Below are 72,089 nucleotides of genomic sequence, written 5' to 3'. Positions count from 1 at the left end.
GAATATAATTGTATATAAGAAATGATTCACAGGAAAACCTGGAAGAACTTACACAAACTTATGCAAAGTGAAATGAACAGAACCAGGAGAATATTGTATTTAGTAACAACAATATCATATGGTTATTAACTGTGAATGACTTAGCTATTCTCAACAATACAGTGACTGAAGACAATTCCAGAGGACTCATAATGAAAAATGCTATCCATATCCAGAAAAAGAATCATGATTTTTTTTTGTCTATGTCTTCTTTTACAACATGACTAATATGGAAATATGTTTTGCATGATTGTATATGTATGATCTATATCAAATTGCTCACAGGGCGGGAAGAGAAAAAAGGAAAAAAAGAATTTGTAATTCAAAATTTAAAAAAAAATGAATGTTAAAAGTTGTCCTTACATATAACTGGGAAAAAATATTATTTAATAAAATAAAATCTAGGCAAACTATAATTAAAATAGCTTCTTCTATTAATAGTCTAATTTGCCCATCAAAGAAGGAAATGGGATTATTCTGCCTTCATTTATTCTTGATAATGCCTCATTAGCTCTTTGAGATAATAATTTTCTTTTTAGGATGTTTACTAACCGCCTCTTTAAGAATATGTTCTCAATTTTTACCATAGTCACGTTCACTGATGCATTGTGAAAAAAATTTATGAAATATTTACTCTATATCATGGACTATACTAAACTCTACAGCTACAAATATAAAAGGAAAGATAATCCCTATCCTCAAGAAGTTAGCATAAAAAAACCAAAGAACCTTTTACTTTAATTTATTTTTCAATGAACAGGCATTTGTTTTCATTTTCTCTTACTTCATCCCTAATTTAAAAGGAAAAAAAATTTGCAATATAAATTCATAGTCACACAAAACAAATTCTCCTATCAGCCATGTCCTCAAATATATGTCTCATTCTGTAGTATTTTTTTTTTAATGAGATCACTATGGATTTTTTACTTTAATCCTTTTGGGATTTTTCATTCTGGTATTTATTTCAGTTAACTGGTAGGGTCTTTCAGTTTCAACTTTGCCCTCTGGTTCTAAGAAGTTGAGCAGTTTTATGATTCTTGAAATATATGTGAGGGTTGTATTGTTGTTGTTTTTTTTTAATAATGGCTTTCAGGTAGCACAATGATTCTTAACTTATCTCTTCCTCAATCTGTTCTCCAGGTCAATTGTTTTTTCTATATGATACTTCACATTTTTTTTTTTTTTGTCTTTTGACTTTGTTTTACTATTTCTTTTTGTCTTGTGGAGTCATTTGCTCCCATTTGGTCAATTTGGGTAGTGTTTTGTATCTCTTATTCTAAGCTGCTATTTCTCTTTTCATATCTTTCTTCTATAACTCTCACTTGGTTTTTAAGATCATTTTAAGCTCTTACTTTAAATCTTCCAGAAATTCTAGTTGAACTTACGCTGCATTTTTTTTCTTTGAGTCTTTACTTTTAGATGTTTTCAAATGGTCTGTCCCTTTCTGTGTCTGTTTTTCTCAGTCTCTTTTTGTCTGTCTCTTTTTGTCTCTATCTTTGTCTTCTGTCTCTCTGTCTCTTTCTCTCTGTGTCTCTCTGACCATCTCTGTCTCTGTTTTTATGTCTGTCTGTCTCTCTCCCTCTTCTGTCTCTCTGTCTCTGTGTCTCTCTTGGTTTGTTTGCTCATTTTTCCAGTCTATTTCTTGATTTAGGACTTTACACACACACACACACACACACACACACACACACACACACTTTTCTCCAATTACATGTAAAACAATTTTTTTTTACTTTTTTTTTTTAAACTTTGAGATCTAGATTCTCTTCCTCCTTCCCCATCTCCACTCCCAGCCTTCATCCCCATTGAAAAAGCACATATAAAATTATGCAAAACGACTTTGGGCTTTTGTAAGTGCTGGGCTCTGCATACTTTTGGAGAAAACATCTGGCCTGATTACCTCCTCTTACTTCCTTCTACAATCTCTTACCTCCTTTTGCTGCTTTCACAGATCAGGCTGGGGGCTGAAAATGTTTAGTATTCCCCAAGTGATGTGATCATAAGTGAAGTCCACTCAACTGGCCTCTTAGTCTGAGCTCTGCAAGTTCCTGACTGAGTTTTGGGTTTTTTGGCTTGTCCTGGATTGGGAGTTTCAGACCACAGCTGCTGGACTCAGCCACCATTAGCCTGCTGAGAGACTCTACACAATTTCAGGGACTGAACTGCAAGCTCCTCCTTGGTCTGGGATTTCTGCCCTGCTTATTCCACTGCAGGCTTCCACCATGGGCTGGAGGCTATTAATAAGTTCTGCTGCTGGGATCAGAGCCACATAGCTACTGTTCGCTTTTAGAACTTGTTCCTTTCCCAGTCTGTAGATAGAGCTCTGCTAGCTCCTCTGGGACCACTCCTCTTCAGTGTGAATCTATCTTGATCCATTAGTAAGTAGCAGAGCTGCCAGGTGGCATTCATTCCTGCCCTGCCCCCATAACACAATTTGCAAGGATGGAGAATGGAACTTGGAATAGTTGAAATACCCTTCTTAAAAGTAATGATAATTGTTTTGATTAAGTTTGCAGAACTAGAAAGAAGTGAGGAGGGAACTTTTGCTGATACAATTAAGTCCACGTAGAAGATGATGATGAAATGACTGGAGAATAGTGAGAATCTTGAGAATCCACCTAGATGTAGTAGTAGGTTGGTGGAAACAACCAGCAATCAGAGTGCTGAGGTGAGAATCCTTGGGGAATTGAAAAGATAAATCCTTTTGAGTTTAGATTTCTGGTCTAAGCAGCATAGCACCTGTTAAGGATAAGGTTCAGGAGTGAAGTGAAGATTCACTAGAATAGAGTTTATCTGGGCTGGTAAATTAAGAATTAGGACTTTAAGCTTTATAAAGAACTTTTACATTTTTTCATTTGATTCTCACAGAAAGTAAAATCATTAGGCTGATTTTAGAGTTGAAAAAACAATTTTTCATCTAGGATCATATAGTTAAGTATCTGAGATAGAATTTGAACTCAGTCTCCATCACCCCAAGATCCAGGGGTCTATTCACTGTACCACTTAGCGCCTAAATTGAAAGGGGCTGCAAATTGTATCAGTTGGGTACCAGACTTGAAATCAGGAAACTGAGAGGTCACATCTTACTTCAGACATTTAACTAGTTACATCCACTTCTCTGTTATCAATCCAAACCTAGTACATCTCTACTTAGTTGAACAATGACTTAACATAGGACATTAGAGTCTATGTTCTCTGAATCCTAAATATTCAAGATTTTTTCCCTGATTTCTCTTAATTGCTAAGATTTCTCTTTTTTAAAAAAAACTTCTGGTTTTAGTAAAATCTATTAGCACTCCTGTCTACCTTTAAGATTGTGACTCCTGCCTACTGGCTCCCCCACAGCCAGGAACTGCTAAGCTTCATTCCCTAAAATGGATTGGAATTGAAGCATATGCCATAGGATAAACAATAGAAGAAATGAAAATAAGCTCCTTTGGTGTCCATCTGCCAGAAACCATTTAAAGGAAAAATTAAATGTCCATTGAGCAGAACAATGTCAATTAGGAACAAATGAAAGGTTATCAGCCCCTTTAGGATTCTGCAAGACCATAATAAGGAGGAGAGGTCTGTGTATTGAAACATACTGGAATTCTTGATCTTAGGTTTTACAATAGGCTACAGATTTTTGGAAGTCAGTAGGATACAGGGTCCTGAATAGACCATTTTCAAATCTACATATGATCTGTATCTGCTTTTATATGCTAGGTATACATGCTTTAAGTGTTATCTGAATCCTCTAAAAATTTGGGTGCATCTAGAGATCACTTAATTCAATTTTAGTATCCTCCTTGGATTTAATGAATATTTCATTTTACTGATGATAATAGAAAATAACAATAGTTATAAGACTAGAATGGGAAGAATATGACTCAAATAAGTAATGATTTTTATTCCCAGATTCTAGCCCATTTATTCACAGATATGAAAATGAAAATGTATTCACAAATATAAGTGAAAATCTATATAAGTTATAGGAAAATTTTCACATATATACATAAGATAAAAATTCATAAAAGACTACATAGGTTTAAATAATGTATATATCTCACATATACATTAAATATGTATCAGTATGATAAAAATATAGTTTCATATATATGTATATACATCCCAATCCCATATTTCCACAGTTGTTTTTTTTTTCCTATATAAACTCTTCCCCTGCCAAAATAACTCTCAGTCAGTAATACCAACCTATAGGGAATGTTAATATTTATTTGTTAAACTCTCTGAAGATAAACATGTTGCTATATTTATTACTATGAAAATTCATGTCAGAGTATTTTCCAAAAAGCAAAATGATACATTTTATAGTTGGCAAAATGTTTTTCTGATGTAAATTTAGGGAGAGTATCCTTTGTGCTAGTGGTGCTTTATGCCATGTTGACTTTTTTGGCATTGCTCAGCGGAATAGAACCTTGGATTATCTTCACCACATAAAGCCCATCATGCCATCTAAAAATGTCTTGGTTGCTGTTGCTGCTTCTATTTTACAAAGCCAAACCTGAAAGAAAACCTTCTAATTCTTGATTTCATTTATTTGTGGAAATTACTTGTTTGTCCTCTTCTCTTATCCTTGATCACAAGAACCATACAGCTATGAGGCTAAAGTCTTGTGTCAAAAATGTACAGAGCAGAATATAGATTTAACAACGATGCTCCTCCCCACCTTTTCTATTTGAAATAATTTGATATTGCTTTAGAGGAGTGAGGGGAAAGTTAGAATTGGATTCTGAGTTTTGGATCAGTTTCAAAAGGAGACTTACTCTTCTATAGTATTTGTATTTCAATTATATGCCAGTTTTCAAATAGTGTCAAAATCCTGGACTAAATATTTACCAAGCAATCTGGAATTGACTTTTTAAAGCACTTCAAATACTGGTTGCTTTTAATAAGTAAATATTACAAAGCTAGCACAACAAAAAAAACTCACTATTTTAGGGGCTCCCAATACTAAGTGCTCAGCTTTATGTAATGTTCCTTTGAAAGTACTATTATGTATTCTGTGATGATTTTCCCAGAGAAGACAAACACAGTAATATTGAACTTGACGTAAATTGGTTGTGATGACTGAGGGTTTTTTAAAAACTTGCACTACTCAAGGGACCTTGCTTATTCTTCCAGAGAAACCTTCTGAAAGCACTAACAGAATGAGTCATCTCTCACCACTCTTACTGATCTCATCGCCTTTGATTCAAACCACACAATTTATGTACAGTTTTGTTTTGACTGTTGAAGCACATTTAAATATGATTTTTTTCAAAAAAAATTTTTACCTGATTATTGTTGGAGTTTTCTTTTATTTATCAACTTGCTCAATGTGTAGTCACATTTTTGTCAAATGTAAATCATTTTATTTACCTGATTTTGCTAAGCTATTTTGTGGCTACTTTGAAACATCAGTCTGTCAATCAACAACAATAACAATAGTAGCATTTCTATAGCTATATATATACATGATCACATTTAATTCTTACAAAAACCCTGAAAGGTAGGTGCATTTTGTAGATGAAGATACTGAGATAGACCGCAGTTAAGAGACTTTTTAGGATTACATAATTTCTAAGCATCCGAGGCTGGAATTGAATTTAAATCTTCCCAACTCTAGGTTCAGTGCTTTATCCACTGCCACTTCTAAGCATTTATTAATATTAAGCTATGTGTCCAACATCACACTAAGCACTATGGGGGAGACAGTTTGCAAATAATTGTGCATACAAGATACAAATTATATAAATGAAAGGTAATCTCCAAGGGAAGAATCACTTCAGGAGGCTCTAGATACAAAGTGCATGTTTTTGTTTCTGTTTCTGTAGGTTTAAAAAAAAATCAAGTTTTTGTTGTTGTTTTTTGGTTTTGCATTGCAGTAAACAGCAATGAAAATAACTAAACTTAAATGTTTACATTTAATTTAATTAAATACAAATTAATTCATAACTTGTAACAGCTAGATGCTGCAGTGACTAGAGTACCAGTCCTGGAGTCGACATGAATTGTAATCTGGCTTCAGACACTAGCTGTGTGACACTGTGCAACTCACTTAAACCTCATTGCCTGTCAAAACAACAATAAAATTAAGTAATCAGTTTATTGTTTTATTGGTAATTTACTTACAATTAAATGAAATCAACATGTTTAGTTATATTAAATTAATTGTAATATATAAAATATCATAATACTTTTTAAATCCTTTCTATTAAGTCCCCATTAGAATTCTTTGTTCTTTTATTCTCATTCACATTTTCTTAGGTAATATTTATGTATAACACTTCAAAATTTAGTAAGGGATATTCTCAAGGGCACAAGACTAAGGATTGTATTCACCTGAATTTGAGTAAGTAGAGAGAACTTGTGGCATATCATGCAAAGGTGATAGCTTCTCTTGACTGAGACAAGTGCCATAGGCTAATTTGGGTAATGCCTGATTTTCAAGATTTATGGGAGAATCCCCAAATAGTTTGGCCATTCCTTTTCCATTTGAAGATTGATATAATTTAAGTTTGTTTAAGATTGTGCCTCCAGTTAAAATTGAGATATCTGGAGAAGGGACACTTTAAACAGTTAATAACTACTGTTATTAAACAAATTATTGTTACTTCAGTCAATCAAAAAGCATTTTTTAAGCACCTGTTATGAGCCATATACTGTGCTAAACACTAGGGATTCAAAAAGAGGCAAAAAACAGTTCCTTCACTTAAGGAGCTCAACCTAATTGGCTAGACGATGAGCAAACAAAATATATGTTGGATAAATAGGAAATACTTTACAGAGGAAAGGCATTAGAGTTAAGAGGAACTGGGAACAGTTTCCCATAGAAAGTAAGATTTTAACTAGGGAAGCCAGGAATGACATGAGAAGGAAGAGCATTCCAGGCATATAGGGTCAACCAGAGAAAATGCTGAGAGCAGAGAGAAGAGATGGAGTGTCTTATTCCAGTTTTACTGGAAGGAAAATTATGTTTGGGCCCATGGAAGCATGTATTAAGAAGGAGTTTGGGTTGTTTTGTCCCAAAAAAACTGATTTTGATGATGAAGCAGTATGGAGAAAGTTGGAGGTTTTGATGAAGGAGACTAGAGAAAGCATTATATATTGAGGGAGTATAGAAATAGAGCAACTATGAGGAACAGAAGGTTCTTCTATTGTCAATTTTGCAAAGGGCCCCTCTGCCTGGGAGATCAAGGGAAGTAAGCTTCCTGGTGATCAGGTGGAAAGCCAAAGGGAACCCCCAGGAGTCCCCAGGAGTGTGGAGACCACGGGAATCCCCACCTTTGTATCCTCTCTTATAGAGTCTGGGGGAGTACTGAGGAATGTCCCCACTGACAAAAATCCCCAATTTGATTCTGTGGGGAAGGCTGAGGAAGAAGATTTTCAGCAATGATGTTCATCTCTGCTGGGAACTCCCACATTCTGCTCACTTCCTTGTGTCTCATAGAGACTGCTGTTCGCCTACCTTGGGGCTCCAGATGGCTTGCCTTGCCTAAGGAAATTTATGTGACCTGTTGTTCACACCCATTCTTTCAGGGTCAAATTCCTTTGGAGATATTTACCTTTTCTAGAGTTAAATTTCAGACAAGTTAGTACTATTGTAACATGCTTTTCCAGTTCATCATAGGCTTCCCCCATCCAGATTACTACAACAATAAATAGCCTTTCTACTAATATGATGTATTTTGGTGTGTGTGTGTGTGTGTGTGTGTGTGTGTGTGTGTTTTTAAGCCCTATATTAGGTGCAGACCAGTTATGCTGCAGGTTAATAGCACTTTAAAATTAGATGAAAACATCATTAACAGTTCCTAGACCTGGGAAAAAATGTTTCCCTAAGCCTCTATATGCACTATAAGAAATCTTAAGGATCATCTAATCCTATACTTTATGTTGTACATGAGTGAACTGAAGACATATAACTTAAATGACATACTATATATATATATATATATATATGCTATAATAATATAAGTAGAAAGAGTCACCACAAACAATCAAAGCTAAAAATCTTACAGTTATGTAAATAATAATAAGCTTAGCCCCAAAGAGGAGAAATGAAAAGATACCTTCTCCTGTTCTTTGCCAAAGATAGGAGTTCATGGATATAGAATATTGCATATGATAGTGGAATTTTCTCATGTGAGTGTAAGTTTTACTTTTTTCCCACCTCTTTTTAAAACTATTCTTTGGACAGATGTTGTGAGCTTTTTCTTCTCAAAAACGCAGCCAGGTGATAAAAGTTCAGATCTTTTAATATCTCCAATATAGCCCGGTTAGCTTAGAGGCCTATCTCTCTGCTTGGTTCCAAGAGCTCTCTCCGAATGTCACCAAATCCAAAGGTCTGGTCCTTCAGTCTCTGCCTCAGTTTTCTTCAGCCTCCAGCCAGCTCCAACTCTTCATGTCATTCCGCTGAAATCTTGACTTGTAGCGTCTTCACTCTCCGAAGAACACTTCTGCCACCAGCCAGCCAAGTGGAAAATATTCTGCCTTGCCTCGGAGAGAGGGCTTCTGGCGTAATTCTACTGAAATCTGACCGAGAGCTTCTGTCTGTTTCTTTTATCCAAGAGGGAGGAATTGTGGGATACGAGAGAGAGGGATTATGGGTTTTCTCCCATAGTGTTCTCTGGCCCAACGAGCTTCAAGGGAGGTGTGAACTCATTGAACTTAGTTCTACTTAGTACCTTGTTTCAGGTTCTGCCCAAAACATCTTCTTGTAAGATTAGATCAACTCTAATTAGTTAGCAGTTAGTAAGGATTCCAACAGACAGATGATTCTCTGGGAGAGGAGGAGAGAATAGTTACAGAAATACACTCAATATAAAAATTATATATATATATATATATATATATATATATACATACATACACACACATATATATATATTTAATATTTAAATGTTTTACTTTTCTACATATGGTTTCTTTCATGCTCTATTTAATTTATTCTAGGACTTATATTTTATGTGCCAAAATAATAGGATTGTCTCTCCAGAAGCTGACTTATATACCCATTAGGTCTTGAAGGGATAAGACAAACTTACTGTATTTTATAATGATACAGAATCTGGATCTGAGGCTAAATCTACCAGGCTAAAGTTAGTGAGGTTGAGGCCAGAATCACAGGAACAGTCAAGAGATAGGTGTGGGACATCCAGTGTCAGCACAAGTAGAATCAAGCTAATTAGCACAGATGACCAGAACAGAACAGGCAGGACAGAACACAGAGGCTAACTAGCTTCATCATGGCTTTAAGCATCAGGTCTAACAGTACATGGTTTGACAGAGTTGGACAAGGCAAAATTTAATTTCAGACAAACCACTCTCAACAAGATTTCTGGAATTCAGGGAAGATTGAAATAGTTCCAGTTGCAGTACCAAGGAGAGCTCCAAGTCAGCTGTTCCAACAAAAGAGTTCTCCAGCCTTCAACCCTGGCAGTGATACAGGAATACTCAGCTGGCCCAGAACTACATTTTAAACCTTACATAGTACTTTGCTTAGAGCAAGCCTGGGTCTTAAAGGATGAAAGGTTTATTGATCACATAAGAAGTATAAAAATGAAATGGCATTTTGGGGGGAATTTAGGGTTCACTGGGGAGGGGGATGAGATGAAGAGAAGTCTGGGGTCTGTTTCCACTATCAAAAGATTCCAGTGTATGAACCCCGTGGCTGAATGATCTCAATGCAGCAGAGAAAATCCCCACATCTCTATTGTCAGAGCCCTCTTCTTCAGTGGTTCAGTCAAACTCCCAGTTCCAGGACGGTTTTGAATGACAGAATCTCAAACAAACCTCCCTCTTTGTATAGTTAGAAAAGTACTCAAGACAAGTTAGGCAAGTTGTGGCTTACAGTCCTCCCGTCTCCACTCTGAAGTCTAGTGCAATATTAACCTCTGGCTCATTGTGTGAAGGGCTGATGATACAAAGGAGCATGTGTTTCTCCTTTCTTTGGCTATTGGGAATTCAAGAGATTCCTTGGGTAGGTAATATTGAAAAAGGGACCTCTATCTTTTTTTCACACATAGCAGGTCGAAAGTTCTTCCATTGATGGTTTTCCCCTAAAAAAACTTCAGCTTGCTAAGAGTATAGTCAGCCTTACTGTTTCTATCTATAGAAGGCAACACCTCAAACAGACAGATTAGAGGAAGGAGGGTCAAAGAGAGTGTTTGAATTTCTTTTGTGATTCAGAATCACTCTTGAAAGTGATTTGCCCAAGATGACAAAAGGCAACTAGGTGATTCCATAGATGGAGTGCTGAAACTGAAGTCAGAAGGACCTGAGTTCAAATATGACCTTAAAAACTTGCTAGCTGTATGACTCTAAATAAATCATTTAATATCTGCCTGCCAGTTTCTTCAGCTACAAAATGGGGAGGATAATAGTATCTACCTCCTAAGGTTGTTATGAGGATCAAATGAGATAATGTGTAAAATGTCTGGCACAGAATATGCACTAACAAACATTTGTTCTCTTCTCACCACTTCCTTCCCAATTAATAGCTAATTAGTAGGAATATTGAGTTTAGAGCTGAAACCTATTTCATCCAGTGCTGTTTCTCTTGCCCGAACACTGTCTCTTTCCATTTTCAGTTCTATTGGTAATCATAAGTTTTGATTCCTTATGATGAGAAGGTAAAACCATTTACAGAAACCAGATTCAGAGTTTCTAAAAAATGATGCAAAACATAACTCCTTTTCAGTAAAGAAAAAAAAATCCACCTGTCTGTACTGATAAGATGCAGAGTCAGAGAAGAACTAAATATTTCTAATGTGGTTCAAACAATGTGTTTTTTAATGTAATTTTGTTATTGCATAGCTGAGCCTTAAGGATGAAATACAGAATCTGTTGCCCCTTTCTAGTCTAAATGCAATTACAACACATCTGTTTTCAAGAGAAGATAGGATATGGAAGATTGGAAGCATCAAAGACAGAAGGTTTCTTTCCATTTAAAAGTTAATGGTTCATGGCAACTATTAATTCCCTCTGGTGAATAAGTCTAGGTGATTCAGAGCTGAGAAGAACTTGACAGATATATTCAAAAAGATGTTGGGGCTCTCACACACACACACAAAAAAGATTTAATTGCACATCAATGAAAGAACAACACAAAACAAAACAAAACAAAACATTTAAGAATATGAACTGTTTCTCTAGTCTACATTGTCTCAAAGTGATCAGCACTTTCCCTACCTTTGCCAATCTTGTCTCCACTTTTGTGAGTCATCTGTAGGATGACTTTAAACTCTCTTTGGTTTTATTCAAAGATGTCTGAATAATCCAGAAGGCAAAATTGCTTAAAGAAATCACATGTATTTAGAGCAAGTCTGCTAGAAGTCTTTGGAAGGTTGTGAAATGTAGAAAACTGAAGAGGTTAGATAAAACAGTTATTCAGATGTTAATGCACTGTACTTAGCGGAAGGCAGTGAATGTGGATTGTGGATCTACAGGATCTCCACTAGCTGAAATGCAGACCTACCCACCTAAGAGTCGAGAGTAAAGTCCTTTGTAATCTCGAAAGCATTTTTAAAATAGTCACTGTCGTTATTTTTATCTTTGTCAGAGAAATTTTAAAGGAGTTGGGATAAACTAGAGTGGTAAAGAAGGCTCTCCAGAAAAAGGTTCAGGGATTACAGATGCCCATTTTTAAAAGAGTGTAAGAGCAGATTAGAGTTTGCCTAGAATTGATTGGACTAGACAACCTCTGAGGTGGCTGCCATCCATAAATTCTAGGATTCTATTACTTTCACAAATGCCCCTTCTAATCCCCAAGGAAAACACCAAATACTGAGGAAGAGATTTGAGCAGGTGGAAAAGAAAAGCCAAAAACTTTTCAACAATGAGGTGATTCAAGACAGCTTTAATAGACTTGTGAGGGAGAGAGCCATCCACTTTAAGAGAGAAAACTATGGAGACTGAATGTGGATCACAACATAGTATTTTCACCTTTGTGGTAGTTGTGTGCTTGCTAATTGTTTTCTTCTTCCTTTCTCATTCTCCCCCTTCCCTTCCTCCCCCCCCCCCCCCGCCTTTGATCTGATTGTTCTTGTGCAGCACAATAAATGTGGAAATATTTTTTAGAAGAATTGCAGATGTTTAATCTACATTGCATTACTGCTATCTAAGGGAGAGAAAATTTTTGGAACACAAGGTTTTGCAAGAGTGACTATTGAGATGATCAACTCTGATGGACGTGGCTCTCTTCAACAATGAGATGATTCAAACCAGTGCCAATTGTTCAATAATGAAGAAAATCAGCTACACTCAGAGAAAGAACTATGGGAAATAAGTGTGGACCACAACATAGCATTTTCACTCTTTCTGTTATTGTTTGCTTGCATTTTTGTTTTCCTTCTCAAGTTTTTTTCTTTCTGTCTAGATCCTATTTTCCTCATGCAGCAAGATAACTGTATAAATATGTATACATATGTTAGATTTAACATATACTTTAACATATTTATCATGTATTGGACTACATGCCAACTGGCAGAGGGAGGAGGGAGAAGGAGGGGAAAAGTTGGAACAGAAGGTTTTACAAGGGTTAATGTTGAAAAATTACCTATGCATATGTTTTGTAAATAAAAAGCTATAATAATAATAATAAAAAGGATGAATGTTGAAAAATATCATTGCTTGCATTTTGAAAAATAAAAAAAAGCTATTATTATGTTTTAAAAGAAATAAAAAGCAAAGAAAATCTCTAAGAAATGAAAGCCAAAGATTTCGTCAGGGTGATGAATAAGAATTTAGACTTTGTGTGAGAGAGGAATGCCTATTTGCAGGTAGATATTTGTAAATTCATCCATATTTTATCTTGACATGTTTGTAAAGTAAATTCAGTAATTGGAGAGGAGTTACCTTTTTATACTATTCTTTTTAATAGAATCACAGGATGTAAAGCTGGAAGGGCTCTAAAAGAGCACCTGCACACCAAACCGATGTGCCAAGAACTTTAAAAGGAGAGTCCCTGACTTCAAGGAACTTACATCCTTTTTTTTAAAAAAGATTTTTATTTTCAAAACATATGCACAGATAATTTTTCAACATTGACCCTTGGATAGCTTTGTGTTTCAGATTTTCCCCTCCTTTCCCCCATCCTATCCCCTAGACAGCAAGTAATCCAATATATGTTAAACATGTGCAACTTTTCTATACATATTTCCACAAATATCATGCTACACAAGAAAAATCAGACCAAAAAGGAAAAAAAAAATGAGAAAGAAAACAAAATGCAAGCAAACAACAACAAAGAGTGAAAATACTATGTTGTGATCCACACTCAGTAGCCACAGTCCTCTCTCTGAGTGCAGATGGCTTTCTTCATCACAAGATCACTGGAACTGTCCTGAATCATCTCATTATTGAAGACAGCCATGTCCATCAGAATTGATTATCACATAATTTTGTTGCCATTTATGATGATCTCCTTCTTCTGCTCATTTCACTTCGCTTCAGTTCATGTAAGTCTCTGCAGACTTCTCTGAAATCATCCTGCTGATCATTTCTTATGGAACAATTATATTCCATACATTCATATACCATAACTTAGTCAACCATTATCCAGCTGATGGGCATCCACTCAGTTTCCAGTTTCTTTTTTTTTTTTTAAAGCCCAACAGAAGGTGCTATTTTATTTCATTTTTTAAAATTATAGCTTTTTATTAACAGAACATATGCATGGGTAATTTTTACAACATCATGCCTTGCACTCACTTTTCCCTTCTCTCCCTCCACCCTCCTAGATGGCAGGCAGTCTTATACATGTTAAATATGTTATAATATATCCTAGATACAATATATGTGTGCAGAACCGAACAGTTGTCTTGTTGCCCAGGGAGAATTGGATTCAGAAGATATAAATAACCCAGGAAGAAAAACAAAAATGCAAACAGTTTACATTCATTTCCCAGTGTTCTTTCTTTGGGTGTAGCTGCTTCTGTTCATCCTTAATCAATTGAAACTGAATTAGCTCTCTTTATCGAAGAGATTCACTTCCATCAGAATACATCTTCAAACAGTATCGTTGTTGAGGTATATAATGATCTCCTGGTTCTGCTTCATTTCACTTAGCATCAGTTCATGTAAGTCTCTCCAAGCCTCTCTATATTCATCCTGCTGTGATGACATTTCACTTCAATAAAACATGTTTATTTTTTATTTCCTATAGACAACAATCTCCTACCTCTGTGCCTTTGCACAATTGTTTCCCTATGACTAGATTGTAACTATTTCTTTACCTCCATTTTATAGAATATGGAATTTCCTTTAAAGAATCAGACAGTAAATAAACATGTCTTTATCAGTGTGATAAACTTTGTAGACATAAAGAAATGGAAATAAATAGTCTTTATCCTCAAGGAATTTATAATCTAATGGGGAAAGACAATATAAGCATACTTTAGAGATGTTGTGAGTTTGGTTCCAGACTACATAGAAGTAGTAAAAAGTCACAGAAATTTTTTGGTTTCCCAAAACATATAAGTTATGTTTTCATTATACTGTGGTCTACAAAATATGCAATAACATTATTTCTGAAAAGAATGTGCATGTCTTAATTAAAAAATACTTTATTGCTAAAAAAAAAAAATGCTAACAATCACCTGATCCTTTAGTGAGTCATAATCTTTTTACCTCATCTTGATGTTGATGGCTGTTGATCATCTCTTCCTTTCATGAAAGATTTCTTTGAAGCATGTGATGCTGTGATGCATTTTACCTACAATCTTTCAAAATTAGAGCTAATGCTCTAAACCTCTGCTGCTGCTTTATCAACTAAGTTTGTGTAATATTCTTCAATATTGTTGTGTTTCAAGGAATAGGGAGTCCCAAGGAGAGGGATAGAGATGGGAGAAAGATTCATCAGGGGAGCAGTCAGAACATACAAAACAATTATTGCTTAAGTTCACTGTCTTATAAGGGCATCCTTATTCCTTATCCTTTTTTATAGCCAAATAGTATAGCAATAGTAACATCAGAGATCCCTGATAACAGATCACCATGAAAAAAATGAATATTTCAAGAATTGCCAAAGTGTAACAGAGATGTGATATGACAACAGGCTGTTGGAAAAGTGACACTTGTAGATTTGCTAGATGCAGGGTTGCCACACACCTTCAATTTGTTTAAAAATAACAATATCTGTGAAATGTAATAAAGCTAAAAAAAAAAAATGAGTTAGGTCTGTATGCAAAAGGAGTAGAAATAAAAGAGGAGGGAAAGTATGTAGCCTGAGGTATGATGGAGATGTCCACAGGAGTGCAGTTAATTTATTCCTCCAGAGTGGGTGAATGACTATAGGTATACAGATTCCATTTCCACAGTAGTGTTCAATGTTATTATTAGACATTTTAACCTATGTCCCATGCTTTGAGTTCCATGCTGCCAACTACCCCAACCTCATACTTCTCAAGGAAAGAATAAAGGTGGCAAAGAAATTTAGCATTCAGTTAAGCCATAGAAGATATAATCTGATAAATTTCCCATACTGGCTCATCAGCAGCCATTGTTAATTAACAGAAAATTAGGACTTAGAACCCAAAGAGGAATCCCTCTACTTCAATGCATTTTCATACTTCTATATATCCACTAGCAAAATCCAGCACTGACTCAAATTGATTATCTCACTCTCCTCACAAAAGCATCTCTTCCAAATTGTCTAGTCTTTTCTTTAACATGCACTCTTTACTCTTTTGCATTAAGCTCACCAGGCCTCTAACTTCCTAATACTCCACTATATATAATATATACTAAATATATATGATATATATGTATCTGTGTATACATATGTGTGTGTGTGTGTGTATATATATGTCTGCATGTCATGCCTTCTTTCAGATACTCAGGAATTAGTTTCTCTCATCATGCCTCCAACACCGGCTTCAAATCTTATGTAGTTCTGGAGAATAACTGTTAAATCCATGACTGTGTCCTTCAGACTCATGAGTGTAATTATTAATTCTCTCCTGAACTCACACAGCCATAAGACAATCTTCTTTTTCTTCCCTGAATGTGTATCTTGATCTCAACAGATTAGAAATCTTATTCCTCCTTATTAATCCCCAATGTAATTCCCATCTCCTTCTTTAGAAGATAGCTTAGAAAGCTGAAATTGTTGCTCATGGTTCCCTTTTCTTACCTATTACCTCAAAATGCTTCTGTTTCCCCCAGTTCTCTCCTGCTTTGTTTCAGTTCCGAGGAAGAAATAGCATTTTCCCTTTCAAGGGGCTAACACTGCTGCTTCTACCTTGATCCCCACCTCTCTTTCCAATTTTCTCATTATGCTCTTTGTCTCTTACAATCCATTTCCCTATTTCTTGGTTATTTCCCCATTTACTACAAACATGCTCTAGTTTAGCCAGCCTGAAAAGAAAAATTCATTGATCCTATCATCTTTTCAAAAGATTGCCTCCACTTGCTCACTACCCACTCACTTTGCAAACCCTTGTATGAATTTTGGCTTTAGATCCTACTACTTGAGTGAAATTACTCTCTCCAGTGTTACCAGTGATCTTATTTACTGATAAGTTTAATGGCTTTTACTCAGTCTGCAACCTCCTGGACTTCTCTGAGGCTTCTGACACTGTCAACCTGAGCCATAACTAAGTCAGAATGATTGGGGCTTTGCCTCAGGGTACAAACCTGTGCAGGTGCTTCCTTCCCCAGGGGGTACATTTCCTCTAGAGTCAGTCCTGTCAGCCAACAAGCCTTCACTAAGCACCTCTTTTTGCCAGATACTGTGCTAAGCCCCAGGGATAAAAAGGACAAAGCAGAGTCCCTGCTTTGGAGCTTACAGTTTATAAGAGACAACATGCAAACAACTATGTACAAACAAGATAAATACAGGATAAACTGGAGTTAATCCATAAAGGAAAAGGCATTGGCTAAGATTTCTTATAGAAAGAGGGATTTTAGCCCAGACACACCAGGCAGAGATGAAGAGGGAGAACATTCCAGGCCTGGGGAACAGCCAGTGAAAATAGTCAAATTTAGTGGAGTGTTTCTTATGAGGAGCAGCATGGAAGCCACTATTACTGGATTGTAGTTTAAGGTATAAGAAGACTAAAATTGGGAGGGAGCTAAGTTATGAAGGGCTTTGAATGCCAAACAGAGGATTTCATATTTGATCCTGGAGATAGTAGGGAGTCATTGGAATCTTTTTGAGCAGAGTGGCAACATAATTAGACCTTTGCTCTAGAAATGTCAATTTGATAGCAGAATGGAGGATGGATTAGATTGGGGAAAGACTTTTGGCAAGGAGATTAACCGGAAAGCTATTGCAATAGTTCAGATATGAAGTGAAAAGATCCTATACCAGGGTGGTAGCAATATCAGGGGAGAGAAGGTTAAGTATACGAAAGATGTTCTAAAGGTATTATCAACAAGACTTGGCAACAGATTGGAAATGGGAGATGAAAAAACATGCAGCATTCAGAATGATGTCTAAGCTGCAAGCCAGGATGACAGAGGGGATGGTGATACCTTCTTCAGTAATAGAAAAATCAGAAGAGGGGAAAGTGTTTTGGAGAAAGATAAAGAGTTCAGTTTTGGACATGTTAAATTCAAAAAGTCTACAAGACATCCAGTTAAAACTGTTGAACAAGCAGTTGGAAATTGTGAGTCCGGAGGTTAGGAGAAAGAATAGGGCTGGATAACTAGATATAAGAATCATCAGCGTATGAGAGGAGGGAGCAGAACCAGAACATTGTACACAGTAATAGCAAGATTATGTTTGATCATCTATGAGAGACTTAGCTCTTTTTTAGTATTGTGGTTATCCAAGACAATTTCAATAGATTTGGGATGGAAAATGCCATCTGAATCTAGAGAGAGAACTATAGAGATTCAATTTGAATCAAAATAATATTTTCACCTTTTTTGTGAAACCCTTTTTTGGTTTGTTTGATTTTTCTTTCTTGTGATTTTTTCCCCCTTGGGTCTGATTTTTCTTGTACAATATGACAATTATGGAAATATGCTTAAAAGGATTGTACATGTATAACTTATGTTAGATTGCTATCTTGGGGAAAGAGGAGGGAAAAAAATGGAACAAAAAAACTTACGAAAATGAAAGCTAAAAACTATATATGTATTTGGAAAAATAAAATACTGTTAAGGAAAAAAAAAAAAAAAGAATCAGCACCATAGAGATGATAGCTGAATCCTTGGAAGATGATGAGTTTACCAAGTATATTAGTATAGAAAAAATTAGCAAATTACAACAAAGTCTGAAAACCACAGTTGGCCCTTTGCTTATTTTTGTATTGAATGTGTGAGCTAAGAACATTTTTTTCTATTTTTAATACAACAAAGTTTTATTGAAAAATGTAAAACAAACAAAGAACCCAAACCATCCTTAGCTGGACTGGCACTGAATTTTGTTCATGGGCTATAGCAACTGAGGTATAAAGGGAAAAGAGGATTCAGGGCAGATTTTTAAGGGCCACCCATCATTAGAAGGCACGAATTGTCTGAAGATTTAGTGAGCAGAAATAATCAGACTGGTAGGAGAAGAACTAAGATAGAGAAATGTGATGGAAATCCACAGAGAAGAATAAGAAGGATGATCTGCACTGCCAAAGGTTGAAACCAAACTAAAAAACTGTGTAGTTTCAGACGAAATGAACTCCCTGGAGTGATGTAGAGAGGAGAACAACTTATATGGTGACAAGAACATTATAAGGGGGAAAAAATAACAACAACTTTAAAAGATTTTAAGATTCTGTTCAACACAATGATAATCCTCAAGTCCAGACAACTGGAGATGAAACACACTGCTCAAAGGTAAAGATTTTAAAATACAAAGTGAGATATAGAGTTTTGGATATGGCTTTGCTGTTCTGTGCATAATTTTATGAGCTTTACCTTTACCTTTTTTAATATTCATTTGGAGGAGACAGTAAGATAGAAAGATAAATTGTGTAATAATTATTTAAGTAAAGTAGGAAGTCATTATAAATTAAGAAAAAGAGGCAAACTTCTGCTTAAATGTTGGACATTTGTGATTGCTATTTTAATTTTTCATTTAATTTAAACTCCATAAAGCAGCAGAGGGGACCAAGTGGCCATGAGAGACTATTATATTCCTCCTAGATGAAGAATGAGTTATGTTGTACAAAGTATGAGTGATTAAATGTCTATAAGCAAAGGGATCAGAGAGAAGAGGATGGTAAAGATCAGCAATCCAACTGTATTCATAATAGGATAAATGAGCACTTGAAACAAATATCCAAAATCAGGGTTAAGGAAAGTTTCAGCATCTTAGTTTGCAGAGATTTTGGGAGCCCTTCAAGTCCAAGCACATCTGAAAAAGAAAACTTCCTTCAATATACCTAATGGGCAGTCATGAAGCTTTTACTTGAAGCCTTCCAGAGAGAGAGAGAGAGAAAGAGAGAGAGAAAGCGAAAGACAGACTATTTACTCCCTCCTGAAACCAATATTTTCTGGTCTTGAATCTATCACAGGATTAAAGATTGAGAGCTTAAAGTAAACTCAAAGGTTCATCCAGACCAATCCTCTTCCCTTCCTGATAAGAGAACTAAGGCTGAGCTCCAAATGACTTGTAAACGATTACATAGGAAGGAAAATAGCAGATCTGTAATCTCAACCCAAGTTCTCTAACTACAGATTCATCACTGAAAGGTCTTCAAATGGTCTGCTCCAGGATATAATGGATTTACCTCCCTTGAAATCTTCAAGAGGGAGCTGGAAGGCCATTTATTTGGAATGTCATCAGTAGGGAGTAGGGATGGGGAGAAGAGAAGGAAGGGGCAGGGGGAGAGAAGGGGAGGGAGAGAGAAAGGGAGGGGGAGAGAGAGAGAGAGAGAGAGAGAGAGAGAGAGAGAGAGAGAGAGAGAGAGAGAGAGAGACTTCTGAAATATTTCTAGCTCTTAAATTTCCTGAAATTCTGCCAAAACACAATAATTGTCATGAAAACAGAATAGAAAAGAAATGGAAAAGAAAGAAAAATATATGTTGTATTGGGGGACCCTGCCTGATTTATTTTAGAACATGAGCATTTGGATACATAATAATGTATACAATAATGTATATTTGGATACATGATAATATCTGAGAAGGATGAAGAATGAAAAATGACCAAACATCTTAGACAAGCTCATTGATGAGAGGTTCAGTTTTTGCTGGCAAGGCTATCTTATAATCTGGAGTCTACTTTTGGTTCTAGGAATGAAAGTATGTGAAGTCACAAGACACTTGATATCCTGGTGCTTAGTAAGATTTACCTGTTTTAGCTCTTTGGGAGGATTTGCTTAAGGCTCTTCCCTAAGCATTGATGATTATTAGAAATACAGTGGTCTCCCAGTTACTAAATACAAATCAATAAGGACAACCTGCTTTACAAGGCTTCTGAAACTAATAGACCAAGCAACTGATAATTCCACATCAAATATAAGGCTTCCTGCCAGAACTGTTCCCTCTTATAAGCCACTTTCTGGTGACCAAGGAGATTCTATGGTTGTTTACCTATTAAAACAAAAGAGATATTTTGTTTCTAGAACATTTGATAACAAGGAAGGAAAAGCAGATAATGCCAGGTGTTCCAGACAAACCAGTCATCTTTGAGAGGAATAGGACCAGGAAGAAATGAGTAAATGAACAAATAGTTTTGAAAAGTAGAATAGCAAACCATGACCACACAAAAGTTTGGTCCAAGTGACTTTAATAAGAGAAATGCAAACTAAAGAAACTCTAAAGGCTTCATTTCATATCATGCAAATTGGCAAAAATGACCAAAAAATAATAACAATAAACATTAATGAAATGTCTATGTGCTAGGCACTGTGCTAAGCATTGGGAATATAAATTTTTTAAAAAGAGAGAAAGAAAGAAAAAAAGAAAGAGAGAGAGAGAGAGAGAGAGAGAGAGAGAGAGAGAGAGAAAAGGAAGGAAAAAAGGAAGAAAGAAAGAAAGAAAGAAAGAAAGAAAGAAAGAAAGAAAGAAAAAAAGAAAGAAAGAAAGAAAGAAAGAAAGAAAGAAAGAAAGAAAGAAAGAAAGAAAGAAAGAAAGACAGTTCTTGTTCTCAAGGAGTTGACAATCTAATAATGGAAGGACAGTGCTCAAAAGGAAGTACAAAAGAAGGAAAGGGAGCATCAGAGGACACCCTGATCAGAAGCATGATGATCATGGAGTTGAAACTGAGCTGAACTTGAAAAATGAAAATGTGGGAAATGAAATTAGATGGAAAATTTAGAAAATTCTGAGTGCCTCATATAGAGAGGTTTTGGGAGGAATTTACTGTTGCTCTTTCTAGTCCTCTAATCAGAGGAGAAAGATCATTGAGGGTACTGAAGATGTATTGAGTGTCAAATCTGAGTCTGGCAACAGGTATCATTGCAATGTCTACGAGGACATGAACATCAGTGCAGTGTGTGTGTGTGGAGATGTGACGTCAACTAACAATTCTGAGTATTGGTTTGAAATTATTAAGATCAATGATTAAATAGTTCATACTTATGGCTCAACAATCCTGCCATCGACATATACTCCAGTGAAGTCAAAATCAGAAAAAAGGATCCATAAAGTACCAAAATATTCACAGCAAAATTGTTTGTGATAGGAAAGAAGTAGTAGGGGTGAGGGGTATGTGTGTGAAAGTGTCTGCCTATTGATTGGAAATAGCAGGGGGAAACTATAATAGTGTAATATAGCAAGTCAGTCAATAAACATTTTAAAAACACCTACTATGTGTCAGGTAATTATAGTAAGCACTGGGAGACAAAAGACAATTCCTGTTCTCAAGAAGCTCATAATCTAATGGAATATTATTATGCTCTAAGAAATTATGAATTTGAAAAATTATGTTGATTTCTTATCTAGAATAAGAAAACAGATGATTGGGAAAAATTTTTATATCAAATTTCTCTGATAAGGATTTAGTATCCAAGATAAATAGACAACTAACAGAAATACATAAAAACAGAAACTATTCCCTTATAGATATGTGGTAAAAGGATATGAATCTCTAAAAAAAAAAATTGTACAATATTAACAGTCACAGGAAAGAATGCTCCAAATCACTAGTAATAAGAGAAATAAAAAAATCAAAGCCACACACATTTTGTTTCATTTCACACCTTGCAAAATTACAAAAAGGACAAATAATGGGAATAATCAGTGTTGGAGGTGTTGTGGGAAGATAAGCACACTAGTACATTGTTGGTGGAACCATGAATCAAAACCACCATAGTGGACAACAGTTTGGAACTATGCAAATGAAGTGACTAAAATGTCCATGCCCTTTAACCCAGAAATTAAGTAACTAGGCATCTAGGTGGCACAGTATAGCACCAGTCCTGAAATCAGGAGGACCTAAGTTCAAATTTGATCTCAGACATTTCCTAGCCCAGACTTTGGGCAAGTCACTTAACCCCAATTGCCTCAGGGAAAAAAAAAAAAAGAAAGAAAGAAAAAGAAGAATGTCCCCATATAGAGCAAAATATTTATCCTAGTACTTTCTATGATAGCAAAGAATTGGAAACAAAGTAGATGACCATCAATTGAGGGGATAGCTAAGAAAAATTTGGTATATGAATGTAATCAAGTATTACTGTGCTATAAAAAATAATTAATATAATTAATACAGAGAAGACGTTAATACATGAACGAATGGCAGAGCAAGAAAAGAAACAACAGAACGGAGAAAACAATATATATAATGACTACAAAAATGTAAATAGAAAGAACAACTACCAAGTAAAATGAGTGTTGCAAAATTATGAAAAATAAGCTTTGATTCAAAAGAAGATATATGAGAAGATACTTCTACTTCAACCATTTGCAAAAGTGAAAGGTTCACAGGTAGTATACATCCATTTTCTGATTTTTTTACATATTGATCAATTCTGTTGATTTTTTTCTTTGTTTATCTTTAAAAACATAGTATTTGTTATGTGGACGTATTTAAAACTTATTTTAAAAAGAAGCAAAAATCAAAACAGCCTAAGAGTTCACCTTGTACTCAATAAATTGGTAACAATGACAAAAGATAGAAATAATCAGTTTTAGAGTGGATATGGAAAGACAGGCAAGCTAGGAATTAATGCAATTTTGCTGGAAAGCAATTTTGGAAATCATGCAAAACCAAAATGTTGACACTTTTTAATACAGAGATTTTATCACTGTGTATATACCCTAAAAAGATCAGTGATGATAATAAAATTTCCATATATACCAAAAATTTTATAACAGCACTAAAATCATGGATTTTAAAAATATTTAAACACATTTTTATTGATGTCCTTTTTCAAAAATAATATAATAATCCCACCCCCAACATTCATTCTTTTCCTTCTCCCAAGGAATATCCCATATATCAGTATTTTTTAAAGAAAAAAAATTCTAAAATGACAACAACAACCCCCCCCCCAAAAAAAAAAAAAGGAGTATCCTATATCAATGAAATAACATTGTGTCCCTCTGACTACTTGATAAAGGTCAGGTTTTTTTCTGTTTCTTCATAGCTTTTTTCTTCTGTATTTCTACCTTGAAGCCCTTTGATTTTTTTTTTTCAAGGAACACTTGATTTTCCCCACAAATCTGGAAAAAGGGAAGGGTTTCCTTGAATCCATTTATCTTCTCTTCTAGAAAGGGGATCAGCTTTCACTTTGAATATTGATAGTAATTATGTGGCCACAGCAGAAACACACACTTTGTGCACATCAGAAGTGCCAGACTCAAAGCCTAAGAGCTCCAAGTGCTCACAAAATTCCCAGATGGAGGCCAGAACCTCCATTAAATTAAAATGTAAATGGAAAATGTTTAACAATTTTATTGATGATACTAACTTGATTTGATTGCCTTTGATTGACAATTAGTTGTAAAAGGTCAATATAAGTAGAGCACCATTAAAATAGGAAATTCTATGAAAAAAATGCATTTTTTGATTCTTGGTAACCAAAAGATCTACAAACATCATCAATCAAAAAACAATCTCCTTTTCAAAAAGAGAGATCTATCTTAGAGTAAATCATTTGTAAAACATTATGGAAGAGAAAGATGGAGAAAATAAACAATTTTGCTTCACAAAATAGTCAAAAGCAATTGAAAAGAAAATAAATCTATAGAAAGTTGTTAGAATGAGTTAGAATGAATTCTAAATCTAAATCTAAATCACCTAGGGGCATATAGGGCTGAAAATGAAAGGTCAACAATCAGACATGAAATAGAACATAGACTTGCCTATGGTATTTATTCTGGTCAATTATAATAGTGGAATCGCTACATTTTAATGCTACTATGCCAATACATGATATAATGTAAATGAAATTTGAAATAACATTTAAGAAGATGATGTCAGGAAAAATGACTTGATAAGATCAAAGACAAATGGGGGAAATCAATGCTGAAAGTTATGCAACCTTGCTCTTCTGGAATTGATTTTAAAATATATTAAAAATAGGAAGAACCCAAAAGTCTGAAAAATATCATAGATGATATTTTAATTTGTAAAAATTAATGATCACAATAATGTTAGTAACTATTGGTCTACTTTCTCATCTCTATAAAATCTTTATAAGAATGATCTTTGTGTGTGTTGAGATATCATTAATAAAAACATGAGAAGTAAATTAATAATTCTTAATAGCAGATCACATTTTTCTGATAACAAATAGAAGTGAGAAATATAGAGAATAAAATTCTGATGTATTCGTTATTTATTAATTTTTAAAGAACTTTTTGACAGGACAAAATACAACATTAAAAGCTCTCTTCCCACAAATGCAACTGCAAAGATAAATTTACTCTGATCTCAAACAAACCATAAAAGGGAAAGATGGTTTTAGCTAAGGCTTTCATCATTGTAATAGAAGATGTCTTGTACAGAGCTTAAACAAAAGACTTTCTTTGATAACAAGGTTTTCTTTTTCTTTTTGAGCCAATCAGATTAAGTGACTTACCCAGGGTCACACAGCTAATAAATGTCTGAGACTGGATAATAATTTTTAAAGGTTTCTGTTCATTAATGACACTGATCTAATTGTAGTAGATCGTGGTACACTACAAAATTTAATCAATTAAATTCATAGTCATTCAAAAGAAATCAGTTTCAAACTATACTGGAAAGCCAAAGTGGATAAACCATACATCTTGCCCATATTATAACATGAAGCTGGATTTGACATGATATATATTTATGTGTGTACACCCAGTGTGTATATGTGTGTGTGTATATACCTGCATCTGTATATACACATACACATATTTGTATATGTGTGTGTGTGTGTGTGTGTGTGTAGTTTCTATATAGTTATACAGACAAATATATAATCACATAAAAGCAGCAAAGTGGTATAGTGGATAGAGCTCCAGTCTCAGAGTCAGGAAAACCTGAATTCAAATCTGGCTTCAGACACTTATTAGCTGTGAAATTCTGGGAAAATTACATAACTTCTTCCTGCCTCAATTTCTTCATCTCTAAAATGGAGATGATAATAATAGTTCCTACCTCCCTGGGCTATTGCAAGGATCAAATGGGATAACATATGTATGGGGTTTTGCAAACTTTTCAGCAAATTATAAATACTAGCTGCTATTGTTATTTATTACTATTATATTATTGGCATTGGTGTATATATAGGATAGGCCCTTCAAATGAAGGTGAGCTCAAAATGACTAGTTGGAGGAGACTGGATTGAATGATATTTAGATCAAAGGAGGAAGAAATAAAAATAATTTTATCATTGGACTATACTACCAACCACCCAAACAGAAGGAGAAAATAGATGAGGAGTTTAGGAAAGATCAGAAGTCTGGCACAGAGGCTAGATAGGGCAGTTCAGATATAGGTACATCTTTTGGAGATATCTTTGCCAAAAGTGGAAACTAACTACTTTGCTTGCCTTATTTATAATTTTATAATTCAAATGATAGAGATCCAAAAAGGGGAAATTCCATTTTGGGTCAGATTATTACTAATAAGAATAAAAAAGTTTCTGGGGGTAAAAATGATGAGAACTTTGAGGGAAAGCAATCATTCCCTTGAATTTGTGGTAGAGAAAGAGAAAAACCAATTTGATATGTACCCTAGATTTTGGAAAAAAGATTTCAAAGGGTCCAGAGGAAAGATGGGTAGCCTAAAGTGCTGCATAATAAGTCATTCAGGAGGTATGCAAGATGCTCAAAATGAGATTCTGAAGATTCAAAGGGAAATGATTCTATATTGAGAAGGAAAAAAGGTATTTGTCTGGATAGTGATTTAAATATATAAGGTATTCACCAGAAATTTAGATTTTTGAAATATACAAAAAAATGGAATCAATATGTAGAAGAAAAAAGATGAATATAAAATTACAAACTTATTCTGTAAAAATAGCATGTTAAAGCCAAAACTTTAGCAGAGACTAACAAGGGAAGCTTAGCAAAATTATAAGAAAGGGGTTACTATACCAGGAGAAAAAAGAATATCAAAGGCTAAGACTTTCTTTGCAGGACAGATGGCATGATAATATCTGATAATAAAGTGCAGGCAGAGACACCCAATTTTGATTTTGCTTCTTACTCTTTCATGAATAGTACCTTTTGGTTTGGAAATGATGGAACAAAAATGATGACCCAGGAGTTAGAACCTGAGATAAATTAGAAGATTCCAAGAAAGTACCTATCTGCCCATGATTAGTTAAAATCCTAGAAAATCCAAAACAGAGATAGGAAAAAGGTAAAGACTAGCTGACTTGAGCCCACCCCTGAAGTGTAGTCTTCATGAAGGAATTCACCAATGGGAAAAGAGGTCTGGCACTGCTGAGGGGAATGGGAAGCTAGGTGGAACATTGGATAGAGCACTGGGCTTGGAATCAGGAAGATTTGTCTTCATGAATTCAAATTTGACCTTGACCCTACCTAACTATGTGATCCTGGGCAAGTTACTTAACCCTGTTTGCCTTAGTTCCTCATCTATAAAATGAACTAGAGAAGGAAAGGGCAAATTATCATCTTTGCCAAGAAAACCTCACATGAGCCCAAAAAAGGGCTTATAGTAGCCTGTCTAAAATTTATAGAATTGTCTTGATTTTTCCTTCAAGCTCTGGTCCTCGATCTTCAATTTCCTATTGTTAGAGGCAATCAGGGTCAGGTGACTTGCATAGCATCACACAACTAGTATGCATCTGAGGCCAAAATTGAACTCAATCATCATAACTCCATGCTCTGTACCAGTTATCTAGTTGCCCCTTCTAGATGTCAAATTTTTTAGCAAAATCTCCATATGTGAATATCTCCCTAGTACGTCAAAATTGGTCTTTTCAAAACAGAACTCCTTACTTCCTTTCTAAAACATAATCCCATAAATTCCTTATTTCTGTAGATGATCCTCCCAATCACTCACTGTTCCAATAGTTAGTGAGATATATCAGTGGAGCTGTTGTGAAAAAGATGGCAATTCAATTCTATAAAGTGTTTTCACGAGCAGAATCAGAAGATCATTGAACACAGCAACAAGATTATACAACAATCAGTTTTTTTTTTTTTTTTGTTTTTTTTTGCCCTATGGGTCTTTTTTTTTTTTTTTAATTTATAATAACTTTTTATTGACAGAACCCATGCCAGGGTAATTTTTTTTTTTTTACAACATTATCTCTTGCACTCGCTTCTGTTCCGATTTTTCCTCTCCCTCCCTCCACCCCCTCCCCTAGATGGCAAGCAGTCCTATATATGTTAAATATGTTGCAGTATATCCTAGATACAATATATGTTCAAAAATCAGTTCTGATGGACATGACTCTTTTCAACAGTGAGATGATTCAGACCAGTTCCAATGATCTTGTGATGAAAAGAGCCATCTGCACCCAGAGTAAGAAGCAAAATCATGTTGAATATGAAGCACAACATAGAATTTTCACTCTTTTTGTTGTTTGCTTGCATTTTGTTCTCTTTCTCACTTTTTTCCCTTTTTGATCTAGTTTTTTTGTGTGCAGCAAGATTATTGCATAAATATGTATGTTTATACTGGATTTAACATATTTTTTTAACCTTGTTTAACATATATTGGATTACTTGCTGTCTGGGGAAGGGAGTAAGGAAAAGAGAGGGGAAATTTGGAACATAAGATTTTGCAAGGTTTTTCAGTGTTGAAAAATAGTCCACGCATATGTTTTGAAAACAAAAAGCTTTAATAAAAAACAAATAAATGAAAAATAAGTATTTTCAAATTATGGCTGCCAAAAACCCTGCCTATGGGTAAAATATGAAAGCAGAGAAGACCTAGAACTGAGGGTCTGGTATTCTGTAACTTGACCCTTATATTGCAACCGTAAGGTTCACTGTACAAGGAAGGAAAACCAAGGAATCTTGAAACATTCCTTGTGAGTCTCTGTGACATTATAATGTCCCCAGGGAAATCTAATCTGCAGGCTGCTCAATGTCTTAGTAACAAAATATGACAGAGGTCTACACTGACAACTGAATCACAAAAGGACAATGACCTACTTGATATTGCTTTCTGGGATCTTTCTTGTTCTCCTAGACATTCCTATGTCTGAAGTGATGGTATCCTGGTAATCAATAATAAAGCAATACTGGTGTCTACGTTCATAACTCTGGAGTCCTTCATCTCTCCACATCTCATCAGTTGACAATTCCTGTCTCTTCCATATCATATCTCATGCTAGAATCATAAAATCACAACTTTAGAACTCAATTTAGGAGGAACTTTGAGACCATCAAGTGCAACCCACTTATTTTAAAGGTGAAGAAAGTAAAAATTGGAAAAACTTAAGTGATTTGACAGCCATCATACAGCTTGCAAATATCTGAGGTTGAATTTGAACTGAATTCTCTTAGACTCTAAGCTCCCAGCTCTCAATCCATTTGTGCCATCTTGTATTAGTTTCCCATTCTCCCCTCACAGGCTAATTCAGACTGGTGTTAGCTCCCTCCTAAAGACCTGTAAGAGTTTACTCATTAATCTTTTCACTTCTATTCTCCCGAATGCCTCCTTCACATGCCTGCTTATCTAATTTTGCTAATATGGAATTTAATCATGACATTTTCCTGTTCCAACTGTCTAGTAGGACAAAATACCAAGTTCTTAATTTGGAATTTAAGTACACCCGGTTTTACTTTCCAGATTTATTTCCTGCTTCACTCATTCTGCATTCCTGCTAAACTAGACGACAGTTGTTTCCTGATCTCATTCTGTACTCTCTGGTCACTATGTATTCAAGCAGGTTGTCTCCCATAGCCACCTCCTCTAACTTTCTTCTTCCTTCAAAGTTCAGCTCAAGTGGTACCTCCCACATGAAGCCTTCTCCAAATCCCCCAAGCTTAAAATGCTCTCTGCCTCTTCAAATGTTAATTCTGGGTTTCTCCAATTTTCTTTTTTCACATTCTAGTGAGAAACTCCAAAACTCTTACCCTCCCAGACTGATTCTTTTATGAAGGCAAACTAGGTCATATTTTGCCTCAGTTCTCACCTAGCCTTTGATGGGTGTTGCCTCAGACAAACTGAGATCTGGGAAAGACCTAGTTTAGGGTTCCCCACTGCATCAATAGCCATTACTAGTTGCTATGTTCTAAATCTTGTCAAGGGATATTCATGAAGAGTGAGACTAATGACTTTGCCTAGCTCTACCTTTCTTAAATCCAATTCATTTACAAGTCAAGACATTATGCTTCTGATGTCATCAGTCCTCCCCAAAGATGGATAAACAAAAACAATCACATTCTACTTTGTATAATACTTATTTTTGGTATTTTCCCACCCCTACACCCATGCCTTTGAAAGTTCCCTGAGGCCAGGATTTGTCTAATCTTTCCCCCCTCTTTAGACTACACAACCCAAACAGTGCTTTGTACATCAGATGATAAGATCATAGATTTAAAGATGTCAGAAGATCATATAATTGGAGATCATATAGCCCAACCCCCCAATTTTCTTTTTTATTTTGATTTTTAAAAGAATAATTCATTTTATTTATTTTTATGCATTTTTAAAATTCTGAATTTAATAAACACCAATTGAAATAAACACCACCATAAACATAGAAAAACATAAAAGAAGGTAAATCCCTCATTTTATAGGGGAAGAAAGTGAAGGGCAGAAAGATGAAGTGAATTTTGTCCAAATTCTCACAGGCAGCAGTGGTAGTCAGTCAACAAACATTTATTAAGTGCGTACTATGCTAGGCACAGTACTGAGTGCTGAGGAGACAAATAAGAAAAAAGAAAGGCAGTCTTGGTGAGGGAAAAGAGGGTTCTTAGAAGTCCTAAAAAATCTAATCATTGGGAAATAAAAAGACGGCTAGTCTTAAATGGAGGACTAGGGGAAGAGCTCTTTGTTCGGCAGGCAGCCCTGCAGGTCACAAAGTGGATAGAGCTTCAAGCTCAGGAAGGCTCAATGTCATGAATTCAAATCTAGCTTCAGACACTTACCAGTTGTGCAATCTTGGGCAAGTCACTTAACCCTATTTATCCCAATTTCCTGACCTATAAAATGAATAAAATGGGAAAGGAAATGGCAAATCACTGCAATATCTTTGCCAAGAAAATCCTAAATGGGTTTGCAAAGAGTTGAACAACACTCAACAACAACAGTTCTGCTCTGAGGGGTCCCAGGGGCAATGGGTACATTGAAGTGATGCTCACATAAAGACTGATGGGATCTGGCAGAATGATAAAGTTCCCAGAGGCATGAGAAAACCAGAGGATACTTTGAAGGGCAAAGGAGGGGGTAAGGGTGCTGGTTGGGATACAAGGAGGAAGACTCAAATGCAGTGTTCTTTTAATTGTGTATATGATAGGTACTTAATAAATGTTTATCTAGAGGACAGAATCATGATTTATGGGGTATGACTGACAACCATGGGAGATGTTCACCTACTGCCTTCAGATTCTTGATCAGGTGCCCTAGATTTTTTTAAGGTTTATTATGTACTAAACTGTATGTTCTGGGCAATTACCCAATTTTGTCTTGGTTCAGTCTAAGTTTGGGTGAAGGCCCAGGCTGTAGGGGAGGCTGCTCACTCTGTGATCCAAATGTGATCCACCCCTCACCACTGCCATAACTATCACCAAAGAGTTACATACAGCCCCCAAAAGGCCTTCTAATTTGTAACAGGATAAGGCACATTGCCCCCTAACTCAATCCAAGAGTCAGACTCTCAGTAGGAATAGAACCACAGTTCTCATATCAAACATATAAAGGGAAAGCTAAAGGTCTCTTCTATTTTCATTATGATTAGTAGTACTATTATTGTTGTCTAACATACAGGTAAGTAATACTAGTAGGATTCAAAGATGTGGAACTAGAAGGGATAGTAAAGTGCTCTGACCTCCTTGTTTCACAGATGAGCACAGTGAGATTAAAAGACTTGCCTAAATCACACAAGTAATGTGGAGCACAGCCAGGATTCCAATTCTTGTATTCCATCATTGATACTGGCTCGCTTGTTTAATTTTTTTTTTTTTCTCTTTGCCTCTTCAGTTTAGTAAGTTTCTCTACACCCTCCCGCCCACAAAAGATCAATGTGTGTGTTTTAGTATGACTTCATTTTCTAAGGAAATAAAGAAAAAAAATCACAATCCACACATCAGAATTGCTCTCAAAAAAAGCAGAGAAAGGGCTGCTTTGGAAATCTGCCAACAGTCCTAGGGCTCCGGCTGATTTGCATAAAGTGGAACAGATTGTGGGTTGCAAAATGCAAAAACCTTCAATTGAAAGGCAGAGGTGCAAGCTACAAGATGGAACAGGTAGTGCTGCTGGCTTTTGATTCTGGGAGATGCACGTTCTCCCGGGGCAGATCCTTTACTCTAGACCTTCAGAAAAAGAGGAATAGATTAAGGAGACAGGCCATGGGCTCTATCAGCCTCAGAGGGATCACCTTGTCTGGACCCAGCTCTGTTTGATAAGTCTCACTTTTAACCAAGAGGTGGCGTGGAGTGATAGATGGGAGAGTTGGACCCAAATTGTCAGGAAGATCTGATTCAAGTTCTGCATCTGACACAGCCTGTCAGTGTGATCCTGGACAAGTCAAAAGCCTGACTTTACTCAAATTCCAGCTAAGTCCTCCACATTATACGAGAGATCTTTCTTGATCTCCCACAAATCTAGTGCCTTTCTTGTGCATTCAATTTTCTATATACTCTTATCCTGCACAAAGCTATTTGTCTACACAAAGCTATAAACATGTTGAACCTCTTCATTAGACTGTGAGCTTCTTGAAAGCAGAGAGTGTTTATTGATTTGACTTTGTATCTTTAGGTCTTAGAACTGTGCCTGGAAATAATAGGAACTTAATAAGTGCTTGTTGATTTGACAGTCTCCAGGAGTCCTAGGTAACCGATCTACACTAATGGAAAGGATTCCCTCACCTTTTACCAGTGAAGCCAGAGGTGTACACAAATGCTGCACCTAGTCAACAATTCAAGAGATTTCTGTGACCAACTCACCTAATGCTTTTTTCCAAAACTACCTTTTTTCCCTTTAATGTTCCCTCTCGGAATGAAAAAGCTCAGGTTTGAAATGACAATGGAACTCTAAACCAGTAGGTTCTAGAGGTTTGGTTTTTACGGGATTTTTTAAAGTCCCTGGTTAAAATTCTATTCACTGAGCCTGTTCACTCAGCTGTATTACATGAGAGAAAAATAAAGTGTGTCTTCTTGTCAATCCATTATACTAAAAGATGATGAACTACAGGCACTTTCCATTTTGACAGAAGAAAAAAGAAGGAAAAAAACCTTTCCAAAGAGTAACATAATAGAAAAAGGCACCAAACAAACTGAAACTATTTCTCTTCATCAAAAAGAACCAACGAGTTAAGGATCTAAAGAAAGTAAACCTCCCCCGCTGCCTCTTTCTCACAAAAAAAGGAAGTGAAAGAAACTTCTGAAAGACCAGATCATTAACCAAGTAGGCTTTACTGAAACTGGTGAAATTTTAAAGGGTTTTTAGAAGTGGTGTTTATAGAACAGATACTATGAATTTTTCTTAAGTAAAATTACAAACAAATGCTGCATTCATTATATTTCTACCCATTTTGTGCCTTCTTATCTACTGGAAGTGTTTGTGGAGGGTATTTCCTAAAAATTTGGCCCTCTGCTGGTTCAATATTAGGAAACCATTTAGCATAATTGATCATATCAATAACAAACCCAACAGAAATCATATGATTATCTCAATAGTTGCAGAAAAAGCCTTTGATAAAATGAAGCACACGTTCCTATTTTAAAATAAACAAACAACACTGGAGAACATAGGAATAAATGGAGCTTACCTTAAAATGATACTATATATCTAAAACTATCAGCAAACATTATCTATAAAGGGGGTAAGTGATGTCTTCCCAGTACAATCAAGGCTGAAGCAAAGATGCCCTTTATCACTTCTATTACTTAATATTGTACTAGAAATGTTGGCTATTGCAACAAGAGAAGAAAAGGAAATTAAAGGAATTAGAAATAGGCAATGGTGATATGATGTTACACTTAGAAAATCCTGGAGAATCAGCTAAAAAACTACTTGAAATTATTAACAACTTTAGCAAACTTTCATGATATAAAATAAACCCACACAAATAATCAGCATTTCTATATATTATTAACAAAGCCCAGCAATAAGAAATAGAGAAATTTCATTTAAAATAACTGTAGACAATATAAAATGTTTGGGAGTCTACCTGTCAAGATGAACCTAAGAACTATATGAGCATAAGTATAAAAACACTTCTCTCACAAATAAAGTCAGATTTGAACAAATGGAAAAATATTAATTGCTCACAGATAGGCTAAGCCAATATAATAAAAATGATAATTTTATCAAATTACTTTATTTATTTAATACCATACCAATCAAACTATCAAAAAGAATGTTATAGAGTTAGAAAAAATAATAACAAAATTCATCTGGAAGAAGGAAAAGTCAAGAACATTAAGGGAATCAATTTTTTTAAAATGCAAAAGAAAGTTGTTCAGCTATACCAGATTTCAAACTCTATTATAAATGAGCAATTATCAAAACAATCTTGTACTGGTTAAGAAATAGCGTTGTGAATTAGTGGATTGGATTAGGAAAATTACATCATAATAAATGACCATATTAATCTAGTATATGATAAACCAAAAGATCTGTTTGGAACAAAAACTCATTATTTGAGAAAAACTGCTGAGAAAATTATCAAGACAGTACCAAAGGACTCATAATGAAAAAGTATCACTCTCTTCCAAAGAGAGAACTGATGAACTCTGAATGCAAATTGAAGTATAATTTTTCGCTTTATTTTTCTTGCTTTTTTTGGATTTGACTAATATGGAAATAAATTTTGCATGATTTCACATTTATGATTGATATACTGCTTGTCTCTCATTGGGTGGAGGAGGAACAAGAAGGAAAGAGAGAAAATGGAACTCAAAATTTAAAACAAAAGTAATAGTAATAACTAAGAAATAATACTGACAATAAATAAATAATAAATTAATTTAAAATAAATTATTTAATAATTTTTTTAGCTTCTAGGAAAACTGGAAAACAATATGACAGAAATTAGGTATAGACAAGTGTTTCACCAAGATAAGACATGATTTACACATAAAGGGTGATACCATAAATTAAGAGAGGATGAAATAATTTATCTTTCAGATTTATTGATAAGGGAAGAATTTAAAACCAAAGAAAATATAGAGAGCATTACAAAATGTAAAATAGATCATTTTTATAACATAAAATAAAAAAATTTTTACCCCCCCCCAAAAAAAATCAATGCAATCAAAATTATAAGAAAGGTAGAAATCTGGAGAAAATTACATTACAAGTATCTTTGATAAATGCCTTATTTCTCAAATACATAGAAAACTGAGTCAAATTTATAAAAATACAAGTCTTTACCTCACTGATAATGGTCAAAGGATATGAATAGTTTTCAGACAGAAAAAATCAAAAGTATCTATAGTTATGTGAAAAAGATGCTCTAAATCACTACTGCTTAGAGAAATGAAAATTAAAACAACTCTGAGGTACCACCTTACATCTATCAGGGTAGCTAATATGACAAAAAAGGAAAATGTTGGATGTTGGAGGGAATGTGGGAAAGCTTAGATACCAATTCATTGATCCAATCATTCTAGAAAGCAATTTGGAACTGTGCATACCCTTTGTTCCAGCAATGCTACTGCTAGGTTTATATCACAAAGACATTCAAAAATGGAAATGGACTTATTTATACAAAAATATTTCTAGCAGTTCTTGCTGTGGTGGTTAAGAATTGGACATCAAAGGGATACCCATCAATTGGAGAACGGCTAAATGAGCTGTGATATGATTGTTATGGAATATTATTGTGCTATAAGAAATGACAGGCAGGATGATTCAGAAAAACCTGGAAAGACTTACATGAAATGATGCATTGTGAAACAACAGAACCAGAAAAACATTGTCCACAGTAACAGCAATATTATTCAAGAAAGAATTATGAATGATTTAGCTGTTCTCAGCATTACAATGATCCAAAACAATCCCAAAGGACTAATGATATAAAGCATATTATTTGTTTCCAAACAAAGAATTGATATTGATTAAATACAGACTGCAACATCCTATTTTTCACTTGCTTTATTTCATTTTTTTCTTTTATTTAAGTCTTCATGTATAAAATGATTAATTTGGAAATATTTTATATAATTGCATATGGATAACCTATATCTGCTTACAATCTCAGGGAGGAAGGAGAAGAGAAAGGGATAGAATTTGGAACTCAAAACTTTAAATAAAATTAAAATGTTAAATATATTTAAAATGTGGTTCCCTGACCTTGGGACTATTTGTCTAATCTAAAGGTGTTGAATTTGGGGAAAATCAGAATATAGTAATGAGTACTAGAAGCCCAGATTGTGTTAAAATCGATTTTTGCATGTGTGTGGTTTCTAATAGATGTCTTCTATAGGTTTATGTAGTTCCCTTTTCCTCATCCCCAAGTGAAGTTCCTAGAAGTTCCTAGACTCTAGAGTAAATGAATACCCTAAAATAGCCCAATAATGGTGCAAGGGAGTAGTAGGCCTGGTTTCCCAACTCAATCTCTTTTTGCCTGTTTTTTCAATTATAGAATCAGGATAATAATAGTAACTATTTTATAGAGTAGTTCTGAGGATCAAATGAGATTATATTTATAAAAAGTGGCAAGCATAGGACCTGGCACATAGTAGATTCTATATAAATGCTTATTCCCTCCTCATTTATTTTCCAGGATAGTTGTCAAGAAGATCACACAAGTAATACTTATAAAATGTCTAGCAAACTGCCTGAGTTATATATGCTTAATCAGTACTTATTTCCTTTTTTTTTCTAAAATACATTTTTCTGGGACAATGGATAGGATTCCCCCTCAAAGACTCTTGGGATGTTGGAGTCAGAAGGAAATTTTGTTGTTAATTGGTTGTTTTTTCAGTTGTAGCCTACTTTTTTTTTTTTTTTTTTTTACAAAGATCCTGGAGTGGTTTGCCATTTTCTTCTCCAGCTCATTTTACAGATGAGGAAACTGAGGCAAACATGGTTAAGGGATCTGTCCAGGGTCACACAGCTAGTGAGAAATTTAGAGATCATTCAATCTGATCCCATAATTTAATAGATGAGGAAACTAAGATTTGAAAGGTGAAATAATTTGTCCATTCCAGCAAGTAAAGATTCTCAATCCTACCATAATAGCCTGGTATGTAGAGAAGATTTATTGACCTGATTAAGTTATTAGTGGTTATAAGTTAACCTTTTCATCAGAAGAACTTCTACCCTGGGGCTCCTTGTCAATGAGTGAAAGTCTCACGTGATAGCCCCCCCTTCCCTCAAGCTTAATAATCACCATCAAATCTACTCTCCCATCTCTCCCAAAGGGTGTGTCCTCCTACTCCCCAAGGGGGCCCCTCACAATTCCTTTGCCCTTCCAGACCAAAGGGCTCCTCCCTTACCACTCCCCCAAATTCTTTATCTCCCTCACCCCACTAGAACGTAAGGTCTTTGTGGGGAGGGACTCACTAATCTTTTCTGGTTGTATCTTCAGTATCTGTGTTTTGTATGTAGTCATCTTGACAAACAATCTTTTCCTTCATTTAGAAAGCTTTATTTTGGGGAGGAGGGGTGTTGAAGAGTTTCAGTTCATTAGCTATTCTACACAATGTAAATAACTTTCATTAGAATATCAAGCCAGTAGTTGTTAAACTGAGCAGGTGAGGCAATATTCAAGGACAGTGAGTGGTCTCCTCAGCAGGGCACAGAGTGATAAAAACAATCCTAGGGTGAGAATGTGGGTTATATCTCATCCTCAGTAGAATATCCAACCATGCTATCCCCTTCATGAACTCATTAAAGCTCAGCACTCCCCCACTACACTCCCCTCCATCCGTGACCTTCTGGGACTATCCCAGCTTATCTTGATTCTAGCATGATCTGCACAGCTCTGGCAGGCAAGATTTCATATTTTGTGATCCAATCCCCATGCACTGCCTCCCAGATCACCTTGTGGTTATGGTAACCCCCCACTCATTAATTTTCCCCCCATGGTTGCCCTGTACCTCCCATATTTCACTTTTCCCTCAAATTCACCCATCTTCCAAATTTTGTTTTGTCCTTTGAGGGCATCCAACACCATTAATGTTAGCTTCTCAACCTTTTGCTCTCTCAACTGAAACTGCTGTCTTCAAAGTTATTGGTAATCTCTCTCTTAATTAATTAGTTGCAGAATCTGATTGATTTTTCCAGTCTTCACCCATCTTCATTTTTCTGCTGCATTTAACATTATTGACTGCTCTCTTCATCTGAATCTTTATTCTCTTCTCTTTTAAATTATGGAAAACAATGTATCACAAACACACACACACACACACACACACATACACACACACACACACACTACTCTTTTATGTGAACATTTTCAAAACTTGAAAACAAAAATTTCTGTTTAAAAATCTTCCAAATAAAGAATTTCAGTGGAGCTACTTGTAAAAATATTAAAAATGCAACAACCTTCCACTTAGTTTATGAAAACTGATTAATATAAGAGAATAGGAAAATCTAACATCCAGAGAGCTTTTTAAAAATACATTTTTACTTTTATCTTGTTTTTCATTGCCAAAATTTCTACCTATTTTTCCCATCTCCTTCCCCCCTCAGAGAGCCAGTCCATATAACAAACAGTATTTTTCTTTTTTGTTGTTTTTTTTTCTCTCTTTTTTTTAAATTTTAAAATTAAAAAGTATTTTTTATTTTGAAAAAAATTTCTTTACATTATTCCTTGCACTCTCTTCTGTTCCGACCTTTTCCCCTCCCTCCCTACACCCTCTCCACCCTACACCTACACTGCTCTGGCAAGTAGTCCTATACATGTTAAATATGTCACAGTATATCCTAAATACAATATATGCAAACAGTATTTTTCAAGAAAAAATAAGAAAATAAATTATCAAAGCCAATCAACACACAAAAAAGATCTCAAAATATATTTATTGGTTCACATACATGGATATCCTACTTATACAAAGAAGTGAAAGTGTTTTCTCATATCTCTTCTTTTGTTCTTGATTCTTCTTTCTAATTTTAATACATCCACATGATTATTTTACAGTTGTTCTTTCCCTTTACAATGTAGTAGTCATTGTGCATATTGTTTTCTTAACTGCTTGCTTTGCTCTGAATTAGTTTAGTTTTCCCAGGCTTCTCTGTATTCATCACATTTGTCATTTCTTATACCTTAGTGATATTCCATTATATTCATATACTAAAATTTGTGTAGTCAGTCCCCCCAAAATGAGGACCTATTCTTATTCTTTGCTACCATAAAAAAGTGCTGCTGTAAATATTTTAATATATATAGAATCTTTTTCTTGTCAATGACTTCCTTGCTATGTATGTCTACTAGTGAAATCTCTGGATCAAAGAGTATGGACATTTTTGTCACTTTATATAACTGTTAACTTTATATAAGTTTTGTCAACCTTATATAACTTCATATAAAGTTTTGTCAACTTTATATAACTTTATATTTTTGTCACTTTCATAACTCCAAATTGCTTTCCAAATGGTTCAAAGAGCTAAAAACAAGCCATTAATATGCCTATCTTCCCCCAACCCCTCCAGCATTAACCATTCCCATCTTTTGTCATTTTTGCTAATTTGCAGGGTGTGTAATGAAACTATAGAACCATACATATATATACATACATATGTATATATATATATGTATAATATTTTAATACTATCCAAATTTCAGTGATAATCTTTGCATATTCATTGCATAGGATTGAAAAGGATTATGATTTATTAAGTGCAATCAATGTTACATTTTTCCACTTGAATTTACATATCTTTATGAGGCATCTTTTAGAACAACCATTATCAAAATTAACTGAACTTAGAATTTTCAAAAATTATATATATTCAATTACATTACTCTCATTAAGATATTGTTGCTATTAATACTTTAACGAAAAAAAAGATTTTTCTTAATAAATGCTTTAAAAATGTTACTTTATCTTCATTTTATCCTTTTGATTGTGATTTTGTGTAAATGTTATAATATACACAATCATTAGTATTGTACTACACATGTGAGAGCATTGGATACCTAGAGGATAGAAAAATCTCTAGGAGATAGGAGAAGGGCATTGAAATTAAAGTAGGAGGATGCCAAAGATAAACTTTGCCTACTTGGCAATATTTCCCATGGTTCTTGGCAGAAAATAATCTTGGCACCATTAAGTTATCTCCCATGCTACCCACATAGACATTCTTTAGCACACAAAAACAGCTCAATGAATTAACCACTCATTAGGCTAGATTCTACCTTCTGTTAGGAAAGGATTAGGAAATACTAGGCAGTACCAAGGTAAAGGAACTAGATGAGTAAAAATCATATTATTTCTAAGTTCATAGCTGTAGTACATTTTATATCAGGACAACAATTTGTTTGACATTGATAACAATGAAAGATTAAATTATGGTCAGAAGAATAAAAGAACCAATCCTAATTACTTCAATTTCATTGTGTGGTACAATGCACATCAGCAAAGTATGGTATATATCCAATTTAAGTAAGAGATGACTCTTGTGTCCAAGAATAGAAATAAGTATTTTTGGTAGAATGCCAAACATCCACTGAAAAAGTATGGTAGAATGCTTACATCATTGGTGAGAAAAGATAAACAAAGGGATTTAAGACTGAGTAGAGGCAATTTGTCTACATAATATCTCACTTCATGATTTACAATTAACAATGAATTTACATACTCATATATTTAGATGAATTGTAGAAGCTGCTGAAATCAAAAGTATATTTGTTTCCTAAAGAAAATTTGATAAAACAAATATGAAAACTCCAGCAAAATGTTTCATTATTCAAGAAATACTTCTCAAAAGATAGAATCAATCATATTCATTCTTTCTGAATTCCAATCTTAAGGCGTTTCAATTCATTATTGAATTTATTACCTAAAGTGTACTGGATTAGTTAATTTCATCAAACCAAGCCAAGCAAATTCTGAATGCCTAGAAATTGAGCATTTTCTCAGAGTAACAAATCAGAATAAATGTTCTATCCCCTCCCTGTTAAATCTCTGGATCAAAGAGTATGGACATTTTTGTCACTTTATATAACTGTTAACTTTATATTTAAGTTTATATATTATATATTAATATAATTAATATAATATATATATTAAGTTTAAAACAACTTTAAAAAAATACAAAGTTTACATCACAAACTACAGGAATGATTGTAGATGACCTCTAAGGTCCCTTCCAGCTCTAAATCCATCTTCTGATCTTCTGGCCTAGGCCAGCCCTGCTGAAATGTTTATATAAATTAGTTTCAGACTCAAAATCTATTTTGGTTAACTTTTCATTTGCAGAATCACTGGTGTATGATGTAGTAAGGATCTGGGCTCTAACCCTTCATCTCCTACTTAGCTATGTAAACTAATATCATTTCTTTATGTCTAAGTTTCAACTTCCTCATCTTTAAAATGGGATAGAAATACTTCCTATATTTAGGGATTTTTATTTTTTATTAAATCTGTGATTTTGTTGGTATTGTAAACTACCAATGAGGAAATTTTCTCTACCAATTCATATCAGCCCCTGCACTTGTTATTAACTGGGAGCCTGTAAACGTTTAAAAAAATTGATAACTAGTTTAATATAATTGATTTCCTTTAATTCTATGCCTTTTATTTTCTATATTTTTATAATATTATTCTGAGAAGGATTCACCAGATTGCCAAAGGGATCCATAACCCCAAAAGCTTTAAGAACCCTTGCCTTGCAATTTTCAGATGAAGAAATCAAAGCCATCTATAGACACAGGAAAAAAATGTTCTAAATAACTATTTATGTGCAATGCAATGCAATATGCAATGTAAGAAATGCAAATTAAAACAACTCTGAGGTACCATCTTAGACCTATCAGTTTGGCTAATAAGACAGAAAAGAAAAGTGATTGATATTGGAGAAGATACAGAAAAATGAAGATACTAATACATTCTTGATGGATGAGATACAACTATTCTGGAGAGCAATTTGTAACTATGCCCAAAGGGCAATCAAACTGCACATACTTTTTGATCTAGTAATACCACTATTAGGTTTATATCTCATTCAAAACCCTCCTACAGGTGTCTCTAGCTTTTTTGGCTTAGAAAACAAAGTTAGGAAGGGTCTATCTGACTTCTGGCCCAATGCTCTATCCACTGTGATATAAGTTGAATCAAATGAAATAATATGTAAAATATTTTATGACATAAAGTGATGAATACATATAAATGATTGTTATTATAATTATTATTACATAATAATAACATAATAAATTATTGTAATAACAATAATTACTAATAAATGGAAAATTCTTTCCATAGGATCTTCAAATTTGGTCTAATGTATTTTTTAAAAAGACATATACATGGTTTATTTTGCTAGGTTCTGGATGAGCTAAGTAGCATATAAGCATACCAAAGTGAATAGTCTCAAAATACTTTCTTATTCTGATTCACTCTGATTCATAGTGGAATAGCCTTGGTCTCATCCTAGGGTCTTTAAGTGTTTCAGTGGAGGGAGTTCTGGGCCTGGAGTCAAGAAGACTCATTTTCTGAGCTCAAATCTGGTTTCAGACACTTTCCTGCTGTGCTGACCCTGAGCAAGTCACTTAATCCTTTGCCTCAATTTCTTCACCTGTAAAATGAGATGGAGAAGAAATGCCCAAGCCACCCTACAATCATTATCAAGAAAACTTCCAAAGGAGGTCTCAGAGTCAGACATGACCCAAAAACATCATTTCCACATTACTGATCATAGCCAATTTTTAGTTATCCAAGCCAGTGTGAGACAAGGCTATTTTACTTTCAATGGACCTGTGATGTGAGTATTTTTTCTATCATTTCAGATCACAATCCATCCATACCAATACTTGTCCTGCATCTTATACTTTGGATATAGCCAATGGCCTGGAGGTGTTCCCCATAGTCTTTGTTGTTGTTGATCCCAAGATATTAAGGCACTTAGAATGTTCCTCTATTGGCCCTCAAGCTTGCTAGATAATTAGATCACCTCTTTTTCATGTACATTTCTTTTACATCCCTTAGGTCACTTTTTTGCATTTGTTAGTACTGATTGAATACTGAATTTGAAGAAGACCTGGGTTCAAATCCCATTCGGAAGTTTACTAGTTGTGTAATGAGGAAGCCTGGAGTCATTTAAAGTCTTCAAGCATCCATTTCCTGATCTATAAAGTAGACATAATAATGGTTATACTATCTACTTCTTAAGGTTATAAACCTCACATGAAAAATATAATCTATTTGAATGACTATATGTCTATCTGTTGTCCTTTGAGCGATCCATAATTTTCACTCTTTAATATTTGTTGGTTAATAGAGATGATAAATAAAATGGCTAGATTATATAGGTTTCTTTCACCCTCTCCCATCTATTTAAACATAATAGCTTCTCTCAAGTTACTTTTCCTAAATGGAAGCTTTGATGATCTCATTCCTCTGGTTAAAAATCTTCCATGACTCCCACTTGCCTTTCAAATAAAGTCCAGAAATGAGCAGAACCAGGAGATCATTATACACTTCGACAACGATATTGTATGAGGACATATTTTGATGGAAGTGGATTTCTTTGACAAAGAGACCTGAGTTTCAATTGATAAATGATGGACAAAAGCAGCTACACCCAAAGAAAGAACACTGGGAAACGAATGTAAACTATCTGCATTTTTGTTTTACTTCCCGGATTATTTATACCTTCTGAACCCAATTCTCCCTACGCAACAAGAGAACTGTTCGGTTCTGCAAACATATATTGTATCTAGGATATACTGCAACATATCCAACATATAAAGGACTGCTTGCCATCTAGGGGAGGGGGTGGAGGGAGGGAGGGGGGAAAAAAATCGGAACAGAAACGAGTGTCAATATAATGTAATTATTAAATAAAAAATTAAAAAAAAAAAAAACAAATAAAGTCCAAATTTCTTTTTTTTTGGAGGGGGGGGGCAATTTAATCATTTCATTAGCAAGCCCAACAAGTTATTAAAAAGACTGGTCCTTTGGCCATCTCTTTTAGGCCAAAGACTTACACTGTATCTAGAGTTTCTTGGAACTTATGAGGGGTGACAATGTAAAAGGAAAAATTAAATCCAAACTTCTTAGTCATATAAGAATCAGCTTCTTAAACTGCATGTGGTTCACAATCCCATATAGGGTCTTGTAACAGAATTTGGGGTTGTGAAAGTATGATAATTATTATTAAATGTTTGATTTGTATACTATTTTATATATCTATATGCTGGAATCACATTAAAATGTCTTAAGCGAAAAGAGGTCATGACTGGAAAAAGTTTAAGAAGCTCTGATTTAAAGTAATCTGGTTTCAACTTTTCTTTCCAGCCTTATGTGATAGTTGTCTCTTTTTATATCTTATATTCGAGCCAAGTGTGTCTCTGAACTCATCTGGGACTTTTCTGTCAGATCTTTTCCTATGCTATTTTCCATATGAAATGTACTAGCAATATTAATAACTTAAATTTATAAAATACTTTAAGGCTTATAAGCTTTTTTTTTTTCACTTCCCCATGCAAGGACTTTCTCCATTTTTCGGAGGAAAAACATGAAGCCTCAGAAATTTTTAATAGGTTATGTAAAGTTAGGCAACAAGCAAAGAAGGATTTGAACCCAGTCCTCCCTATTACTATTGCTACAATACTATAAGCCTCTGACCTATGTCTTTGCTTCTTCAATCCTATCTTTATCTTCAAGAATTAGTTTATCCAATAGATAAATAATCAAAAGACATGAACAGACAATTTTTAGATGATGAAATGAAAGCCATGTAAAGTCATATAAAAAAAAATGCTCTAGATCATTACTGATCAGAGAAATGAAAATTAAAGCAACTTTGAGTCACTACTTCACACCTTTCAGATTGGCTAGAATGACAGGAAAAGATAATGATTAATGTTGGAGGGGATGTGGGAAAATTGAGACACTGATACATTGTTGGTGGAATTGTGAAATGATCCAACCATTCTGGAAAGTCATTTGGAACTATGCCCAAAGGGAATATATACCCTTTGACCCAGCAGTGCCAATACTATCCCAAGGAAATCAGAAAGGAGGGGGGAAAAACACATATACAAAAATGTTTGGCAGCTCTTTTTGTTTTAGCAAGGAACGGGAAAATGAATAGATGCCCATCAATTGGGGAATGGTTGAATAAGTTGTGGTATATGAAGGTAATGGAATGTTATTATTTTATTTTTAAAATGATGAACAAGTTGATTTTAGAAAGACTTGGAAAGATTTAGGGGAACTGATGCTGAGGGAAACAAGCAAAACCAGGAACCATTATACACAGAAACAGAAAGATTGTGCAATGATCAACTATGATTGCAGCCTATGAAAGACTTGGTTTTTCTCAGTGGTTCAGTGATCCAAGACAATACCAATAAACTCTGGATAGAAAATGCCATCTGTATCCAGAAAGAGAACTGGAGATTGAATGTAAGCCAACACATTCTACGTTCGCTTCTTTTTTCTATTTCTTTTTACCTCTTGTGCTTTCTCCCCTTTATTCTGATTTTTCTCTTCCAACATGATTCATAAAGAAATGTGTGCTTTAAAAGTTAATGTTCATGTATAACCAGAAAAATAAAACAACAAAAAAATTAGCTTATGTTTTTATCTAAGTGTTGTTTTCTAACTGGAGAGCAGGAAGGGGTAGGTGGGAAGGCTAAGAGAAAATTTGGAACTGAAAACTGTGAAAAACAAAGGTTAAAATTGTTTTTGCATGTAATTGGGAAAAAAGAAAATATTTAAAAAGAAAGAAAATGAGTTTATGTGCTAAATATATCCTGAAGCTTAACTTGATTCCAACCCTTTATCCTAGTGAAGCCAAAAATAATACCTTTTCTTAGGAAATCTCGTACTATTTGATATTTACACAAGCGTTCATGTTTTGTTTTTGTCTTGTCGTTATTTATATGTGTTATATGTGTTTCTTTTTAAATCTTCAGCTTCTTGAGAAAAAACTTCCTATGGTATCCTAACAGCACTTAGGACAGTGCTCCACCTATAAGAAATAGTCAACAAATATTTCTTGAATTGAATAATATCATAAAGTGCTTTATGTTTTGCAAAGCAATATCCTAACAAAGTACTATGAAATAGATAATACAAATATAGTTTTCATTTTACTGATGAAGAAATGAGAGTTCAAAGATACTTACCCAGACTAACCTGTTTGATATCAAAGCCAAGATTTGAATCCTTCTCCAAACTTTAAAATCCATTATGCTTTGTTAGAATATGGGATGAGGAGTTTTCATAAGGAAACTCCTCCAGCAATACAAGTCAACAATACAGTTCAGCAATGCAAGTCGTTTCATTGACTTAAATTCTCCTAGAGAACAGAGAGATTAGCTTTCAAGGTTACCTTTCTATTCTCCATACCATACTTCTTCTATACATCATGTTACCTTTGTATAATTCAGAAATTATCTAGAAATGATTGCTAATTTAACTTAAATTTGTCTCCCACCAAACCTTTTATCAGAACTAAAAAGTACCTAAATAAAAAGTATCTTGGAAGGAAGCCACACAATGGAGTGCTTTAGACATCTGTACATTTTGGTGACATGTTCATCAAATTTATGGATGAGCCAAAGCTGGGCTGGATTGCTAACACACTGCATGATAGAATCAGTATTCAAAAAAGTCTTGATAGAATAAAAGGCCAAGTCTAATAAGATATAATGGAATAGAATAAATGGTGTTTTTTTACTTGAATTAAAGAAATAAACATTGAAGTTTGGATGGGGGCAAGAAACAGGGGGAGGGAAGATGGCTAGATAGAAGTTTGTTCAAAAAAGATCTGGGTGGACTACAGACTCAGAATGGATGCTCACTTTAGCAGTACATATACTAAAATTGGAACAATACAGAAAAGATGGCCCCTGCACAAGGATGACATGCAAATTTGTGAAGCAAACTCAGTATGACATATTGATCATCAATAAGCATTTATGAAGTACTGGAATTCATATCCTCTGTCCTCTCTTCCCTATTCTCACTTACAAGTTTGGCCATGAAGATCTGAAATTTTGTAATTCTGACTTTTCCAAGTTTCATTTCTTCTTTTTTCCCCTTCTTATCAACTAGTTGATAAAGGAGTTAAAAATAAGTAACGTTTCCAGAAAGGAGGAGAGAAAAATAGGGACTGCAAGAGAAAATGAAGGACCAAAGATCTGAAAAAATCTATAAATACATACAATTTTTCTGGAAAATATAGCATTGATGGTATTTATAGAAACATTTTAAAAACAACCTCTTATTCCCCCCGCACTCCCCTCCTCTCAAATTTTTTGGAATTGAGTCCATTTTTAAAAATAGAAATCAATTTTATTAGTGACAAATCAAACATGACTAATCAAAAATAGAAAGCAATTGTTAGTTCCCATTACTATGCTGTGATTGGGAATAACATATTGTTACACACACACACAAAGACATTAGGACCTTATACCTGGACTGATGATGACATTAGAATGTAAGCTCCTTGAGGGCAGAGATAGTCTCATTTATATTTGTATCTCTGTCATTTGGCAATCTTAATAAATGCCTTTTTATTCATTCATGAGGATTAAATGTATTTAATGCCAAGTAACCCTGGGAAATGTCTTACCACTCTTCTCTTGGGTGAGACCTAGGCTGGAAAGCTTCACTTGGCAGAAAGATAACCTGTTTTATCAGCTGATATCTTAAACCACTTGCATACAATTCTAAGGTGATAAAGACCAGTCTGGCCAAGCACACTTAGAGGTCTACTGGGGCAAACTAGACCAAAGACAGGAGAGCCCCGTAATTTGTAGTCTGGATAAAGTACTGTATCCTGTACAGAATAGAGAAGTAAAAATTTATTATATATTAATTGAAAGAAAAAAAATTGCAAAGCTGCATTTCAGTTTTTCCTTTTTGTTCTGATTCTTCTTTCACAACACGACTAATGTGGGAATATGTTTAATACAATAATACATGTATAATTTATAGGAGTGTGCTTTCCATCTTGATGAGAGAGGTAGGAGGAGATGGAGAGAGGGAGAAAAAAATGGAAATCAAAATCTTATAAAAGTAAATGTTAAAAATGAATATATAATATATATATTTTAAAAAGTAATTACAATAACAACAAAATTATATGATGATTGACTATGATGGACTTGACTGTTCTCGTTAATCTAGTGATTCAATTCAATTACAATGGTTGGGATGGAAAATGCTATCCACATCCAGAGAGAAAAAAACTATGGAAACTGAATGTGGATTGAAGCATAGAATTTTTCTTTTTGTTTATTTTTTTTTCATAGTTTTTTTCCCTTTTGAGTGTGATTTTTCTTGCACAACATGACTAATATAAAAATATGAAAAAAAATTAATGATAAAGGGATATTTTAATTAACCCCTCAAAAAAGAGAGTCTCTTAAAAACCTGATACAGATTTAACAACTTATATGATCATAGAGTTAGACTTGGACTGGACCTCAGAGGTCGTCTTAACCAACTTTCTCATTTTACAGATGAGGAAACTGAGTCTTAGAGAGCTTTAAGTGAGTTGTTCAAAGTTAAATATAGAGTCAGCAGAGCTGACATTTTGGCCAAGGTCCTTCCATTCCAAACCTAAGGGTCTTTTAAGTTCCCTTTGTATCCCTCTTCCTTTTGTCTCTGTGGTTCCTTCACTCTTGAATTTGTGTCCAAATTTTTCCTTCCTCAAAGCAATTTTAAATTAATTTGGAATTGTTTACAACGATTCTCATTACAATAGTTTCCTGGGAATATGTCCTTCAGTTTACTTCCATCTTTTTAGAGTTTCCAAAAACATGGGATTCTAGCATATATATAAAAATAAAAATGTTGATGGTCTTAGATCAGTAAAGCAAGTATCGCTGTGTGTAAATAATCTAGTGCATTCCATATACAGCAACTTTATAACCAAAACATTCTAGGATTTCTTCATCATTTTTCAGTTTCTAAGAAATTGCAACAGACACTGATTTAAGTTGCAATTGGCTTTTTCAAATGTTATTGTTTAGTTGGTTCACTCGTGTCCAACTCTTCATGACCCCATCTGGGATTTTCTTGGCAAAGATACTAGAGTGGTTTACTATTCCTTCCCCAGCTCATTTTACAGAAGAAGAACTGAAGCAAACAGGGTTAAGTGACTTGTCCAGGCTCTTACAGCGAGCAAGTGTCTGCCGTCAGAATTGAACTCGAGATGAGCTGATTGCAGAGCAACCTAGCTGCCCCATCTTTCCTAGATGCCCTTCGTAAATATTTCAACACACTACATTGTGCATCCAGACACTTACATACAGAAGTAGGCAGATAACCGCCAACCTACAACTCAGTAGATGGGAGCAGTGGTTCCAAACTTTTGTTTTGCTTAGGGCACTCTTAAGGAATCATGACCTACTGAACATTTAAGCAGGCAACAACAACCAAAAAAGATCCCCGGTAGTTAATCCTCCAGATTCTTTATCTGGACCTTAAAATTCCTCTTCTTTTCTTTCAACCCTCCCCCTTTTATCCCTACCCCCAACCCCCTTTTTTTTGTTGTTGTTGTTCCCTCAGGACTTAACCTCATTTCTCTACAACTGTGACTTTCCGGAGGTCAAACCTTCAGCCGGTTGTAACTCGGGCTGGCGGTCTGGGGATTTTGTGACACACCTAGATGAGACTCCTCCAGTACCTGGGCATGTCCAGGGAGATAGGATGTCTCAGATAAGCTGACACAGCTGCCTGGGGCCCTGAGAGGCTAGTGATCCCAGAGCTGATCTCCTGGTCTCCAAATCCTGTGCTCTATACTTTAGACCCCATTTCCAGGCCGACGTACACTATCAATGTGTAAAACAGGTTTGAACGGCCAGTCTGTGCCCACAACTAGAGTATTTTAACCATCTAACAGCTCTTAACTGTAGATTTGCATAACATCTAGGAACATTCCACCTTTCCTTTAAATAATGGCCATGGCTATAGTCCAGAACATTCTTGGGGGAGGGGGGAAGGGTTACCTCATCGGCCCAGGGCAGCAGTATTAATTAAATTAGCCCGTCTGCAGCCCTGACCTTCCTTCCCCCTCCACCCCCACTCGCACAGGACACCCATCCTCCCACAAGCAGATCTACTAAAGAATAGTCTCACTTCACTTTGCCCAGCTGGGGGTTATCATAATTTGCCTGGCCCGTTTTAAAGAGGTCATCAGATTCATCAGGAGTCCAACAACTAATTATCTCTATAGAAGAGACTATAATATAAGTATTACCAAAGGAGAAAACAGTACAACCCTCTTCAGTGTAGGAAAATATTGAATTCCCAATAAGGAGAGCTCTTAAGAAACTCTTTCAAGTAGGTCTTCCTTTGTTCATGCCTTGGAGGCTGGAAGGAGAGGAAATGATAGGCCCATGTGTTGTCCGTTAAGGAAATTCTCAGCGTCCATTACTTTCATCTTCGGCTGCTGGATCAGTGATTCTACTTCATTCATAAAAGTCTGTAACAGTAAATCAGAGCAGATGCATCTTTAAGCTGTTTGCTGCCACTTACTGGATAACCACTCTTCTTGCCTAAAGAAAGGGAAAAGATTTTTTCCTGGCAATGGCATCCAAGAGACATCGCCCCCAAGCCACCTGCAAATGTCAGGAAAAAAAGTCAGAAGCAAAATTGACAGGGAACGGGTTCCAAAGATCTCTTAATGCGCCTCTGTCATAAAATGTCATCTTCTGCTTCACTTTCTTGGCTTCTCTGCACAGTCAAAGGTAATTACAGTTTATGTCCGGAAACAAGACTTCTAAAACAGAATTTCTGAAGAAGAAAAAAAAGCACACACAAATAAAAATATCACAGAGAGCAAGGAAGGCACTGAGAAGAAAGGAAAATGACAAATCACAGCCCACACAGACTGAAGAGAATCTCGCCTTGTGCTGTTAAAGGGGCAGCTTTCCCTCAGGATGGGGGTGGGGATAGGGGGGCATCTGCTAGGCTTGCCTAGTTTGTTTGTAGAAGAATATACCATTTTGAGGAGACTTTGGAGACTGCTGTGGCTTCCTCAGGGGCTTGTCATCTTTCTTCCTCCTTTCCTTCCTCCCTGCCCCCCCCCCCTCCCCCAATCATTTAATACCAGGAAACCACTAGAAAGGAAGCCTTTGAACATGTCACGGTTAGGTAGGTGTTTCATTTTTCTAATACTGCATTTTCGCTCTAGATACTAATCTCTAGCTGGAACTGAAGGTCTGTGGCTTATATTCAAAGGCTTCTATCCTACTTCAGATTTATAGAGTCCTATGATTTAGAAGTAGAAAGGACCCTGTTTATCATTTGATACAACCGTCTCGTTTCAGTGATCAAGAAACTGAAGCCCAGAAAAGTTGTTACTGGTTCTAGGTCATGAAAGAAGAAAATAACAGGGTCAAAATTTGAATCCTCTAACTCCAAATTCACTTTTTCTGGACTGTCTAACTTCAGTTTCTATTAATCTTGCATCCTTTCATGAAAGACAAGAAAGAAATAATCTTTTAAAAAAAATGTTTGATGGGAAGATTAATTGAAAAAGCATATGTAGATCGCAATATTGCTATGAATGGACTACATTTGAGAGGTAGCACATGGTGGTGGATAGACAGCTTAAGGATTGTAGATTGAAAATCTTTAATCTCCTTATTTTTACACATGAAAGTCTGAGGTCCAAAGAAGTTAAGTCATTTGCTCAAGTTCTGAATAGAAGTTACTCACTACAGCAATTTAAATAAGGGCAATTTCTATGAATTTCAAAATGAGGCAATCTGATCAGTTTCTTTAACCAAGTTCAACTCCTACAGTTGGTAGCAAAGGCCTCTCCAAATGAGTCATTATCTGGTCAGCATAATCACAGAATCAAAAAGTTTAATATTTGGAAAAGATCTCAGCAACCAGCACCCAAAAGGTATTGATGATGTGATCATTTAAATAATTTACCTTCTGCTTGAAGGAACTTACCATATCCTTTACTTTTGGACAAATTTAATTGTACGGAAAATTATCTGGACAAATGCCTAACATCTGCACTAAAGGGGAGCCTAGGATAAAGCCTATGAATAGATTTATATGTTCAACTGAGATTTATTAAAACCTAGTTTTTCTCTTTTTTCCTTATCTGTAAAATGGGGTTAAAAATACTGATTCATTCATTCAAAAAGCCATTATTAAGAACCTATTACAATACTCAACACTGTATTGGGAGTTGGGAATTCAAAGACAAAAAAGCAAAACTATCCTTGTCCTCAAGTAGCTTACATTCTATTGGTGAGGGTCAAGAGTCTCAGGACATTAGTGATTCTCAAACTTCTGTTTTCAATATCTTTATCCTATTAAAAATTATTGAGGATCTCTCCAAAGAGTTTTTGTTTATCTGGATATATTTATAGACATTTACAACATTGGAAATAAAAACTATTTTTGAATTTGTAGACCCTCTAAAAGGATTTCAGAGATCCCTATGATTCTCTAGACCATACTTTGAGAACCTCTGTGAGAATCATAGAATTTGAAGGCTGGAAAGAACTTCCAAAGATCCCTGGGTTTATTAACACCTGAAAAAAAGAGTTCAATCTGTAACATACCTAATACATTGTCATTGTTTTTTTCCTGAAGACCTTCAAAAAGTTGCAATCTATCTCCTCTCAAGATAGTTCATTCTATATTTGAACTGCTTGTTAGAATTTTTAAAAATTGTGACACCCAGAAGTGAACACAATATTTTAGATAGAATTTATCAATGGCAAAAAAAAATCCTCAAATAATATGAACATTTTTGGTTGCCTTATCACATAACTTTGTCATATTGAGCTTGTGGTCTACTAAAATTCCTTTTTTTCAGAACAACTGCTATCTAACCATGCTTTCTACATCTAATACTTGTGGAGTTGATTTTTTTAATACTGAAATGCATAACTTTATATTTATTATTATTGAACTTAATATTAGATTTCTGTTCAATGTTCTAATCTTTTAATATCTTGTTGAACTCCAATTCTGTTATCTAGTGTGTTAGTTCTTCCTCTTATTTGATATCATCTGTAAATTTGATGATTCTGCCATCTATGCCTTTATCCAAGTTTTTTTTTTTTTTTGTTTGGTTTTTTTTTAATGAAAATGTTAAGGAGCAAATGGCCAAGCTTAGCTCCTTAGGATACACCATTAGAAAGCTCCTGCCATGTTGACTTTGGAGAAATGAACAATTACTCTTTGGTTCTAGCCATTCAACAAGTTCTGAATTCATCTGATCCTTATATTTCCATCTTGTCTACAAGAATAGTATGAGATACTTTAGCAAAAATTTTGCTGAAAATAATTTTATCTACAGCTTTCTCCCTATCTAAATAGCAAGAATTTGATGAAATCATATTGGCTCTAGTAATTAATTCTTCCTTTTCCGGGTATTTGTTAACCATCTTTTTACTGAACTATTTTAGCATTTTCATAGAAATCAAAGGGGAAGCTCACTAGCTTATAGTTTGCAAGTTTGCAAGCTTTCTCTTCCTTTTTATTTTTATTTTGTGAAAACTGATATATTTGCCCTTCTCTGATTATATGGTACCATATTTCTATGTTTTCTATGACATTTTAAATGTCACTGTCAGTGGCTCATTAATCAAATTTTTCTATTATTTTATGACCTAATGTTTTAGTTCATCTGGGCCAGGTAACTTGACTTAATCCTAGGGCACCTACGTGTTCACTTAGAATCGTTTTGTTCATCTTGGGTACCAACTCCATAGTTTTGTTTTGTTGTTTCCAATGCAAGTCTGTATTCATGAGAGAGAAAACAGAAAAAAAATTAGAGTTAAGCAGCTTTCCATGTTTTCTATTGTCAATTATTATCATCCACACGGAACTCTTCTTTGATCTTTCTATTTTTCTCTTTTTTAAAAAAAGTGAGCAGATCAGATGATTTGCATTTTTAAAAAATCTTAATTTAATTTTTAATATATTGAATACATGTATTAACATATTGTAACACAATAAGAAGATTATGCATGAAACTAAAAATCTGTTATTCATAATTTGCTATTCCTTTCAAATAAAATTATCAAGTTAAATTTTTTTCTTTATTTTTCCTTCCCCTCAGAGATGGATACAATTAGGAATACAGATACACACACACACACACAAATATATATATGTAATTATTATATACATACTTCTATTTATTAGTCCTTTCTCTGGATACAGCTAGCATTTGTCTTCATATATTCTTTATAGTTAATTTGGGTATTTACAAGAGACACAATAACTTATTTGCTCAAAGTTGTTCTTAATATTGGTATTACTGTATATAATGTTCTTGTGGTCCATTTAATCCTTGGAATCAATCTGAAAAAAAAAAAATCAAAATGCTTGATACATAGAGTAGCATAGCTGAATTAACCAAGTAAGAAATGATATATACACAACTGTCATTTAAGCTGATGATCACATTTGTAATGGCAGATCATATCAACAAAGTAACAAAAAACAGAAATGGAGGAGGATGAACTATTAATTTTTTGAAAGTTTTGGATTCATTGTGCCATTCTGAAAATATTTTCATGAGATACCATATACACATCACAGATAAATCATGCCTGGAAAAACAGGTTATATGTCATTCACCTTTTAAAAATCTAAATTAATTTTTGAATTTTCTATGCTTCCACATCAGTCTCTTCAGACAAATCCCAATTATCCTTCTCATTGTAAATTGTTTCCAATTGGGTTTTTCAGAATCTCATTCTTAAGCATGTCTTATGTGTAATAGGCTGGGCCTGATCCAGGCTTGACTTCTGGTTGTTTAGGTCATAAGTTGAAATGAGATGAATCACTTGTGATCCATCTAGTTAGTAGTTTACCAAAAAAAGGTTTATTTAGTCATAGTGGGGAAAGGATATTCAGAACAGGGTAGATTTATTCATTCAGGATAAAACACTTACTCAGTTATACATTGCTTCCCAGGCTTATTCATGCTTCTGGATTATAGCCAAAAACCTCAAATTAGGGAACCAGTCCCTCACTTCTTGGCTGTTTTCTACCCAAGTGACTAAGAAGCTATACCTTGAACTAGTCAAATCTCAAAAACAATTGATATTGTTCTTATAATATACTTGATCATACTAAGTTGACTTTTTTTTTTTTTTTTTAACATTTTAGTCCATGGAATTCTCTACCTGTTTTATTTTGGTGTTTTTTTTTTTTTTTTTTCCTGAACTCTTTGAAATCTGGTTACCAAAGTTGATGGCCCAAATCAGACTGCCTAATTTTCTTCTTCTTTTCTATCACAAACTCTAAGAAAGAGTGGTTGCTTCCCCCCCATGTTTCCAGTATTTCTACTCAGATACCAGTTCTTCCCTTTTAGTAACTCATTCCCAGAATAGAATTTCCCCTTCTTAGTTCTTCTGCCTTTTGAAGAGGAAATTATCATTAAGTCAAGTAAAGAAGTTTTTGCAGATGGCAGGAAAATAGAAGTCACTATTTCATATCAGGCCTCTGTTCCAGACTTGAAATTTGTTTCCCAAACTCCTCATCTATTTCCGCCTTCTGACCAAGTGGCCTCCACTACATTTTAATGACAAAAATTACATCTATTGATCCTTCCATTGATTTTCACCTAAATATTCTCTCTCATGGTTCCTTCTTCCGGTTCCTGGATCTGCTGATATGAATATACTATCTTAATATACAATGCTAACCTTCAACCATTTTTAAAAACATATCTTATTTCTTTTAACATCCAGAGCCAAAGCAGTCATACATTTCATCTGATCAAGTCTCAGTAATATCTCTGAAATCAAATTTGCCTCCTTATTTTAGGACTTTTAGTTTGCTGCCTAAATTTCTATGAAATCTAACTTAGGGAGGTGTTTGTGTGTGTGTGTGTGTGTGTGTGTGTGTGTGTGTGTGTGTGTGTGTGTGTGTGTGTGTATTCCATCATTTTTAATTTGAAGTTTTTTGAATTATATTTGTAAAAGCCTACTTTCTTTAGTAGATCTTTCTGGGTCTTGCCCATTGTTAGTGCCTTCCCTCCAAGATTATTTCTCTTCAGACTGAATATATCTTGTCATATACATGTTTGTTTGCATATTTCTCCTCCTTGAGGGTGGGGATTATATTTCTGTCCTTTTTTGTATCCCCAATACTTAATGCCTGTAAAAGTGTGCGTTTAGTCATTCCAGTCATGTCTTACTCTTTGCGACCTTATTGGGATTTTCTTTTGCACAAATACTAGAGTGGTTTATCATTTCCTTCTCTGGCTCATTTTACACATGGGGAATTTAGACATACAAGACTAAGTCATTTGGCCAGGGTCTCATAGCTATTACATATCCAAGGCCAGATTTGAACTCATAAAGATGAGACTTCCTGTTTCCAAGCTCAGTGTTCTATCTCCTGCTCCACTTACCTACATCATAAAGTAGGTTTTGAACTCATTTCTTCCTGACTGCAAATCTAATACTTTATTAACTATATGACCTACTTATCTTTTTCAACTAATATAATAAAAGCACATAATAAAAGTTTGTTGACTGACACACAGCAAATATATTCTTATAAGTCTTTGTTCACTGCATTCTGTTTCTTGCCAGGAATTTGTCATCTTTGCATTTTAAGTCATGGTCTTGTAATCCAAATCCTATTTTTAGAAATCATCTTCTTAGTCAGCTATTCACAAGTTATTTTTTTTTCTTTTGCATCTCTTGATTTTAATGGACAGCAATAAAGGAAAAATTCATCTAGACCCCCAAGACTTTCAGCTTTTCCCCCAAAAGTTCATAATCATTTTTAGCTTCTTTCTAGCAGTATCGTTTATGCCCATGAGTTACTAGAAGGGAATACTTTTGTTTTGATGTCCTAAGAAGTTTTCCATTATGTTCAAATTTTTGTCCCATAATTACTATGATCAAGTAAACGAATTGTTTCTTCATTATTCTTGAGTAGAGAATCACCAACTACTACTATTACTTCTCAATCCCTCCTCTGAGACTTACAGAGACCTCATGGTCTCTGACATGATAACTTGTGGTTCTTAATGATATTCTTCTTGGGAAGAAAAGAAGACTCTTGCTCCTCAAAGCATTTTATTCCCTCCTCTTCAGGGAAAACCAACCCTGTAGTTAAGCTCTTATACAGTTGTATTTGCCTTCTTAAGCTCTCATATAGTTGTATTTGTCCTTTTTCTTCTATGTATAAGTCTTCTATTCCATAGATTCTGTTCATTGTTTTTCAGTCATGGGCCTGACTCAAATTTCTTCATAGTAACCTTCAGGAAGAAAACCAGACTGTATTGGAACATGGGTGATAATCACTGGACTATGGTCAACTTATAAACATTACACACTATGCTTTAAAATTTTTTTTTTAAAAAAACCTACTGATGGGTTTTATACCTCAAGCCTAAGTATTTCATTAAAAAATGTTATACTCAAGTCTTTCTTCTTAATAATACATCAACCCCACTTATCTTTCTTTTCTGTCTTAATTTTGACAGCCCCAAGCACTTCCCCTTCAGCCTTGCACCAGTTTCATTTGTTTCACCAATATCTTCAATTGCTTTGCTTTACTCTCTAATTATTAAATTTATCTTTTCTTACTTACCTTACTTTGTCTTTCTTTTCTTCCTTCTTCAGATTTTACTGCCTAATCACTCTTAATTCCCCTTAATCCTTTTAAATCTTTCCTGATCTTAGTATAGTGCTTGGGATATAGAAGACCTTTAAAACATATTTTTGACTGATTTATTGATGGATTGTCTTTCATCCTGCTCTTCTTAGGATTTAAAAGTGTCTAATGATAGTCATGAGGGTGGAGAGAAAGGGAAAAATTGCATATTATTTATATATTATATGTAATAATAATTATATATATTTAAATTTTTATTTTCCCTAGTTATATGTAAAAACTTTTTTTTGGTTATACATGTACATGAATTTTTTAAACATATTTCCTTATGAATCATTTTGGGATTAGAAAAATCAGAACCAAAGGAAAAAACAATGAGAGGGAAAAAAGAGAGAGAGAAAAAGAAAAAGGAAAGTGAATTTTGCATATATTGACTTACTCTGTCTCCCTAGTTCTCTTCTGGACTTGGATGGCTTCCATCCAAACTTTATTGGGATTGCCTTGGATTACTGAATCACTGAGAAGAATCAAGTCTATCATACTTGATTATCACAAAATCTTGCTATTACTACTATGTATCTGAGGCCGGACTTGAACTCATAAAATGATGAGTCTTCCTCATCTTTCCTGGTTCTGCTTGTTTCACTCAGCTTCAGTTCATGTAAATTTTCCCAGATCTTTCTAAAATCAGCTTGTTTATAATTTTTTATAGGACAATAATATTCCATAACTTTTATATACCTTAACTTATTCAGCCATTCCCCAATTGATGGGTATCTACTCATTTTCTAATTCTTTGCTACCACAAAAAGCTCTGTTACAGACATTTTTTGCACTGATGGGTCCTTTTCCCTCTTGTATGATTTCCTTGGGATACAGACCCTAGTAGAGACACTGCTGGATCAAAGGTTTATACACATTTTTTTAGCCCTTTGGGCATAGTTCCAAATTGCTCTCCAGAATGGTTAGATTATTTCACAATTCTACCAACAATGCATCAGTGTCTCAGTTCTCCCACATTCCCTCCAACATTTATCATTATCTTTTCCTGTCATTTTAGTCAATCTGAGAGGTATGCAGTGGTACCTCAGAATTGTTTAAATTTGCATTTCTTTACTCAATAGTGATTTAAAGCATTTTTTCATGTGACTATAGATAGTTTTAATTTCTTCAACTTAAAATTGTCTTTTCATATCTTTTGACCATTTGGGGAATGACTTGTATTCTTATAAATTTGACTCCATTCTTTATATATTATATAAATAAGGCTCTTATTAAAAACATTGGCTGTAAAAAATTTTCCCCCAGCTTTCTACTTTCCTTCTAATCTTGACTACTTTGCTTTTGTTTGAGCAAAACTTTTTAATTTAATGTAATCAAAGTTGTCCATTTTGCATTTCATAATGTTCTCTAGTTCTTCTTTGACCATAAAATTCCTCCCTTTTCCAAAGGTTTGATAGGTAAACTATCCCTTGCTCTCCTAATTTGCTTATATCCCTTTATGCTTAAATCATATACCATTTTGACCTTATTTTGGTATGGATGTGAGATGTAAGTCTATACCAAGTTCCTGACATATTATTTTCCAGTTTTCATAGCAATTTTTGATAAATACTGAGTTTTTATGCTGAGTGTTTAACATATTATTTTCCCGTGTTCCCAGCAATTTTGTCAAATAGTGAGTTCTTATATTATATATTTAAAAGGGATAGCAAGTTGTTATAATAATGTGTAGTTTTGTGTGCAATTATCTTTTTAAAAAATACTGTTTTATTCCATAAATTAAAAGATAAATTTTAAAAAATATAATCTGAAAACAGAATCTGGATCAGAATCTGGGCCTGGAGATTGTTCTTTAAAATTTCCTACCCTGATTCAACCTCTGACCTAGTTTGCTAATCCAAATCTCTGTAAATCATCTACAATGTTTTTATTTCTCCTTATTCAGCTTGTCTTTCTCCTACAACATTTCCCACATGGGAAGAATAACTATCAAATGAGGAGAAACAATTTGTGAAATGTCAGCTGAAAAATTATTTTCTGCTATAAGCAAGAAACACAGAAGGAAATGCTTTTATTTATTTATTAGTTTATTTATTTGTCTGTTTATAGACACTTGACAAAATCTTTTGTAAACTTGGAAATGGCTCTGATCAACTTTATACATTATGCTTTAAAATTTTTTTTAAAAAAAACTACTGATAAGTTTTATACCTCAAGCCTAAGCATTTCATTAAAAATGTTATACTCAAGTCTCTCTGGTCTGGTTCAAGTTCTCTCTGGTCCTCTACTGTTTAACCAAGTAACTCTGCTATTTAAGGGTGTGTTATCCTTTCTTATTTCATTTTCTTTCTCTATCAAAGTAGAGAGTCAGACTTGATGATTTCATAGGTCTTTTCTAGTTTTTGAGCCATGCTCCTAGGTTGTCATAATTTTAAAAAATTTTCTTATATCTTAAGAGGCAGCATAGAAGAGTGCTAGATATAGTCATACTTAAATCTTACCTGTAACTACCTATGTTACTTTAGGCAAATTTCTGAGTTTCTCTGAACTTCCATTTTCTCATCTATAAAATATATTTGTAGTGGTGTGTAATCACAAGGTTGTTCTAAAGTTGAAATGAGATAATGCATGCAAAATGTAGTCAAATCATAAAGCAATAAGTAAATATCAGCTGTTATTATTATAAATCTCCATCTTTCCCTACTCTTTTTCCCCTCCTTTTCAAGATTTCTCTAGTTATAGCACATCCATTATGGAAAATCTTCCTATCCAAATCAGGGAGTAGGATTTTGAAAATAACTGAGTGCAAAGATTGCTGCCTAATGTTTAAACATAGCATCTGGGGTTTGGAGACCCTTTCATATTGTAGTGGAATTTGCAATGAAGGATAGTCATGGAGATGAGATCAGGCTTTCACAATTGATTTGATCACCAAAAGTCAAGAAAAGACTATGCACTTATGGATTGGTTGGTCCTTCATTTTCAAAGAGGACCAAAATGACATCATTATGTTAGAGTTAAGTTACAGTGTGTTTGACTGTGGCTGATCAGACCAACATTAGTTTGAATACTCCATTACAGGTTGGGCATAAATTTGAGCATCTCTCATTTCTTTTGTGCTACTTCAGTTCTTTGTTCTTAGAGCACAGAACCTTCTCTGCTGAGGGCCTATCATGCTAGGTGGTTCTGTACTATTGTCTCCCATATTGCACAATCAATACTGAAGTTTTTAAGAGAGACTTTGAGAGTATTCTTGTATTACTTCTTCTGCATGTCATGTGAATGCTTGCCCTGTGTGAGTTCTCCATAAAATAGTCCTTTTGGCAACCACATGTTTTGGCATTTGAACAATGTGACTAACCCATCAGCATTGTGCTCTCTGTAATAAAGTTTAAATACTTAGAAGTTTAGTTCAAGAAAGGACCTTTGTGTCCAGTACCTTATCTTGATAGCTGATTTTCAGAATCTTACTAAGACAATTCAAATGGAAGCAATTCAGTTTTCTGGCATGGTACAAGTAGACTGTCCAGGTTTCACAGGCATTCAACAATAAGGTCAGCAGAGATTGGTTCTATTATTGAAGACCTTATTCTTATTATTTATACTCAAGGAATAAGTGTTTTATAGACAAAGTGAAAACAGAAGAAATTAAAAAGTAAATAATGGAATATGAAATAACGCTTTAAAAACTTACACATTATAATGTTAGATAAATAAAACTTTTGGTGAATAATAATAGCTGACATTTCTATAACACTGCAATGTTTGTATTTTACATATATTATCTTATTTGTACCTCAAAAAATCCTTGTGAGACAGGTGCTATTATAATCATTTTCATATTTCAGATGAGGAAATTTTCAAATTAAGCAAGTGAAGAAACTTTTCCATATTCTCATGGGTTGCATATGTGAGAGTTGAATTTGAACCCATGTTCTCTAATTACAAAACCAGTACTTTGGGAAGGAGAATGCCAGAAAAGACACATGCATAAGGCTGTGCTTTAGTTGAATCTTGAAGTAAGGTAGAAAAAGAGAAGCAGGGATAAGGAAAGTATGGATTCCAGAAGTTTTGGAGCAACAGATTCTTCCCCTCTACTCCCCTTCTGTTACAGCAAAACCCATGAAGTGCTGAGTTTGTATCTTGGCCATCTTTGGGAAACGTTTGACTTAATTCTGAAAGGATTTAACCATTGGTGTATTGCTGTAAACCCTATGTGTTCCAAGAGATATCCTTTAAAGCAAAGCTTCTTTTTTTTCTTTCATATTTACATAATCTTTTTTTCTGAATATATCACTTTTTCTCCTCCTACTCAATCAGCCTTTTTTTTTTTTTGTAACAAGGAATTTAAAAAGAAAGAAAAAAAGCAAATGAACGAAACTCCAAAACATATGCCATACTCATAGTGCCTTATCTCTGCAGAGAAGAAAGGAATGTGTATTTTCTCAAATCTTGCCTAGGGCCAAGCTTCTTGGTTATTATAATTATTTGGAGTTCTGTTTCTTCTTTGTTGTTGCTTTTTCCATTTATATTATTGTAATTCAGTAATTGTTGTAGTTATTGTGTACAGTATATTTTCATATTTATGCTTAATGCGGTCTGTATTAGGACTTACAAATCTTCAGATACTTCTCTGAATTCTTTACATTCACTTTTTCTTACAATGCCAAATTTTTTATTCTGAACTTAGAAAACACCAGAAAATAATGAGCATTTTCATGTAAATTGTAATACAGAAGAGGATTATGCACAAATCCACAATTCTCTAATTTATAGAGCTAGTTCTTTTCTCCAAGTGCATAAAAAATTGAATATGTAACTTCCAAAACAGCTCTGCTTATAGATGATTTTTTCCTGACTTTTCCTTTTGTTCTCTTCTTATTTTAGATAGACCCTTACCATTTCTACCACCCCCAGTTGAAAAGTAAAATAAAATAAAATCCTTATATCAAATATGTATCTTCAAATAAAACAAACTCCCACATTGACCAGGTCCAAAAATTTATGTCTAGTTTTGCTACTTGAGTCTATCACTTTTCTGTTAAGAGGTAAGTAGCATACTTTTATCATCTGTCTTCTGAAGTTGTGGTTGGTCATTATATCAGTCGGAATTCTTAAGAGTTTTCCAACTTGCTTTTCTTTATATTTTTGTTACTATATAAAGTATGTTCCTGGTTTTACTCATTTCACTCTCCATCAATTCATACAATTCTCAGGTTCTCTGAAATCATCCCTTTCATAATTAATTTTAGTAATTTAATATTCAATTATATTTATATGCCATTATTTGTTCAGTCATTCCCCAATTGATGGATGTCCTGAGTTTCTAGTTCTTTGTTTTTCAGGCCTAAAAGCAGTCTCCACTATAACATTCTTAATCACTATTAGGTACTCATTCAGACTCTGCTTGAAGACCTCCAAGGAAGAGGAGCCTGTCACTTCTCAAAATGGCCCATTCCTTTTTTGGGCAGCTCTAGATTTTTACCAAGTTCTTCTTAATGTCCAATATAAATTTGTCTTGACCTTGACAAAGTTCTTCCCTCTACAACCTCAAGGCAAACAATTGTCAGAGCTAAGAGTCAAATCCAGGTCTTCTGACTTCAAGGCAAGAACTCTTTGCAGTACATGTGTTCAATATTTGGGATTTGTACAGGCAGGGGTGTGCTGATAAATGTTTAACAATTGGTTCTCTTTCTATGCTTCTCTTCAGTACTGCATCTGAACATCAAATTCTCTCTTTAGTTCTGGTCTCTTCAATAGAAATTATTGAAAAGTCCCTTACTTTATTGAAAATCCATCTCCTTACTGGAAAGATGCCCAGTTTTGTTGGACAATTAATTCCCCACTGCAATCCCAGGTCCCTTGCCTTCTGAAACTTGGCACTCCAGGACCTCTGTTTCTTCACTGTAAAAGGTTCTAGTATATAAGGATAGCCTTCCCTGATGATCTCTTGAAGAATTCCATCCAGGTTCCCTTCTTGGTGATAGTCTTCAGGTAGATCATTTATTTTATTTTATTTTACTTTTTATTAAAGCTTTTTATTTTTCAAAACATATGAGTGGACAACTCTTCAACATTAGTCCTTATAAAACTTTGTGTTTCAATTCTTTCCTCCTCCCCCCACGCCCTCCCCTAGTTGGCAAGTAATCCAATATATGTTAAACATAGTAGAAATGTATGTTAAATCCAATATATGCTTACAGATTTATTCAATTATTTTGCTGCACAAGAAAAATAAAATCAAACCAGTAAAAAAAAAAAAAAAAAAAGAGAGAGAGAAGCAAAATAAAACGCATGCAAACAACAACAAAAAGAGTGTGAACACTATGTTGTGAACCACACTCAGTTCCCACAGCTTTCTCTCTGGTATAGATGGCTCTCTTCATCACTGAACAATTGGAACAGATTTGAATCATTTCTTTGCTGAAGGGAGCCACATTCATCAGAATTGATCATCATATAATCTTGTTGTTGCCCTTTATAATGTAGATCAATAATTTTAAAATTGTCTCTCCTAGATTCATTCTCCAGGTCAGCTGTTCTTCCAGTGAGGTACTCTATATTTACTTCCATTTTTTTTTTCATTCCTTTCAGTTTGTTTGACTGATTCCTGATGTGCCCCAAAGCCAAAGCCAAAATCTCCATTTGCTCAGCTCAGGTTTCAGTATATGATTTTCTTCAATTAGCTTCTCTCTCTATATTTTTTCCATTTGATTAATTCTAGTTTTCAAGGCATTATTTTCTTCAGTGGGTTTTTGTTACTGTTGTTGTTGTTGCATTTGGCCAATTGCGCTTTTCAAGGAATTGTTTTCTTCACCCAATTCCTGTACTTTCTTTTCCTCTATCTCTCCCATATGCCTTTTAAAATCCTTTATGAGAGCTTCCAAGAAGCTTGTTTGGGCTTGAGACCAACCCATATCATCCCCTTGAGATTTCTCATGTGAACATTTTGTTCTTTTCTAAGTTGGTGCTTAGTCTTCCCAGTAACCATATTCCATGGTCAAGGTTCTTTCTGTTTCTTGATCACTTTCTTTCTTTTTTTTTTTTTTTTTTTTTGGTTTTGTTTTGTGACTTCTAAGGTCAAGTTCTGCTCCTAGGATACAGGGGGTCCTGTCCCAAACTTCTTGTTCTAAGTCTTGGCTTTGAGCATAGGGACTCCTTATGTTTGGTGTCTTGCTCACAGCAAGGGATAGCCCTACCTGCTCTCTTTAGGCAATAACCTCGTTTTCCAGGCTGGCAATTTGCCTTCTGCACTGGGACTGGAGGCTGCCCCACTGATTTGCTCTGCTACTGAATCAGAACTGAGGATCTCAATTGCTGATCTGCTGGGATTAAGTCACTCTCACTGGCTTTCCCAAACATCTTCTGAACTGGGTTGCATACCCCTTTCACCTCAGTGTGACTGACCTTTTCTGAAATCTCTCCAAGCTCATTCTGAGCTTTAGAATGGCTTCATTCCTTCAGACTCTGTTCAGAGGCCTGGCCTTCATGTGTTCCTCAAGGGAAACCAGAAAAGCTTTCTGGCTTCACTCTGACATCTTGAGAGCAAAACATCTTAAACTGTGGATCATTACTCCATACAGGGTCACATAAATGAATGTGGGGGCCACAAAAAATTTGGCAACAGTAGAAAGTATCGATATTTCACCAAGATGTAATTCTTTTTTATTATTATTATAGCTTTTTATTTACAAGATATATGCATGGGTAATTTCTCAGCATTGGCAATTGCAAAATCTTTTATTCCAATTTTTTCCCCTCTTCCCCATCCCCTCCCCCAGATGGCAGGTATATATGTTAAAGTATATTTAAATACAATATATGTATACATGTCCAAACAGTTATTTTGCTGTACAAAAAGCATCAGACTTTGAAATAGTGTACAATTAACCTGTGAAGGAAATAAAAAATGCAAGCAGACAAAAACAGAGGGATTGGAAATGCTATGTAGTGGTTCACACTCATTTCCCAGAGTTCTTTCACTGGGTGTAACTGGTTCTATTCATTATTAAACAAATGGAACTGATTTGGTTCATCTCATTGTTGAAGAGAACCACATCCATCAGAATTGATCATCATATGGTATTGTTGTTGAAGTATATAATGATCTCCTGGTCCTGCTCATTTCACTCAGCATCAGTTCATGTAAATCTCTCCAGGCCTTTCTGAAATCATCTTGCTGGTCATTTCTTACAGAACAATAATATTCCATAACATTCATATACCACAATTTATTCAGCCATTCTCCAATTGAGGGGCATCCACTCACTTTCCAGTTTTGGGTCACTACAAACAGGGCTGCCACAAACATTTTTGTACATACAGGTCCCTTTTCCTTCTTTAGTATCTCTTTGGGATATAAGCCCAGTAGTAACACTGCTGGATCAAAGGGTATGCCCAGTTTGATAACTTTTTGAGCATAGTTCCAAATTGCTCTCCAGAATGGCTGGATGTGTTCGCAATTCCACCAACAATATATTAGTGTCCCTGTTTTCCCACAGCCCCTCCAACATTCAGCATTATCTTTTCCTGTCACTCCAGCCAATCTGACACATATGTAGTGGTATCTCAGAGTTGTCTTCAATTGCATTTCTATGATTAATAATGACTTGGAGCATCGTTTCAGATAGCTAGAAATAGTTTCAATTTCTTCATCTTAAAAGATTTAATTCTTTGTGTGGAGATAAGCATTAGTATGCAAATTTGATTTCATCTTAAATAAATGGAAATTTCATATGTATACCAAAGAATTGTTTAAAAATTTTTTTAATGTTTTATTATCAATAATTGTTTGATTTGTACATCTATTTTATTTATATCCAAGATCATACAAAAATTTCTCAGGGGAAAAAACCCTGGCTCTAAAAAGAGGAAATCAGAAAGGTCTTCTTGTACTAGACATGGGGAATGGCCAGTGAAGAGGTGGAAAACTGAGAATCAAGTGGGAGGAATAGAAAAGGCTACTTTGGACAAACCATATATAACAAAAACAGCACTCAAGTAAAAATAGAGGCCACCAAAGAAATAAACAAATAAATAAATCCCTGTGGGCTGCATATTTACTTCATTTTGAAATATAACTGTCTATATTTTATTGTATTTTTATTTATTTTGTTAAGTATTTTCCAAATAATTTTAATCTGGTTCCAGACCACTTAGGAATGCTACAAGCAACCTGCAACCTTAGGATAGCATGTTAAAACATCTCTCAGTGCAGGAAAAGGCATAATGATGTATAATAAATCTGGAAAAGTAGTTTGGAACAAAATTATGGAGGCTTTAAGTGACCAAAAAAAGGAATTTGTGTTTTATCTTAAAGGCATTTGAGAACAATGTAGCTTATTGTATTGAGAAGGACTATATATAGACCTATATGTAAGGAAAATATGTTGGACCAGAGGAGGGAGAGACTTGAGAGAGAAGGAGGGAAAACAAGTAGGAAGTTATTGCAAGGTTCTAGGTGAGAAGCAATAAGTGACTGGACTAGAGTAGCAGCAATGTGGATAATGAAATGGAATAGATGGGATAGATGGTGTGAAGGTAGAAATGACAAGATTTAGCAGCTTATTGGAAAGGCGAGATAAGAGAGAGTGGAAAGTCTAGGAAAACGCTGGTGTTGCAAAAGTGGAAGATTAGATGGATGGTGGTATCTCTCTTAGAAAAGGAAAGTACCATAAAGGTTTGAATTTGGGGGAAAGACAATGATTTCTGTTTTAGATGTGTTGAATTTAGGATGTCTATGGAACATCCTGTTAGAAATGTTCAACAAGTTGATGATGATGGAACTGGTGGAAAAGAGAGAGATAGGTTGTATATATACATATGTATTTTCTTTCTATCTACATATAAATATGTATGTAACATACATATATCTTATATACACATATGTGTATATGTATACTGTATATGTATACACATAGCTTCGACATAAAGATATAGTCCCACAGACATATATATATATATATATATATATATATATATATATATCCACTTTCACATCCACATATGTCATCTGCATAGAGATATTAGTTAAATTTTTAGGAGTTGATGAGATCACCAAATCAGAGAATACTGAGAGAGAACAGGCCCACAACTTAGCCTTGGTATGTAGCCACAAATCGAAGTTTTGATATGGATGATCATTTAGCAAAAGAAATTGATTAGGAAGATTTAGACAAGTAGGATGAAAACCAGAAGATATAAATATCATGAAAACCAAAACAAAAAAGTATTTGCAGGGCCAAAGTGTGACTAACAGTGTCAAGGGCAAAAACATGGAATTGAAAAAAGACCATTATACTTGGCAATTAGGAAATCTAACTTTGGAGAAAACTACTTCAGTTGAGAGATGAATTCAAAGTATTTCAGTTTAAAGTAGATATTGTATATAGATATTTCTATCCCTATGTGTCAAAGTGACAATTCTCAAACTGTTTGGTCTCAATACCAGTTTTAAAAAATTATAGAGGACCCTCTATCAAGATTTACCATGTTAGAAATTAAAATATCTTAGTATTATTATGAAAATAGTCTTGACCGTATTAACCCTTTGAAAAGGTTTTGGGGTTGCTAAGAAGTTCTTGTACTACACTTTGAAAACTGCTCTATCAAAGTAACATCAAGCTCTGTTTTTTCTGATTTTGCATAACTGAGGAATTAGAGGATTCTTCATGTGTCTTTCATATATACAGTCTATTGTAAGCCTCTTGAGGACAGGATCTGCTTCTTTTTTGTCTGTGTATACTCATTGCCTAGCATTGTACTTGGCATATGATAGATGATCAATAAATGCTTGTTGGTTGATTGATGTTCTATGTCTTCTGCCATTGAATTAAAGCAGTTGGCTCATTTGAAACAACAATATCTAGCACCTGCCTGGTTCTATCTCTTTTTATGCAGTGACATCCATTGTTATATTTTAATTCTATTAAAATAACATGAGTCCCCAAATTCATAAAATCGCTATTGGATTACAATTTAATGAAACAGAGAAACAGATGGAGTTAAAAGGGAATTTCTCCAAAGTGCTTTCTTGATAGTTTCTATAGAAACAGCATACATAGTGTCTATGACCTTCTTTTACTAAGAATGTTAGTTATATATTCAGTCCAGTTCTCTTCTAAAGAAGAGGAATAGTAAAATATTCTAATTTGTCAAAGGTTGCCTGAAGTACCTTCTTAGGGAATAATGGAGAGATTCATTCACTTTTCAATTCAACAAGCATTTATTAAATGCCTATACTCAGACACTGAGTAGTTGGGGGTTATCTTTTCTCTCTAATATCTTTTACCTCCTCTGGTCATGTTCACACCATTTTTACTGATCTTTATACCAGTCAGTGAATAGTAACCCTGTTCCATTAAAACATTTAATACCAACTAATCTTTTACAAAGGGGTATTTGTTTCAAATATATAATAAAAACAAACATACACATATTTTCCCCAATACTTGGGGGCACAATGCCTCTTACAGCAGCTTGGGGTGGGGAAGAGGGAATAAGGCTCACAATTAGGCTCATTGTCCCATCAGATCCATGTCCAAAGCTAGCAGTACTGTCAACTCTACTAGGGCAGGACACTTTTTCCTCAGGATGCTGGTGTTGGGATAGTTGTCCACTCAGTGTCTGAAGAGCCTGGTTAAGGGGAAAGGGGCAGGCAGAGGGTAGACTAGTAGACTAATAATAATAAGCCTGGCCCTCATTGGACCAGAGAAAGCATGTTACATACAAAATAGCTATAAATGATATTTTGGTAAGTAAAAATAGCAAAGGGGAAGAAAACGAGACCAATCTCTGACAGGAATTATCTCCCACTTTCATATACACAAATTGTACCACATGGAAGAACAACTGTAGTATGCTAAATTTTGTAAAGGGACTTACTTGAAAAGCTGGCCCTATGAATGGGTAGAATAAGTCATGTCTTATAAGAAGAACATTGGCAGGTAAATCTATCAAAACAACTTTTTACAACATTCTCAAAATTCCTATGACTGGAACTTTTTAGGTTAATATATATAACATTTTAGGGACAAAAGAACCCTCTTGAGTTCAGTCAGCCTAATATTTCCTGTGTCAGGTCCATTGTAGAAGAATAAGAATCATCTCCATAAAATATAACTAATTGTTAGGATCATAGATTTAAAGCTAGAAAGTAATTTAAAGATCACATATCTCAGATGAGGAGAAGGAGTACCAGAGAAGTTAAAGGATTTATCCAATGCCATGCAGATAATAAGTGGCAGATGTAAGGCTCAGGCACACATTCTGACCATGTAACACTGATTTTATTTATATACTCCCAGTGACAGAGAACTCACTATCTTTTAAAGAGGCTTATTTCATTTTTGAGTAGTTGTAAGTCGTTTTTGTTTCTTTTTTGCTGTTGTTGTGAACATAACAATGAACATTTCAAACAGAGAAGAACAAGGGAAAAAAGGATTGCATATAGAATTATGAATGTCTATTGTGTATAGGTTTTAAAAATACATACTAATAAGACAAAATCAAATCAACAAAATGGAAAATGAACAAAAGGAAATCACAACAAAACCAAAATAAATAAATAAAATTATCAGAATCTATTCTATAGTTATATGCTCATGAAACTGAGAGCATAAAAAAGAAATAGAGGAATACTATCAAAAAATATAAATGCCCAAACTAACAGAAGACTAAATAGAAATTTTAGGTATTCACATCTCAGAAAAAGAAATAGGACCTTGGAGGAATTGCATAAGAAAAACACTTCTGGTTCTGATGTACCCAAAAAAAGAATTCTAACAAATTTTAAACAATACCAATATTTCCCAAATTATTCTCTAAAATTGAGAAAGAAAACATCCTTCCATATTCCTTTTGGGAAACTATAATCTTAATGCCTAAGCCAGGAAGCACATAGGAAAAAAAACAATAGACCCATTTCATTAAAGAGTTATTGATTCAAAAAATTTTAAATAAAATTCTGTAAAAGTACAGTGACTCATCTAAGAAATCATTCATCATTACCTAATTGGATTTATTCCAGACATAATAAAGATAGCTTAACAGTAGGAAACTAGTCAACACAATTAATTATATTGAAAACAAATCCACCAAATTTTTAAGGAAAAAAGGTATTCCAATAAATGCTTTATTGAATATCATCTAAAACAGAATATCTTGTATGATTTTAATATCATGGTTGGAGGAGATCTTTTTAAAATTAATAAACCTTTTATTCATTTTCAACTTAAATACAAAATGAGAAACGAAAAATAAAATATTTCCATGTACACAGAAGAACATAAGAGGGAATTCAATATAAACCAAGAGATTTCTTTTTCAAGAAAGCCTACATAATAAATATTATACATTGTTTTTGAAGCTACTGGACTTTGCTTCTTTCTAGGTTTTTCTTTTGTTCTCTGTTGTGCACTTTTTACTTTATTTTTTTCTCCTTTCTCCTGTCCCATCTTAACAAAGGTTACAATTAAATGTGGACACACATATATATTATTTATAATACGTATAGCTATATACACATATATATAGTAATACACATACATGCATATATACATTTTCAGATATATCTATAAACACACACATACATACACATGCAAACTCATATATACATACATGTAAGACCATACTATGCATATTTCCACTTGTCATTACTTTCTTTTGAGGTGGATAGCATCTTCCTTCGTAGGTTCACTCTTTCCATGTTTTTTTTCCAAATCAACCAGCTCATCATTTTCTACCCTACAGCAGTATTACAAATAACATCCCATTTGAGATTGTCTATAAAAGCTCTCTCTCCCCATTTTCTGCAGTTTCCTCTATTCTCAGCAATTTTTCTTTTATTTATGTAAGAACATTTTAATTTAAAATAATTAAAATTATCCATTTTATACTTTAACAATGTTCTCATCTTATAATATAGTTTAAGGTCTGATAATCTTGAATTTTCTTCTTTTACATCTTTTCCTCCCTAGTTTCTTGAAATTCCTAATCTTTTGTTCTTACAAATAAACTTTACTATTATTTTTTTCTAACTCAGTAAAATAATTTTTAGTAATTTAATTGACATTGAATAAATAGATTAATTGGGTAAATTTGTCATTTGTTCATTATATTGACTTTACTTGCCTGTGAACAATAAATATTACTCCAATTATTTAAATCTGACTTTATGTATATGAAAAGTGTTTTATCCTTTATGTTCATGTAGTTCTTGTGTCTGTTTTGGCAAGTATACTCTCAAGTATTTTATATTGTCTAGTGATTTTAAATGGTCTGTAATAATATTGAACAATGGTGACACATAATGTAATTTCCCTATTTTGCTCCTTCAATCAAATCTATCCTAGCTTTAACTTTTTCTAAAACCTTGACTACCATCCCTGCCCTTTCTACTCTAACACTTTATTTTGGCTTTGTATGTATCTCTCATTTTTATTGTGTTTCCTGAAACTGAAAATTGTTGAATTCAGATTTTCATTCTGTTATATGAATTTTATGGGTAAATTCCATCCCATTCACATTCTAAGCTATAATTACATAGTGTATATTTCCCTCCTTCCTATTTTTCTTTAATATCCTTATCACCCTATTTGCCTTATCACTCTTCACTCCTCTAATTTACTTTTACAATCTATCTTGCCCTCCTATTTCTTAAGTTACCCACTCTTCTAAGAATTCCTCTTTAGTCTCTTCCCCCAAATCATCCCTTCAACATCTTATTTCTTTCTAAATTTAGAGAATATCATTATATCTATCTATCTATCTATCTGTCTCTGTCTCTCTCTCTCTCTATTGTTCCCTCTTTAACCCATTTCCTATGAGAATAAGGTTCCAGCACTACTAGCCCCTACTTGTGTCTTCTGTATCAATTCTTCCTTTCATGCCTCATTTGTATGAGATATGAGATG

The 72,089-nt window shown here is 34.4% G+C and overlaps 1 pseudogene; it reads left to right on the top strand.

Annotated features, from left to right (window-relative positions):
• The first annotated feature begins 46,395 nt into the window (after nt 1–46,395).
• Nucleotides 46,396–46,496, top strand: LOC127546029 (uncharacterized; annotated as a pseudogene).
• Nucleotides 46,497–72,089: the final 25,593 nt, after the last annotated feature.

The sequence above is a fragment of the Antechinus flavipes genome, chromosome 1, assembly GCF_016432865.1.
Source record: "Antechinus flavipes isolate AdamAnt ecotype Samford, QLD, Australia chromosome 1, AdamAnt_v2, whole genome shotgun sequence".
In the NCBI taxonomy this organism is placed as follows: Eukaryota; Metazoa; Chordata; class Mammalia; order Dasyuromorphia; family Dasyuridae; genus Antechinus; species Antechinus flavipes.
The sequence above is the reverse complement of the archived record's forward strand: the minus strand, read 5'-3'. Positions and strand labels throughout refer to the sequence as shown.